Source organism: Nerophis lumbriciformis, linkage group LG12 (genome assembly GCF_033978685.3).
Source record: "Nerophis lumbriciformis linkage group LG12, RoL_Nlum_v2.1, whole genome shotgun sequence".
In the NCBI taxonomy this organism is placed as follows: Eukaryota; Metazoa; Chordata; class Actinopteri; order Syngnathiformes; family Syngnathidae; genus Nerophis; species Nerophis lumbriciformis.
In genome coordinates, this window is record NC_084559.2 from 36,515,453 (window position 1) to 36,587,541 (window position 72,089).

The 72,089-nt window shown below is 40.7% G+C and overlaps 2 protein-coding genes across 6 annotated transcripts in view; both read right to left on the bottom strand.

Annotated features, from left to right (window-relative positions):
• Window positions 1–7,194: 7,194 nt before the first annotated feature.
• Window positions 7,195–11,752, bottom strand: LOC133623332 (uncharacterized). Its single transcript, XM_061986538.1, has 7 exons — window positions 11,721–11,752; window positions 11,329–11,497; window positions 7,882–8,024; window positions 7,755–7,807; window positions 7,541–7,678; window positions 7,339–7,437; window positions 7,195–7,267 (listed from the first exon to the last, which is right to left on the bottom strand). Exons 1-7 carry the CDS (start codon window positions 11,735–11,737, stop codon window positions 7,245–7,247), a joined length of 642 nt encoding a protein of 213 aa, XP_061842522.1. The 5' UTR covers window positions 11,738–11,752; the 3' UTR covers window positions 7,195–7,244.
• Window positions 11,753–33,008: 21,256 nt separating this feature from the next.
• The window catches only part of ssbp2b (single stranded DNA binding protein 2b), a 316,774-nt gene continuing 277,693 nt past the window's right edge, over window positions 33,009–72,089 (bottom strand). For 3 of the 5 annotated variants that reach the window (XM_061986545.1, XM_061986546.1, XM_061986549.1), the window contains 13 exons: window positions 55,441–55,530; window positions 49,263–49,322; window positions 49,117–49,183; window positions 48,985–49,055; window positions 48,834–48,901; window positions 46,889–46,937; window positions 46,761–46,808; window positions 40,026–40,080; window positions 38,434–38,504; window positions 38,259–38,337; window positions 38,133–38,161; window positions 37,959–38,057; window positions 33,009–34,241 (listed from right to left, as the gene is read on the bottom strand). In XM_061986545.1, coding sequence (XP_061842529.1) covers window positions 34,212–34,241; window positions 37,959–38,057; window positions 38,133–38,161; window positions 38,259–38,337; window positions 38,434–38,504; window positions 40,026–40,080; window positions 46,761–46,808; window positions 46,889–46,937; window positions 48,834–48,901; window positions 48,985–49,055; window positions 49,117–49,183; window positions 49,263–49,322; window positions 55,441–55,530 — 816 coding nt within the window. In that variant the 3' untranslated portion in view covers window positions 33,009–34,211. The remainder of the gene's footprint in view (window positions 34,242–37,958; window positions 38,058–38,132; window positions 38,162–38,258; window positions 38,338–38,433; window positions 38,505–40,025; window positions 40,081–46,760; window positions 46,809–46,888; window positions 46,938–48,833; window positions 48,902–48,984; window positions 49,056–49,116; window positions 49,184–49,262; window positions 49,323–55,440; window positions 55,531–72,089) is intronic. The other 2 variants (XM_061986544.1, XM_061986547.1) reach the window with 1 other exon arrangement.

Here is a 72,089-nt window from a genome sequence, read left to right on the forward strand (position 1 = left end):
AATATATTGGTGTGGAGGGGGGCGTGGCCTGCGGGTCTGCCGCGGAACGGGACGTGTCAGGACCGGCCTCGAAGGCAGCGACAGGTGCGTAGATGGCCCAGGTGGGCCTTGTTATCTAATCACCTGTAGCCTTTATTAGCAGCAGCCGTGATGAGACGAGTAGTTGGAGTTGGAGGTGCTGCTGAGAGACACAGACGTAGAAAAGACACTTTGCTGAAAAGCAAAAGACTTTGCACGATTGGAGGAAAAATAAAACAGTGTTATACCCAGAATTCCGGGCTCTCCTGGCAGTGTGTGGTGGTCTGAAGAACCCACTGGAGGGCAACCTCTACAATTGGATACACTTACAAACAAAGCTTCTTCAAGGCTCTACAACGATGATGCAAAGCTTCAGAGGGAAATGTTTGTAGCACATTAGCTGTGTCCCAATTCAGGGTCTGCATCCTTCGAAGGGCGAATTTAAAGGGCCGCTTATGTCACAACGCTGCGGGAAGGCTGTCCCAATTCGTTAAAATTCGAAGGATCCTCCTTTTCCCTGTATTCGGAGGATGCACCGCGACTATCCTTCGTGGTCTCCCATATCCCAAGATGCTTTGCGCGCCTTTGTTAAACCCGGATCTTTTTGACGATGGCGGCAAATACAAGCAGCGGCACCGGCAGCGGCAGCGAATACACTTTCAAATGTAAGTATCCTCCGCAGGCTAGACTGTCCCATTTAACAACGGGTGACGCATCCTTCGGAGGTGCCTGCGAAGGTCCAGCCTTCTGAGGCTGCGTAGGATGCAGACCCTGAATTGGGACACAACCATTGTCTCACACAAAAATGGGAAAAACATGATGGCTGCTCTGACCTTCGACCTTTATCAGGTGACATTAACATTGAAAATGGGGACGTTTCTAACTTAAATGATTTCCTTAAACCACCACCGAGAGGCACTGTGTAACATTACAATTCAATAAGTACATTTTACACTAAACCTTATTGTGTGTTATTGTTTTAGCTGAAATTTAGCATTTTTTCTCAAATGTTGAATAATACATGACTAAAATGGTCACATGAAGAAACAAACTACTTTACCATCGACGTCCCATTGGAGTTGTGAGTTTTTCCTTGCCATTATGTGGGCTTTTCGGATGTCGTTGTGGCTTGTGCAGCCCTTTGAGACACTTGTGATTTAGGGCTATATAAATAAACATTGATTGATTGATTGATTGATTTTGTTCTAGATTGGCGGGCAAGCTCACGTATGCGTACAATAAAGGTAGAGTAAGCAGTCTTGCTCCTTCTCTACCGTCCTAAATAGTAAGAGTAATTCAGTACAGTATGAGTCATTTTGAAATATTAGTCAAGGCCAGAGGTGGGTAGAGTAGCCAGAAATAGTACTCAAGTAAGAGTACTGTTACTTTAGAGATTTATTACTCAAGTAAAAGTAAGGAGTAGTCACCCAAATATTTACTTGAGTAAAAGTAAAAAGTATGTTGTAAAAAAACTACTCAAGTACTGAGTAACTGATGAGTAACATACACACACATATCATATATACATATATATATATATATATATATATATATATATATGTATACATACATTGATATATACAGTATATAATTTATATTTATTTTTTTTGCCGTTTTTGTTTACATGTTAATAGTGTTTTAATGAATATACATGCATGTTTAACACATATAGATTCCTTTCTTTCATGAAGACAAGAATATAAGTTGGTGTATTACCTGATTCTGATGACTTGCATTGATTGGAATCAGACAGTAGTGATGACAAACGTCCACGTTTTCAAATGGAGGAGAAAAAAAGTTCCTCCTTTCTGTCTAATACCACATGAAAGTGGTTGGTTTTTGGCTTCTTATATGTCCAGCTTCCATATTCGTTTTTATACACTTTACAAGAAATACATTGGCGGCAAACTCCGTAGCTTGCTAGCTTGTTTGCGCAGGCTTTCGGAGACTCTTATTTTGAAAGCGCAGGCGCGAATCGCGCGATGGAGCGGCACTTTTATTGTGAAGACAGGAACTGTGCAGTCAGTCTTTAGGCTTTTGACGGGGTGTACGGTTGAAATAAAAAATTGTCTTTTTTCCTTCACACTTTTGATTGATTGATTGGAACTTGTATTAGTAGATTGCACAGTACAGTACATATTCCGTACAATTGACCACTAAATGGTAACACCCCAATAAGTTTTTCAACTTGTTTAAGTCAGGTCATGTGACCCCTGGCTCTGTTTGATTGGTCTAACGTCACCAGTGACTGCATCTGATTGGTGGAACGGAGTGAACGTCACCAGTGACTGTATTTGTTGAAACGCAGGCACTATGAAGGTCTGTCTGACAGACCAAAACAAACAAAGCGTGCATTAACAGATCGATAAAAATTATTAGCGAGTAGCGAGCTGAATGTAGATAAAAGTAGCGGAGTAAAAGTAGCGTTTCTTCTCTATAAATATACTTAAGTAAAAGTAAAAGTATGTTGCATTAAAACTACTCTTAGAAGTACAATTTATCCCAAAAGTTACTCAAGTAGATGTAACGGAGTAAATGTAGCGCGTTACTACCCACCTCTGGTCAAGGCCTACGTACTGTTGCATAGATGTCCTGATGACTAGCCTGCAGAAGACACTTCAAGTCATTTTACCAGAGAAAATGAAGCCACAGGGTGTACAACGGGTCTTGTTGTCTACCTTGCAAAGATAAAATGTGTCCATATGTCTTTCCTATCTTCCATGGGTAGAAGATAATTGAAATGATATGTCTCACAAAGCAGAATAGGGATATAGTAACGGTAGGATAACTTGATACCACAGTTATTGTGACCAAAATGATCACGGTTATCATTAATTTTGTGGAATGTACTCAAAAATCTTTTGAAACATAACTACAATAAATACTGTTATAAAAAACACTATTTTGCATTTCTTGTGTTTGTTATGTTTCTCGAAGTGTTTAGTCTTAGTGTTTTAAAAGCTAATCTTTCATTGTTTTACTGATAATATTTGTTGTACAGTAGCACTAAGATTTATTCAAATAAAAAGTGCGTAACAAATAAAATATATTCTAATTATGTATCACTACTGGCGGGCGTTGTGACTGTCCTACTCTGTTGTGAGGTTCATGGCTGGTGACTTGAGGCACTGACTTCATCACAGTCAGATTTACAAACATATGAACCCTAAAGAGTATCTTATTCACCATTTGATTGGCAGCAGTTAATGGGTTATGTTTAAAAGCTCATACCAGCATTCTTCCCTGCTTGGCACTCAGCATCAAGGGTTGGAATTGGGGGTTAAATCACCAAAAATGATTCCCGGGTGCGGCGCCGCTGCTGCCCACTGCTCACCTCACCTCCCAGGGGGTGAGCAAGGGGATGGGTCAAATGCAGAGGACAAATTTCACCACACCTAGTGTGTGTGTGACAATCATTGGTACTTTAACTTAACTTTAGCTTTACACATACAAACTGTAGCACACAAAAAAGCACATTTAATAAAAAAAAACGTTATTATGGTCTTACCTTTACTTGTAAATGAAGTCCATGCGCAGCTCCTTTTGAACAAAAGCATCGATATCTTGTTTATAGAAGTCTTCCTTATCTTTCTTCAGTTTTAAAAGTCTCTCTGTCTCGATGGAGATCTTCCTTTAAGTATTACCTTCTGCTTCGATTGAATGTCCAGTTTAGAAAACTGTTTTATTTTAGATATGTAATGCTCCATGTTAAAAGTCAAGGCGAGAGGAAAAAATAAACGGCTAACTGTTGCTGCTTGTTGTCACTTATTCTGCAGCCGAGTAGTCGCAAAAATGATCGCTGGGATCACTAGCGCCCTCTACCACCATGAGGCGGGATTACTGCGAGCCTCAGCCAGTGCGTCTTCGCAGCCGTTTTATGATTGCTCAGCACAAGAAATACGTTACACACATACAGTTGTTGACAAAATACACTGTACATTATATACCTCAGCTAACTAAACTATGGAAATGTATAATATAATTCATATAGCAATACAGTCTCACTGCACAGCAGGCCAGCAGTTAGCCGAGTCATTGCGCAATCCATGGTGAGGCTCAACTCAGTGACGTGCCTCAACTGGCTGCTGACTCACCGCAAGTCTCTTCTCAGTATTTGAACGGCAAATGTGAAAACTCAGCGATTTTGAATAAAAAATAATCTAAAACTGGTGAAGTTAAATGGAAAATAACTTTATACTGTAATCACTGGATACATATAACAATTTCATTATTTTTTTTTCTTTTTAAATTTTTTTTCTTTCCATGATGGCATGTGAGGCCCCGCCTCACCTGCCTCCCCTGACTGCACGTCACTAGTTCAGCGGTACTTGAATGCACCATAAAACACCTCGTCTCTTTCGATCATCATACTTCCGTGCTAATCGAGCACAGCTTGTAGGTTCAATGTGCACAACTGAATAGCTTAGTTGTTCAGACAGTAATGTGTTTATAGAAGTTTAGATTGGGGTATGTTGTTTTTATTTGTTTATATTTAAGCTAGCGAGCTGGCACCAGTAAGTTTATAAAAGTGCAGTTATTGGTTTTTAGAATATTTTAAAAGGATAATACTAAAAATTTAAAACAATGTAAAAGGGTGATACTAACAGGAGTGTTGTTGGTGTTTATCGTTAGACTATGTTGTCCCTACAACTTAGTCTTCGTAGTTGTAGTTCTGATTGGGTCCCCGCCAAGATTTACCCCGCCCCTCTCCTGCAAGCTACTGTGATTGGATAGATTCCTAATTTGTCCCACCCACCTGAAGACAAAATTAAATATTTGGATTTGGTCTCTGTCAATTATTTTCAGCTTGCTTTTATTCGTCGACTAAATAGTCAGTCAACGTGCATTTGTTTTGACTCGTTATCGTCCTATTTTAGTCTGGGCAAAATTGGTTGTTGCCGATAATTAAAACGGAAATCTTTTTAGTCAACAAAATTAACACTGGCCAGCACTAAACAATTATTTTGATATGAACTACACATTGCATACTGTAGGTAATACATAAACAATATGTTGTATTTTTCTAACTGTACTTTATAATATGAACTTGCTGGACTTGCTGAAGGCTACATCTCATTTATCCCTGTATAATGTTAATATTCTGTAGTGGTTTTGTCATTATTGCACTGTAGCTTAAGCACGATATAAATGCATTCAATGCAGCATATGCATTTTATAAATGTACACTTTTACATAGGCACCTTTTAAACAATAACTGGCTGTGAGACAACTTTTGTAAGCATGTTAGTTTATACATACAGTACAGGCCAAAAGTTTGGACACACCTTCTCATTCAATGCGTTTTCTTTATTTTCATGACTATTTACATTGTAGATTGTCACTGAAGGCATCAAAACTATGAATGAACACATGTGGAGTTATGTACTTAACAAAAAAAAGGTGAAAACATGTTTTATTTTCTAGTTTCTTCAAAATAGCCACCCTTTGCTCTGATTACGGCTTTGCACACTCTTGGCATTCTCTCAATGAGCTTCAAGAGGTAGTCACCTGAAATGGTTTTCACTTCACAGGTGGGCTTGAAGCACATCGAGAGAATGCCAAGAGTGTGCAAAGCAATAATCAGAATAAAGGGTGGTTATTTTAAAGATACTAGAATATAAAACATGTTTTCAGTTATTTCACCTTTTCTTGTTACGTACATAACTCCACATGTGTTCATTCATAGTTTTGATGCCTTCAGTGACAATTTACAATGTAAATACCGTATTTTTGGAGTATAAGCCGCACCTGCCGAAAATGCATAATTAAAAAAAGGAAGAAAACATATATAAGTCGCACTGGAGCCCGGCCAAACTATGAAAAAAACTGCGACTTGTAGTCCGAAAAATACGGTAGTCATGAAAATAAAGAAAATGCATTGAAGGAGAAGGTGTGTCCAAACTTTTGGCCTAACGTAACAGGGTCAATTATGTCTTGTAAATAATGTATTTTATAATGCTTTATTATTGTTATAATTACACAAAATGTGTAAGTTACATGTAAATACCTGAATATTGTTCGATATTTTGTCAATGTGGAACCATTGTCTCGTTGTCCCTCCTACTGCAATGATTGCTGTGACACCTGTCTTTATATATGCGTTGGACACGCCTTCCAACTTCCCTTTTGTCCACCATAACGGGAGAGGTAGGCGTCCATGCGACGACAGAAAATGTCATGTTAAGAACTTCAGTTCACTTTCTTGTTCTGTATTGTATTTTGTGTAGGGACTCGACGACGTCAAAAACTTATTGACAACAATTGTGTTCTGTTTTATCAGGTATGTTTATTTCACTGTTGTACTGCCCTTTTGTCCACCATAACAGGAGAGGGACTCGACGACGTCAAAAACTTATTGACAACAATTGTGTTCTGTTTTATCAGTAAAGTGCAGCTGAGCAATCCATGGTGTCGGTCGTTTTTCATAAAAGCCACACAACGCAGAGAGGAAAAGACCACCGGTTACATATATATATATAAATATATATATATATATATATATAAATATATATATATATATATATATATATATATATATATATATATATATATATATATATATATATATATATATATATATATATATATATATATATAAAAATATATATATATATATATATATATATATATATATATATATATATATATATATATATATATATATATATATATATATATATATATATATATATATATATATATATAATGTAATGTATAGTGCATATTGTCCATTGAGCAATTTAGAAAGATATTGTTATTGTTGGGACGGCGTGGCGCAGTGGAAGAGTGGCCGTGCGCGACCCAAGGGTCCCTGGTTCAATCCCCACCAGGTACCAACCTCATCATGTCCGTTGTGTCCTGAGCAAGACACTTCACCCTTACTCCTGATGGGTGCTGGTTAGCGCCTTGCATGGCAGCTCCCTCCATCAGTGTGTGAATGTGTGTGTGAATGGGTAAATGTGGAAGTAGTGTCAAAGCGCTTTGAGTACCTTGAAGGTAGAAAAGCGCTATACAAGTACAACCCATTTATCATTTATTTATTTAGTGTTTGTTTTTGCACTGTATTAAAGTCTTTGTTGGTGCATCTTTTGGGGTCTCAGCCCTCACTGTCTTTAAAACTTAGTGACGCCACTTGTTTGCAGTATCTTGTGACTTGCATATATGACAGACTCAGTCTTTGTCTCTTGTATGTTTTTATTTTCGCATTATTTTGAAGTCTGTTGAGGCTAAGCTTCTTCTGCACATGGTTCTGGAAGAAAATGGGGAATTACAGGTCACAGGTGATTGTGTCAAAATGAGACAGATTAGGAAGCATCTTACCTGTCAGGTCTCCAAAATGCAAATCTCGACTCAGGTTGAGGCATGTGGCCTTCTTCTTGAAAACCTCCAGGTGAGCGTGATCAAGTCTTCCGGACTTTGCTGTTGCACACAGAGACAAGCATGTGAGGTCTTAGTGAACTCATCAAAATCTTTATCTAACACAGAATGTTGTGGAAGATTCGCTTTTGACGTGTAGACGCACTTAACAAGAAGATGTTTGTCTTTTTTACGAGTTCACCGCCATTCATCCGCGCCATATTGGTGTCGAACCAGAAGAGACAGTCAGGACACATCTTCAGAAACCTCCCTTTATGTTCTTGGCCATAGAAGTTAAGGGTAACTATTAGAAATATGGAAGAAGAAGAAAAACTTACCGTAGTGTGATTCAGTTCTGTTATTAAGTCAAACGTACTTACATTCTTCCTCTGAAGAGGAACTTGTAGTACTTTGAATGTAGCAGGTACCATTACTTGATAGGAGACAATAAAAACATGATTAAAAAGGTTCAATAATAGAAAAAAACTTATTAATATGAAATTATACATTCTGTTTGCCCATCTCATTGTGAACGTATCACTATTGGGCAGAGGTGAAAGGTCAATCCAGGAGCTGGTGACTGCTTTAAGGACGTCCATGTAAGCTTGATTGTCTGATGTTATTACATGAAGAGTCCATTTTCCAGACACCTGTGGAAACATACACATTGTGTACGTTTGTTTCCCACGTTATTCTCTTTATATGTAATCTATTAACGTATCGTCACCTCACATACACAAAGCTGGAGTTTTTTCATTTTTCATGCAGTGCTTCTCTAGACATTCTATTTCGTCAATATTTTTCACTCCCTCCAAGGGGGGGCTTTGACAGTAGGATTGTTTATTTGCATCAAAACAGTTGATTTTCTCACTTTGATAGGGCATTACCATCCTTGCCCTAGACCAGGAGTGTCAAACTTGTTTTCATGGAGGGCCACATCGCAGTCATGGCTGCCCTCAGAGGGCCGCTTGTAACAGTGAATGTAAGAATAGAAAAGTATAATCGCCTCATCATATTATTGGACAATTGCCTAAGCATTTGGTTATTTGATTTTTGTACGTACAAATTGATGGATAACTTGCTTTGAAATCGTAAGTCAAGGTGACAAGTAGATATTTAAGTATTTATTGTTATTTTTACAAACTATAATACGGTATATAATAATTAGGGGTGTATACTAATTAAGGGTGCAAATTTTTTTTTTTTATCACATCTGAATCGCGATTCTTATTCATCTCAATTGTAATTTGAAAAAATAAAATTTTTATTAATTCATTTGCAAATTTTTATTTTTATTTTTTAGACCATCTCTATGCTTACTTGGTGCGCGTATGTGTCATACGTCAGCAACTAAAAAGAGGTTTTGTAACCTGTAACCTGTAAGCTGTTTTGTTAAAGGGGAACATTACCACAATTTCAGAATTGTTAAAACCATTAAAAATCAGTTCCCAGTGGCTTATTATATTTTTCTAAGTTTTTTTCAAAATTTTACCCATCAAGCAATATCCCTAAAAAAAGCTTCAAAGTGCCTGATTTTAACCACCCTTCCATTTTCCTGTGACGTCACATAGTGAAGCCAACACAAACAAACATGGCGGAAAGAACAGCAAGCTATAGCGACATTAGCTCGGATTCAGACTCGGATTTCAGCGGCTTAAGCGATTCAACAGATTACAAATGTATTGAAACGGATGGTTGTAGTGTGGAGGCAGGTAGCGAAAACGAAATTGAAGAAGAAACTGAAGCTATTGAGCCATATCGGTTTGAACCGTATGCAAACGAAACCGACGGAAACGACACGACAGCCAGCGACACGGGAGAAAGCGAGGACGAATTCGGCGATCGCCTTCTAACCAACGATTGGTATGTGTTTGTTTGGCATTAAAGGAAACTAACAACTATGAACTAGGTTTACAGCATATGAAATACATTTGGCAACAACATGCACTTTGAGAGTGCAGACAGCCCAATTTTCATCAATTAATATATTCTGGAGACATACCCTCATGTCAGCAGGCCAGGGAAGCTAGGGTCGATATTCTTCTCTTGATCATCTTCGGGACGGTGTGAGCCAAGACATCCAGGGGGGTTTAGCTCGCTCGTCTGCGGGAACAAACTGCCGCCATTGCTTGCCGTGCTACCGAGGTCCTTTGTCCCTGAATTGCTCACATACTAGATTTCTTTGACTTTATCGTTGGAAATGCATCTGCTTTGAGTGTCGCAGGATATCCACACATTCTTGCCATCTCTTTCGTAGCATAGCTTTCGTCGGTAAAGTGTGCGGAACAAAGATCCAATTTCTTGCCACTTTCGCATCTTTGGGCCACTGGTGCAACTTGAATCCGTCCCTGTTTGTGTTGTTACACCCTCCGACAACACACCGACGAGGCATGATGTCTCCAAGTTACAGAAAACATTCGAAAAAACGGAAAATAACAGAGCTGATTTGACTCGGTGTTTGAGAAAATGGCGGATTGCTTCCCGATGCGACGTCACATTGTGACGTCATCGCTCCGAGAGCGAATATTAGAAAGGCGTTTAATTCGCCAAAATTCATCCATTTAGAGTTCGGAAATCGGTTAAAAAAATATATGGTCTTTTTTCTGCAACATCAAGGTATATATTGACGCTTACATAGGTCTGGTGATAATGTTCCCCTTTAAGGTGTTATTATACCAAATAATACATTGCAAAAATCAGCTTGAATCGAGAATCGATTATGAATCCAATCCTCACCCCAAGAATCGGAATTGAATGGCGAGGTGCCCAAAGATTTACACCAATAACAATTGAATATTTGTTGCATGAGCAGATAGTATCGAAGTTTAAAACATACACAATTTCCTAAATTACATGCATGTTTTTCTGTCAAAATGGAAACAATGAAAACATTTAGTAAGAAAGATGAAGTATGCACAATATTTCCAGGCTTTCGCGGGCCACATTAAATGACGTGTCAGTCCGGATCTGGCCCCCGGGCCTTGAGTTTGACAAATTTGCCCTTGACACACCTTCCTGATTTTGGAGTACAAATATTTGGGGTTTTGGCACCAGCCGCTAGACTGGCTGACCAATCTAAGTCTATGAGCACAAACTGATGAAGCCTACTCGGATGAGAGGGGAAACGTCTTGTAAGACAAACCAAACAGTCCAGTTGCGATCGATTGAAACTGCAATAACTGTAATGTTCATTATCATTAACTTGCAGGATGGTTGAAATAAAAAAATCTGCTAAAACATGCATCTTTAAAAGAGGATATGCACTTTTTTTCTTTGCCCATCATTAATCCATATGTGAGAAAACTCATGTATTTCTCTTTTCTATGCGTTTTAAATAGTAAAACAAAAAACTGCTAGCAAAAGGTGGCTAACAATGCAGGTAATGAGACATCTATTCCACCTATAAAGTTCCCTAAAACACATCCAAAAACTGCCAACAATACTCCATTTACATGCCGTGACCTGCCTATTAACCAAACTATTGTGACATTGTTATAGTAAGACAGGGGTGCCCACACTTTTTCTGCAGGTGAGCCACTTTTCAGTTGACCAAGTGGAGGGGATCTACCTCATTCATATATATCATTTATATTTATTTATTTATGAAAGACGTGACGTAACAAACGCGTGAATAATGATCTAGAAGAAGCTCTAGCAATGCTTAAAATTACCAAAATATTTTAAATATTACATGTTATTTTACATACAGCATGTAGACTAAGACATTTTTTAGGCAAAATAAGTCAATCCCCATTGTCTACATTGTTAGCTGCCTCTTGCTAGCAGTAATTCCTATTCCCTTATCAGACACGTGTGGTCTAGTCTCCAATACGGATTGTGAACGATAGACAACATTTTTAAAACAAGTGTTGTTCGCCTTTGAAGACATCACAAAGCAGGTAATGGTTGCATGATTTATATTATAACATCCAACAGATGTGAGGGATGACATACCAGGTTGATGTCCTCCACAGGTTCTAGAAGATCTAGGCAGGCGGGATCAGACGCAGCAGTCAGACGGCAGAGAGCCAGCAGACCGAAACCCAAGTGAAGGAACATGATGACAAGTGCCCATGACCACACTGAGAGCAGGGAAACTGTCCTTGGAGTTGAGAAAGACGACCTGTTGTACAGCGTGAGAGAGAAACAGACGGTATTATTTATGCAAGTAAGGAATTTGGACCTGGTTTTGATAAGTAATGTTGAACTAAGATAAGCAACTTTGACCCGAGAGGGAGATGCGGTAGAGCATGGATGGATTCAAAATAAGAATTAAGGACATAGCTATTTTGTTTTAATACCTGTGTGTTCAACAGTGTCCTGTCGTTAGTACACCTGTGTCTTACCTTGATCCCTGTCTCATCCGATCAGTGTCCTGTCCAGGTGTACCGAGTTGGGTAGTCTTTTAGTTCCCAGTTTCCTGTTGTCGTCGTCTCGTTAGGTGGTTCTCAAACTTTTTTCACCAAGTGCCACCTCAGAAAAAAACTTGCCTCTCCCTCTCCAAGTACCACCATAATGGCAGTAAAATACAGTAGTGCAGCAGGCCTAAGTATTCATTAAAAACAAGGTGGAGGTGTTATTTAACAAGTATATTTAATATATGTGTCCACTGTAACATGACACGTGGTTTTGAATATAGGAAAATAAAACACTGTACTTTAATTAAGGGATTATTTGGCGTACCACTAGATGGAGCCCACCGCAGAAAAACTGCTCTAGTTGTTTCGGTAACACTTCAGTATGGGGAACATATTATAAGTAACAAAGACTTAATTTAGAGTTATTTGGTTAGGGTTGGGGTTAGGGTTAAGGTTAGAGCAGTGGTTCTTAACCTTATTGGAGGTACCGAACCCCACCAATTTCATTAGCGCATTCACCGAACCCTTTAGTGAAAAAATTAAAAAATTAAAAATTCTAATTCAAGACAAAGTTATATGTTTTTTTTACTGGTGCACAAAATTAACCGTGCATGAACATCACCTTGTTCAAAGAACAAAACCAACACATGAACTCACAACAAATTACACAAATCAGATGGAAAATTAGAGGTAACATTGCTTGGGGGTATCCATAATACGCCGATAGGGAGAAGTTTTTATTTACACGATGAGTTGGGTGTGTCTTGACCTCCGAACCCCTGAGGTCGGCTCACCGAACCCCTAGGGTTCGATCGAACCCAGGTTAAAAACCACTGGGTTAGAGGGTTAGGGTTAGTAATGTTAGTTGTATAATAAGGCCATGCAGAATAAGGCATTAATAAGTACTTAATAATGACTAATTAAAAACCAATATGTTACTAATTTGCAGAGGTGGGTAGTAACGCGCTACATTTACTCCGTTACATCTACTTGAGTAACTTTTGGGATAAATTGTACTTCTAAGAGTAGTTTTAATGAAACATACTTTTACTTTTATTTAAGTATATTTATAGAGAAGGAACGCTACTTTTACTCCGCTACTTTTATCTACATTCAGCTCGCTACTCGCTACTAATTTTTATCGATCTGTTAATGCACGCTTTGTTTGTTTTGGTCTGTCAGACAGACCTTCAAAGTGCCTGCCTTACTGGTGACGTTTCACTTCGTTCCACCAATCAGATGCAGTCACTGGTGACGTTGGACCAATCAAACAGAGCCAGGTGGTCACATGACCTGACTTAAACAAGTGGAAAAACTTATTGGGGTGTTACCATTTAGTGGTCAATTGTACGGAATATGTACTGTACTGTGCAATCTACTAATAAAAGTTCCAATCAATCAATCAAAAGTGTGAAGGAAAAATTATACTTTTTTTTATTTCAACCGTACATCCCGTCAAAAGCCTCAAGACTGACCGCACATGAGGACGTTCAATACAAGTGCCGCTCCATCGCGCCTGCGCTTTCAAAACAAGAGTCTCCGAAAGCCAGCGCAAACAAGCTAGCAAGCTAAGGAGTTTGACGCCAATATATTTCTTGTAAAGTGTATAAAAACGAATATGGAAGCTGTACAAATAAGATGCCAAAAACCCACCACTTTCATGTGGTATTAGACAGAAAGGAGGAACTTTTCTTCTCCTCCATTTGAAAATGTGGACGTTATCATCATGACTGTCTGATTACAATCAACGCAAGTCATCACAATCAGGTAATACACCAACTTATATTCTAGTCTTCATTAAAGAAAGGAATCTATATGTTAAACATGCATGTATATTCATTAAAACACCTTTAACATGTAAACAAAAACAGCAAAATAAATACATATAAATTATATACTGTATATATCAATGTATATGTATGTATATATATATATATATATATATATATATATATATATATCTATATCTATATATATATATATATATATATATATATATGATATGAGTGTGTATGTTACTCATCAGTTACTCAGTACTTGAGTAGTTTTTTCACAACATACTTTTTACTTTTACTCAAGTAAATATTTGGGTGACTACTCCTTACTTTTACTTGAGTAATAAATCTCTAAAGTAACAGTACTCTTACTTGAGTACAATTTCTGGCTACTCTACCCACCTCTGCTAATTTGCATGTTATTAAGCAACTAATTAATGGTGAATATGTTCCCCATACTGAAGTGTTACTGTTGTTTCATGTAGTGAGACTTAACCCTCTATCTACATTTCAGTTGATAAGCTATTCACTTTTTCCAATACTACTGTATTACTGTTAGAATTATGGATCCAAAACATTGCCTGTAAGATTTGGTATCGGTAAAAAAAAAAAATGACATTGTAGAACAAGTTGTATTGGCACCAAAATGGAAGTGGAATCATGTAAATATTAAAAATAATAGGACCTAAAATTGATCCTTGAGGCACACCACATTTGATTTCATGGGTCTTTGAGGAGCATGTATCCATACTTACCAATATTTTTCTGTCTGAGAGATAAGAAGCGAACCATTTGTGAACAGTACCAAAGAGCCCCACCAGGTGTTTCAGTCTATTTAAAAGAATAAGGTGATCGCACTCAACCTCAGATCGTTCACGATCTTTAGAAGGGATCTCTGTACCGTGGTGCACCCTTAAACCAGACTGAAACTTCTCTAAAATATTGCATTCATTTTGAAAAATCAAAAAGTTATTTAAAAATAAGTTTTTCTAAAACGTTACTTAAAAATGGTAAGTTAAATATTAAAATTGTCACACACCTCAGCGCAGTGTTGTCAACTTGGCGACTTTGTCGCTAAATCTTGTATTTTTCCCAACTCCTCTTGGTGACTTTATTTCTTAAAAGTGACTAGCGAAAAATCTAGCAACTTTTTGGGATGTTTGGAGACATGAAAGCGCGTATCACTCTAATGTCCTCAACGAACAAGCGGTGCTGCTGTGAGCCTCCCCTTTAACTTGAGTTAATGTCTGCTCTTAGACCGCTTGTACTGAAAACACATTTCGTTGTACTTTTAAGTGCAATCACAATGAAGTCCATTCCATTCTCGTCAGAGCAGAGAGGAGACGCACATCCAGTCTGTGCAAAGCTGACGCTGTGTCTGCCTTGGTTGAGATGTAAATGTTTCATCACTACGCTTAAAAAAAAAACACAAACCTGTCGTTCATGTCAATGAGCCAGTCAGTAGATGTGGTTCGTTTGTGAATTTCACAACCCTTTAGTCTTCACTCTAACATTTAATGATGAAGACGGGACGGTGTGGCTCGGTGGTAGATGGGCCGTAACAGCAACTTGAGGGTTCCAGGTTCGATCCCAGCTTCCCCCATCCTAGTCACGTTCGTTGTGTCCTTGAGCAAGACATTTCACCCTTGCTCCTGATGGGTCGTGGTTAGGGCCTTGCATGGCAGCTCAGTGTATGAGTGTGTGTGTGAATGGGTGAATGTGGAAATGGTGTCAAAGTTCTTTGGGTGCCTTGAAGGAAGAAAAGTGCTATACCATAACCCATTTACCATTTAGAACAAAAAAAAATATAACGAAACTAAGAATCAACAGAAACATTTTTTATTTGCAGTTCTAATCATAATTTGCATTTTTTCAATCAATCAATCAATCAATCAATCAATGTTTATTTATATAGCCCTAAATCACAAGTGTCTCAAAGGGCTGCACAAGCCACAACGACATCCTCGGTACAGAGCCCACATAAGGGCAAGGAAAAACTCACCCCTGTGGAACGTCGATGTGAATGACTATAAGAAACCTTGGAGAGGACCGCATATGTGGGTCTGACATAATATTGTGAGAGTCCAGTCCATAGTGGATCTAACATAACAGTAAGAGTCCAGTCCATAGTGGGGCCAGCAGGAAACCATCCCGAGCGGAGACGGGTCAGCAGCGCAGAGATGTTCCCAACTGATACACAGGCGAGCGGTCCACCCCGGGTCCCGACTCTGGACAGCCAGCACTTCATCCATGGCCACCGGACCTGTGTGTCTCCCCCTCCACAATGGATAGGGGGGAGCAGAGGAGAAAGGAAAAGAAACGGCAGATCAACTGGTCGAAAAAGGGGGTCTATTCAAAGGCTAGAGTATACAAATGAGTTTTAAGATGGGACTTAAATGCTTCTACTGAGGTAGCATCTCTAACTGTTACCGGGAGGGCATTCCATAGTAGTGGAGCCCGAATAGAAAACGCTCTATAGCCCGCAGACTTTTTTTGGGCTCTGGGAATCACTAATAAGCCAGAGTTCTTTGAACGCAGATTTCTTGCCGGGACATATGGCACAATATAATCAGCAAGATAGGATGGAGCTAGACCGTGTAGTATTTTATACGTAAGTAGTAAAACCTTAAAGTCACATCTTAAGTGCACAGGAAGCCAGTGCAGGTGAGCCAGTATAGGCGTAATATGATCAAACTTTTTTAACACACACATTTTCTTTTCTTTAAGTTTATGGAGTGCAATGCTTTGAAGTTGATAGTTCTACTATTTGCTAATAATACAGGAACCACCTGTTTTGTATGTGTCTATTCAAAAAATAAACACATGACATTGTTCTGACATGATACATTTATTGTTCTTTTCATCATGCAAAGCTTCTATCTGCATGGAATTGCATGGAATCGTAATGTTTTAAAAAAGTATTGTTCGTGAATCGTATCGTAACCCACGTATCAAGATTCATATCGGATCACTATTTAAGGTAGAGATGCACACCCCTAATATTTACATTATTAAAAGTTGAATTGTTTGTTAACTTTATTGAGAAACAGCAGTTTCCAAACTGATATAAACATGTCCACTGTGGAGGACACTGGTTATCAGAAAGTAAACGTTGAAAGACACTAAAGTGAATATTATTATTTGGATGTTTACATTGTTGTCACTTTAAAGACTATTTTTTTTCCCACAGAACCACACAGCCAGCGTACAACGCACAGGCCCGCAAGCCCACAACCCAACGCAGTTGGTTGCCCCCACAGATCCACAACCCACGTCACTTACTTCGGAGGCAGTTTCCTCTGCTCCTGCGTGTTGTGGGCTTCTTGGGGTTCGCTCCGGTAGCCTGCGGGGTCTGTGTAGTCCGGGGGTTCCTTCCCAGCCTGCGTGCTACCACCCGGTCGCTCTTGGCAAAGCCTGTCGATTCTTCCCCGGTCGCTCTGCTGTCGCTTCCCTCCTCGTCGATCCTGCCTGTTCTCTTTTAAATGGGTGCAGTCCTAATGCTCCACAGGTGCCTCTAACTTCAGGTGTGGTTTGATTGGGCACTTCGGTTGTTAGGGGCAACAAGCTAAAAAGGAGCAACGTCTTAAAATACCAGCAAAGTCCACAAGGAGTAAAAACACGCAATTAAAAAGACAATCAAATTCTAAAATGTAAAAACACGCAATTAAAAATACAATCAAATTCTAAAATGTAAAAACATGCAATTAAAATCCACAGCAATAAAACACTATAAGACATGCATGGCAATGAAACAAAAAAAATAAAATCCCCTACTTGTGTCCCATCACATCATGGTAGTTTTTGGTACCGCTTTCCATTGATGGGCAGTAACAAGCTACATGTAGCTAAGCTCTGTAGCTTAACTACATTTTCCAGTAGTTTGGCGGTAGCTCAGCTACCTTTTTAACGAGTAGCTTTTTCTGTAGCTTAGCTACTTTTAGACCCATGTAGCTAGGTAGCTTACAAGCTACTTTTAGAGAAAATGGACTGCGAATCCATCCATCCATCCATCCATCTTCTTCCGCTTATCCGAGGTCGGGTCGCGGGGGCAGCAGCCTAAGCAGGGAAGCCCAGACTTCCCTCTCCCCAGCCACTTCGTCCAGCTCCTCCCGGGGGATCCCGAGGCGTTCCCAGGCCAGCCGGGAGACATAGTCTTCCCAACGTGTCCTGGGTCTTCCTCGTGGCCTCCTACCGGTCGGACATGCCCTAAACACCTCCTTAGGGAGGCGCTCGGGTGGCATCCTGACCAGATGCCCGAACCACCTCATCTGGCTCCTCTCGATGCGGAGGAGCAGCGGCTTTACTTTGAGCTCCCCCCGGATGACAGAGCTTCTCACCCTATCTCTAAGGGAGAGCCCCGCCACCCGGCGGAGGAAACTCATTTCGGCCGCTTGTACCCGTGATCTTGTCCTTTCGGTCATAACCCAAAGCTCATGACCATAGGTGAGGATGGGAACGTAGATCGACCGGTAAATTGAGAGCTTTGCCTTCCGGCTCAGCTCCTTCTTCACCACAACGGATCGATACAGCGTCCGCATTACTGAAGACGCCGCACCGATCCGCCTGTCGATCTCACGATCCACTCTTCCCTCACTCGTGAACAAGACTCCGAGGTACTTGAACTCCTCCACTTGGGGCAAGATCTCCTCCCCAACCCGGAGATGGCACTCCACCCTTTTCCGGGCGAGAACCATGGACTCGGACTTGGAGGTGCTGATTCTCATCCCAGTCGCTTCACACTCAGCTGCGAACCGATCCAGTGAGAGCTGAAGATCCTGGCCAGATGAAGCCATCAGGACCAAATCATCTGCAAAAAGCAGAGACCTAATCCTGCAGCCACCAAACCGGATCCCCTCAACGCCTTGACTGCGCCTAGAAATTCTGTCCATAAAAGTTATGAACAGAATCGGTGACAAAGGGCAGCCTTGGCGGAGTCCAACCCTCACCGGAAACGTGTCCGACTTACTGCCGGCAATGCGAACCAAGCTCTAACACTGATCATACAGGGAGCGGACCGCCACAATCAGACAGTCCGAAACCCCATACTCTCTGAGCACTCCCCACAGGACTTCCCGAGGGACACGGTCGAATGCCTTCTCCAAGTCCACAAAGCACATGTAGACTGGTTGGGCAAACTCCCATGCACCCTCAAGGACCCTGCCGAGAGTATAGAGCTGGTCCACAGTTCCACGACCAGGACGAAAACCACACTGTTCCTCCTGAATCCGAGGTTCGACTATCCGGCGTAGCCTCCTCTCCAGTACACCTGAATAGACCTTACCGGGAAGGCTGAGGAGTGTGATCCCACGATAGTTAGAACACACCCTCCGGTTCCCCTTTTTAAAGAGAGGAACCACCACCCCGGTCTGCCAATCCAGAGGTACTGCCCCCGATGTCCACGCGATGCTGCAGAGTCTTGTCAACCAAGACAGCCCTACAGCATCCAGAGCCTTAAGGAACTCCGGGCGGATCTCATCCACCCCCGGGGCCTTGCCACCGAGGAGCTTTTTAACTACCTCAGCAACCTCAGCCCCAGAAATAGGAGAGCCCACCACAGATTCCTCAGGCACTGCTTCCTCATAGGAAGACGTGTTGGTGGGATTGAGGAGGTCTTCGAAGTATTCCCTCCACCGATCCACAACTTCCGCAGTCGAGGTCAGCAGAACACCATCCGCACCATACACGGTGTTGGTAGTGCACTGCTTCCCCTTCCTGAGGCGGTGGATGGTGGTCCAGAATTGCTTCGAAGCCGTCCGGAAGTCCTTTTCCATGGCTTCCCCGAACTCCTCCCATGTCCGAGTTTTTGCCTCCGCGACCGCTGAAGCCGCACACCGCTTGGCCTGTCGGTACCTGTCCGCTGCCTCAGGAGTCCCATGAGCCAAAAGAACCCGATAGGACTCCTTCTTCAGCTTGACGGCATCCCTCACCGCCGGTGTCCACCAACGGGTTCTAGGATTACCGCCACGACAGGCACCAACTACCTTGCGGCCACAGCTCCAATCAGCCGCCTCGACAATAGAGGTGCGGAACATGGTCCACTCGGACTCAATGTCCAGCACCTCCCTCGTGACATGTTCAAAGTTCTTCCGGAGGTGGGAATTGAAACTCTCTCTGACAGGAGACTCTGCCAGACGTTCCCAGCAAACCCTCACAATGCGTTTGGGCCTGCCAGGTCTGTCCGGCATCCTCCCCCACCATCGCAGCCAACTCACCACCAGGTGGTGATCGGTAGAAAGCTCCGCCCCTCTCTTCACCCGAGTGTCCAAAACATGAGGACGCAAATCCGATGACACAACTACAAAGTCGATCATAGAACTGCGGCCTAGGGTGTCCTGGTGCCAAGTGCACATATGGACACCCTTATGCTTGAACATGGTGTTCGTTATGGACAATCCGTGACGGGCACAAAAGTCCAATAACAAAACACCACTTGGGTTCAGATCCGGGCGGCCATTCTTCCCAATCACGCCTCTCCAGGTTTCACTGTCGTTGCCAATATGAGCGTTGAAGTCCCCCAGTAGAACGAGGGAATCACCCGGGGGAGCACTCTCAAGTACTCCCTCGAGTGAATCCAAAAAGGGTGGGTACTCTGAGCTGCTGTTTGGCGCGTAAGCGCAAACAACAGTCAGGACCCGTCCCCCCACCCGAAGGCGGAGGGAAGCTACCCTCTCGTCCACCGGGTTGAACTCCAACATGCAGGCTCTGAGCCGGGGGGCAACAAGAATTGCCACCCCAGCCCGTCGCCTCTCACTGCTGGCAACGCCAGAGTGGAAGAGAGTCCAGCCCCTCTCGAGAGAACTGGTTCCAGAGCCCTTGCTGTGCGTCGAGGTGAGTCCGACTATATCCAACCGGAACTTCTCTACCTCGCGCACTAGCTCAGGCTCCTTCCCCCCCAGCGAGGTGACGTTCCACGTCCCAAGAGCTAGCTTCTGTAGCCGAGGATCGGACCGCCAAGTGCCCTGCCTTCGGCTACCGCCCAGCTCACATTGCACCCGACCTCTATGGCCCCTGCTATGGGTGGTGAGCCCATTGGAGGGGGGACCCACGTTGCCTCTTCGGGCTGTGCCCGGCCGGGCCCCATGGGGACAGGCCCGGCCACCAGGCGCTCGCCATCGTGCCCCAACTCCGGGCCTGGCTCCGGAGGGGGGCCCCGGTGACCCGCGTCCGGGCGAGGGAAATCTGAGTCTCGGTTCTTGCATTTCCATAGAAGTCTTCGAGCTGCTCTTTGTCTGATCCCTCACCTAGGACCTGCGAATCCAGGCCCAAAAATATATGGAGAAAATCAAATGACATGGATGAATGAGAACATCCATACATATGGAGAAAATCCATGATGATTGGTTGGTGTCAACATTGGCCAAGGTGAGGGCAAAACATTACAGACTGGCCAATCAGAGGGTCATCAAAACTATTAAAGCAAAATCATAACAGTCGTGCACTCATGTCACATGACAACGAGGGACGGCGTGGCGAAGTTGTTAGAGTGGCCGTACCAGCAATCGGAGGGTTGCTGGTTACTGGGGTTCAATCCCCACCTTCTACCACCCTAGTCATGTCCGTTGTGTCCTTAGGCAAGACACTTCACCCCTTGCTCCTGATGGCTGCTGGTTAGCGCCTTGCATGGCAGCTCCTGTGTGTGTGAATGTGTGTGTGAATGGGTAAATGTGGAAATACTGTCAAAAGCGCTTTGAGTACCTTGAAGGTAGAAAAGCGCTATACAAGTATAACCCATTTATCATTTATTTATAACGAGGCAGTCAGAGACAGAAGGACGCTTAAAGCTGATGACTCAAAAAAAGAAACATACTTGAAAATGGCAGAGAGATTCTCTCCCGTAGGTTAGATTTGAGATATTTAGACAAATGTATGCGTTTAGAGAAAACAATGCCCAAAACCTTAGTTATTAGTTGTTTACTCTGTGAACCAAAATCACTAAGGAGAATCAAACTAAAGGCAAACTATATAAATACATACAGTGGGGTAAGGGGACCCCCAGAGGTAGATAGTTGGTAGGAATGGACCCTTACTGGGTTCATTTGTACTTGTCAGTTACATTAACATTGACTCACGGCCACCTCAAACTACCAGACTAACTCCAAAATACGGAGCCGAACACTTCCCAAAAGACTTTCACATGTCAGGTGATGTTTCTTTTGCAAATTTGGTGACTACTTGTTGTACAAAAGCTGTGTGCAACACACCACGCTACTACTGCCAATGCGAGGAAATTGTGGACGCGACCAGCAATCTTCATTGGTAAGTTGATGATAACTTGACAGCTTCTAATACTATATTTGGACCTCCAGTGTTGAAACAATAGCTGATGCATCTTTCTTTTACTTGAAGACATGTCAACTCAAATCTCAGGGCATGCAATTGATCGCAACTGAACTTCGACCAGAATGTTTCTAACTCCTGTTATTTGTTCGGAGGCTAAATTGCAGAGTCTTTTAGGAAAGGTTGAAAGGACAGTGTTGTATGTGGGAGACAAGTGGTGTCGCAGACCACCTCCTCTGTTCAGAGATGGTTTTTCAACCTTGACATAGATGGCTTCCCTCACTCCTCTTTCGTACCATCCGTCCTCCCTGTCCAGAATCTGTACATTTTTGTTCTCTTCGGACTGCTGTTTCTTCCTGAGGTGCAGGTAGACAGCTGAGTCTTGGCCTCAAGAGTTTGCCCGTCTATGCTGTGCCATGCGTCGGCTTAGTGGTTGTTTTGTTTTCCCAATATATGAATCAGTGAATATCATATGCCAAATTCAAACCAGGCAACACCCTAAGACAGAGACTATAGTGCATCCTAATGACCAGACACCCCACACCCAGAAAAACAATCTGGTGTATGCTATTCAGTGTAATGATGAATGCACTGAGTTCCCCTTGTGACGTCATTTGACCCCGAATCTATGGAAATATTCAAAATGGCCGTCTGAAATTGTGCCATTTTGTGGATGTTTAGATGGCATTTCCACATAATTTGTAGTTTGGAAAAACAATTGCATATGGGATTAAAACCCCACTTGAGAACTTTCAGTTTTAGTTGATTTTGGTGGTGCCAGTTTGACCAAAGGTGTAGTGTTTTACCAAATTTCAGTGTGACTGAAATTTCCACAGTCGTAATCTACATATTTTACTCAAACTGCAGTCATCGCATTGTGGTTTTTTTTACAGAACTTTTGAGTTGGTTGGGTGGTCATGTCAGTGTTGAACTGCGAACTAACAAGCTGGTGGCAATTTGTTGCTACCGCGCACATTTCCGATTAGCATTGTCATTTTGATTGGTTCGAAAATCACTCACGAGTTTATCAATAACAGAGACAAGGCAGCATCGGGTCGAAATTCCTTCTTCATTTTTGAGCTCACGCCAGTGAGTGAAAGCCGGGGAAATGTTGGTTCTTGACTGTCCTTTTATCCGGGTAGCCCCCCTTTTTCTTTTCTTGGGTTCCTCAGACAAAACATTTTGTTTCTTTGGTTGTTTTGCAGCTTCTGCCATGATGGCAGTAATTGCACGTTAGTGTTCTTCTTCTTCTTTTAATTTTCTGGCGGCACACAGGTGTTCGCATGGACTTCTGTCTTTTTAACGAATGGAAAAGGAGGAGTGACGTATGCCATAAAGCAAGTGAGCACATTTGTAGTTTTTTGCATGACAGGGTTCCTGCCACCCTCCTCAACATTGCTAAATGCCACCGATACAGACCCCTCAGGCCATGATAGAGATGTCATTCAACCAGTTGTAAGTTGATGTCAAATCAGGTCATGTCTTTGTTTGAGTTTGTTGACGTTTTCCATGTTTAGTGTTTAGTTCCTGTCTAGTTCCTGTTTTATTTTGCCTATCGTTGACAATCATGAAAGACATGACGACAGATGGATTTTTTTTTAATGCATCCTAAATATTAAACACATTCCATCAAAACTCCACTTACAAAGGAGCCTATAAAGCCCTTAAAACAACATCCAAACACCTCCTTTAAGGTTTTATTAACATTCTGTAAGTATATATGTAATGTAGTAATGGCACATTTATAATACCATTTAATATTTTGATAATTTTAAGCATACACAGCACAATAATTTAAAAAACTTATCACGATGTTCGCCTTTTCTTCAACAATATCACTGATTACTACTCACTGCAGACTTTATGAGAGCCAACAAACATAAAAAAACATCACTTACTGTACAATGTATGCTGTCATTAGGATGCCGACTGCTGGGATGTTCATTAATTCCTATTTAGATGATGAATGACTCATAATCCTCGCGAGGAAAAGGGGGGTGGAACCAAGCGTCTAATTTGGCTGTCAAAGTGTACCAACTTGTCGAGATACGTCCTCATCCTTCTACTGTCCAGGTGAAATGCATGATTTATGATCTACAATAAACTTCCTGGGAGCAGGGAAGCGAGGAAACACTCGAACACTCGATGTAAACACTACACACAAGCTCGTGGTCATGGCGCCGTTATAAATAGTGTGTCTATGTTAGCGTTTATAATAACAATATCACTAATACTTGGTTATTATTTAAGTCACAAAATGTAAATGGAGTATTGTTGGCGCTTTTTGGATGTTTTTTTATTGGCTTTTACGAGCGGAATAGAGGACCTCCCATCGACTCCGCTGTAAACGGATTTTATTTACAAGTTAGAATGCATTAAAAAATATCCATCCGTCGTCATTTATTTCATAATCACTGTGAACGACAGGCAAAATTCCAAATAAAAAATGCAGTTTCCCTTTAAGTTGAGCTCTGGCTGCTAGTTTTTTGTTGGGACATTGCATACCCTGTGGACACTTTTCGTGCAATACGTCTTTGCTGTTCTCCAGCATTTCCGTTTTGTTATTGTAGCCTGTTTAGTTTTTGTCATTGCATAGCTTCCCCTGTGCTTCTGGTGCACTTCCTAGCTGCTCTTGTCTTTTGTTTGTCGTCAATTAAATACTATCTTCTGCATATTAGGATCACGCTAATTATTGCCATCATGCAACCAGAGCGTCACACATGTGTTGAATCATATTGTAATTGTGTGCATGTTCGGAAAAACACCGTAACCACAATACGTAAATATTGGACAACATTTTTGGTACCAAACAACACAAGAAAAAGATCCGATTGATGATTTGGTTAAATTTATTTTATTGTGTAAAGAGATTCTGCATATTATTTTACAGTGGACCTGGAAAGTATTCACAGCTCTTCAGTTTTCTTACATTTTAGATTACAGCCTCCTTCCAAAAAATACACATTTTAGGGTTTACACTAAGAGTTTGCAGTATATCCTGCTATAGTCACTGTCTAGGTCAGGGGTGTCCAAACTTTTTGACTTGGGGGCTGCATTGGGCTAAAAAAATGTGGCCGGAGACTGAAAGCTGACTGCATATAAAGTAGTACCTATATATATATATATAGTTTTATATATATATATATATATATATATATACAGTATATATATATATATATATATATATATATATATATATATATATATATATATATATATATATATATATATATATACAGTATATATATATATATATATATATATATATATATATATATATATATATATATATATATATATATATATATATATATATTTATGTATGTGTGTGTGTGCGTGTGTGTGTGTGTGCGTGTGTGTGTGTGTACACTAAATATATTACTATGATGGATATTAAATTAATATAATGGATATGTAAATAAAATAAATGGATATTAAGTGTATGTGAAAGTTTGACTCCTACTTGTTTACTTCTGTGACAACCTTATTAAAGTTTTGTAATCAATCAGAAATATTAAGCAGCTAAAATGCGCCAGACATGGATAAGTGTGGAGAGAGTGTTTAAAATGTTTTCCCATCATGCACTGATTTAAATGGGTGTAACTTTCAATTTAGATTTATTTTTTTATTCTGTTACGATGTTTTTATTTTATTTTATCCAAAATGTTCAGTGAGAAGGTTGTGTTATGTGTGACCATGTGTGTTGACCTTTATGTTATTTTTTGCACCATGACTAGGGAAGGTTGTTTGGATCATGTCATATAAGTAAATGCTGTGCTACTTTTTCAAAGTACTTTCAAGGGTCATTCATCAGATTTACTCACATTGTCATCAAGCTGGCAGAAAATATATAGTTCAGACCCAGCCTGGTATTTACTCATTATTTGAAAGCACTCCTCACTGCTTTGTTTAAGTTAAAGTTAAAGTACCAATGATTGTCACACACACACTGGGTGTGGCGAAATTTGTCCTCTGACCCATCCCCTTGCTCACCGCCTGGGAGGTGAGGGGAGCAGTGAGCAGCAGTGGTGGCCGCGCCCGGGAATCATTTTGGTGATTTAACCCCCAATTCCAACCCTTGATGCTGATTGCCAAGCAGGGAGGTAATGGGTCACATCTTTATAGTCTTTGGTATGACTCGGCTGGGCTTTGAACTCACAAACTACCAATCTCAGGGCGGACACTCTAACCACTAGGCCACTGAGTAGTTTAACTCATGATATCTTGCGGGCCAAATTGATGAGGCTTGTGGTCTGTAGTTTGGACACCCCTTGTCCAGGTTTTATTTATTTTTTAAATTATTTATTAATGTATTTATTTATCTATATAGGTCTACTGCGTGTTCTCTTGTTAGATGCTCTATTGTGGGCACATATCTGGAAGAGAGGGGAGTTTTACAGGTCACATGGGATTGTGTCAAAGTGAGACGGAACAGGAAGCGTCTTACCTGTGATGTTTGCAAAGTGCAACTCTTTAGTTAAGTTGTGACATGCTGCTTGTTTCTTGATAGCCTTCAGTTGAACATCATCTAGTGTTCCATTCCTTGCTGTTGCACACAGAGACAAGTTTATCATGTCGCAATAAACCCAACGGAAATCAGAGACAAACACAGATTGTTGTGTGTTATGGAAGATTTGATGTGGACTCACTAAAAAAGTAGAGGTGTCTCCCACTCTGGGGTCCCCCATTAGTTGCGTTCACCGGACTTTCGTGGAGCCAGAAAAGACAGTCCTGACACGTCTTTCGAAATGTCACGTTGTGCGTTTCCCCGGCCAGAGTAAGGGAAACTATTCGACATGAATTTGAAAAATAAACTTGCAAAGTAGTGTGATTCAGTAACAGTACGGCATATCAAATCTATCAGAATGTACTCACATTCCACATTTGTAGCGCTACCTGAAGTGGAATTAACCGTCTCATGATGGCATTTTCCACCTCTTGTAAGGAAAAAAAGTAAAAAGCAGAACTATCACAACATCTGTTTTATCTAAACTGGCATAAATAATGACAAAAAATAAGTTACATTTTGTCGCCCCAGCGTGCTGTAAAGTCATTACTGTTGGGGATCGGTGTGAATTCAACCCAAGAGCTGCTGACTGTTTTAAGATCTGTCATGAAATCGTCATGGTCTGTTGTTCCAGCGTGAAAGATCCATTTTCCAGTGACCTATGAAGAAATATGACCAAGACTTTTGTTATTTAAATGTCGGTATCTTCACAGATTTTAGGGACTATGCACCAGGTTCCGGTCAGCCAGAGGCACGGCAAGCTCTTCACAGGTAGGATCAGACGCAGAGGTCAGAGAAAAGAGAACCAGCAGACCTAAACAATTGTAAACAAACATGACGACAACTGGACACCACGCTGAGGGCAGGAAAAGTGTCCATAGATGTGAGGAGGAGGAGCTGTTATATAGTACGAGACATTGTTATGTAACCAAGGACTTGGGACCTGACAATGAACTTGGGTAATCATTCATTAGTGTCAAGGTATTGAGTTTTTTTAATTCCACCTGATTCATCATGGCAGGACACAGGCCCTATCTGCTACTAATAAAGAATCCTTGGAAAAAATGTGTTTTGATTGATTGATTGAAACTTTTGTTAGTAGATTGCACAGTGAAGTACATATTCCGTACAATTGATCACTAAATGGTAACACCCAAATAAGTTTTCCAACTTGTTTAAGTCGGGGTCCACTTAAATTGATTCATGATACAGATATATACTATTTTCATAATACAGTCATCACACAAGATAATCATCACAGTATATAAATTGAATAATTTACATTATTTACAATCCGGGGTGTGGGATATAGAGGGGGGTTAAGTTTGGTTGGAATCAACACTTCAGTCATCAACAATTGCATCATCAGAGAAATTGACATTGGAACAGTGTAGGTCTGACTTGGTACATATGTACAGCAAGTATTGGACATGGAGAGAGAGATCAGAAATTATAAGAAAAAGTGACTACATTTGATTGTTTACATTTGATTATTTACAATCCGAGGAGGTATGATGAGGAAGGGAGAGTGTTAGTTTAGGGTTGACGTTGCCTGGAGATGTTCTTTTAGTGCGGTTTTGAAGGAGGATGGAGATGCCCTTTCTTTTACACCTGTTGGGAATGCATTCCACATTGTTAAGACCTTTGTTAGATCGGAATCTGGGTTTAACGTGGTTAGTGGAGCTCCCCCTGGTGTTGTGGTTACGGCGGTCATTTAAGGAAGTAGTTTGACATGTACTTCGGTATCAGGGAGGTGTAGCGGATTTTATAGACAAGGCTCAGTGCAAGTTGTTTTACTCTGTGTGTAATCCAAACGTGTGACCTGTAAAGGAGTGTCGAATGTAACTGATTAAACTACTCCCCAGGTTCTACGTGCAGAACAGTGATGGCACACATAGTCATTAGTACTACTACAAAACAGAAATAAAATACACTTAATAATTAAAAAGCTTGGATGGTTTGTGTCAGGCTCAATTACTACTTGATCGACAGCAAAATGAGCGAATCAGTGATTTAAAAAAATATGAATTACTAACTTTTTTAAAGTCTTATTCTGTTGATATGGAGTTGATATGGAGGATTTTACAATCCTCTGAAGTGACGTTTTCTTTGTCAAATTATGCATCTTCAAATCTTCGACCTGTGTTTGGAGAGTAGCCAAAAACGAGCTTGTCCTGTTTGAAAGACCAGCAGCCGTAAAGTGAATGCAGTGTATGTGCAATAAATGCATGATAAAACTTAAAATATTGCGCGAGAAGAGAAATATTGTCATTTGGGACACTTCTCACCAAAACCTAAAAATTCCTATGTACTTTAAACGTACCTTCGACTGGGGAGGAGGGATTTGTATCCATTGCTTCCCAAGTAATTGTATTCTCAGGGTATTCATTTGATCGCAACTGGACTAAATGTGACCAATCTAAATCAAAGACTAGACTGACCAACCAATCTGAATCAAAGACTAGATCTGACCAATCTAAATCAAAGACTAGACTGACCAACCAATCTAAATCAAAGACTAGATCTGACCAACCAATCTAAATCAAAGACTAGATCTTACCAATCCAAATCAAAGACTAGATCTGACCAATTCAAATCAAAGACTAGATCTGACCAATCCAAATCAAAGACTAGATCTGACCAATCTGAATCAAAGACTAGATCTGACCAATCCAAATCAAAGACTAGATCTGACCAATCTAAATCAAAGACTAGATCTGACCAATCCAAATCTATGAACAGGAACTGATGAAGCCTACTTGGATGAAACATCTAAGACAAACTGAACATTCCAGTTGCGATCGATTGCCCTGAGAGTTGCTACAGAGCACCATCGAATTTTAGCAGTCTTAACGGCTTTCAGAAAGAAGCTGTTCTTCAATCCTGGTGATCCTACTACGGATGCGCCGCAGCCTCCTGGCTGAGTGGAGGGGATCTCAGAGAGGGTGTCTAGGGTGGGTGGGGTCATTGGTGATGCAGAGAGCCTTCCTGCTGCATCTGCTGATGAAGATGTCAGTGGTGGTGGGAAGAGGGACTCCCCATGACTTTCTGAACAGCTTTCACCAACCTCTGCGGTGCCTTCCTCTCAGCTGCTGTGCCACATGGTGGTGAGAGTGATCTCCACCATACATCTTCTAAGAATGGAGCGCCCTAGTCCAGCATGACGCAGCTTCCTGAGGAAGTGTAGACACTGGTGTTCCTTCTTCAGCAACCATGTTCCGGAATGTACCGAGAAGAGAAGGCCAGTGTTGTGGGTTCTGAGACTTTTGGGCTGGAAGTCCAGGACACGGATTAATGCATAATTTGTGGACCCCTCAGACATTATGTACCTCCAATCTTTTCTTCTCTAAATAAATAAATATTTGCCTCTAAATCTTTAAAAATAGCCAAAATCTGCACTGATGCAGGTAAATAGTCAGTATTGCAAAGAAAAGGAGGCTTTGCACACTTTCCTGGTGAGAGCCTGTACCGAGAAAAGGAGACAGTGTTGTGGGAGTCTTTTGGGTCCAGGACACAGTTGCCAAGTCTTGGACTTGCTACAGTATAAACTGAAACTGAAAAATTCCCAAGAAAATGTTGATGGGCCTGCTATCTTAATTGTTGAACACCAAAGTTCATTTAAAAACTAAGTGAAAATTATCTATAAAGTGTTTTTGTGTATTTCTGCATAATTGCTAACATTAGCATGATAACTAGGGAACACACATAGAGAGGCACCAGATGAGGTGGTTTGGGCATATGGTCAGAATGCCCCACCAGACGTCTCCCTGGGGAGGTGTTTAGGGAACGTCTGACCGATAGGAGGCCACGGGGAAGGCCCAGGACAGGTTGGAGAGACTATGGCGTGGAAACGCCTCAAGATCCCCCGGGGAGATCTGGACTAAGTAGCTGGGGAGATGGAAGTTTGAGCTTCTCTGCTTAGGCTGCTTCCCCCATGACACGACCCCGGATAAGCGAAAGATGGATGGATCGATGGACTAGGGCAGTGTTTTTCAACCTTTTTTCAGCCAAGGCACTTTTTTTGCGTTGAAAAAATCCGGAGGCACACCACCGGCAGAAATCATTAGAAAACAAAACTCAGTTGACAGTAAGAAGTCGTTGTCGCAATTGTTGGATATGACTTCAAACCATAACCAACCATGCATCACTATAGCTCTTGTCTCAAAGTAGGTGTACTGTCATGACCTGTCACATCACGCCGTGACTCTTTTTGAGTTGTTTGCTGTTTTCCTGTGTGTAGTGTTTTAATTCTTGTTTTGCGCTCCTATTTTGGTGACTTTTTCTGTTTTTTTTGGTATTTTCCTGTAGCAGTTTCTTGTCTTCCCTTGAACGATATTTCCCGCATCTACTTTGTTTTAGCAATCAAGAATAATTTCAGTTGTTTTTTATCCTTCTTTGTGTGGACATTGTTGATTGTCAGGTCATGTTCGGATGTACTTTGTGGACGCCGTCTTTGCTCCACAGTAAGTCTTTGCTATCGTCCAGCATTCTGTTTTTGTTTACTTTGTAGCCAGTTCAGTTTTAGTTTCGTTCTGCATAGCCTTCCTTAAGCTTCAATACCTTTTCTTAGGGGCGCACACCTTTTGTTTATTTTTGGTTTAAGCATTAGACACGTTCTTACCTTCACACTTCCTCCCGCTGTTTCCGACATCTACAAAACATATAGCTACAGGCTGCCACCTATTGATATGGAAAAGTACTACACGGTTACTCTACCGAGCTCTAGACAGCACCGACACTCCACAACAACACATCATTTGCAGACTATAATTACTGGTTTGCAAAAATTATTTTTGACCCAAATAGGTGAAATTAGATAATCACCCCCGGCACACCAGACTGTATCCCGCGGCACACTAGTGACTAGACTAGGGAACAGTTAGCTTGCTTACAAGATGGCAGCAGGTATCGAAATCCATGATTATTAAGTTTAAACATATGAAATTAGCTAAAGATGTAATCATAGGACGTTACTATGCAACTAGCATACTTGCAAGATGACACAAATGGTCAAAATCCACAATTTTTAGGTTTAAATGTACAAACTCCGTTTCCATATGAGTTGGGAAATTGTGTTGGATGTAAATATAATTAACTTAGAATTTCATGGCTACAACACGTGCCAAAGTAGTTGGGAAAGGGCATGTTCACCACTGTGTTACATGGCCTTTCCTTTTAACAACACTCAGTAAACGTTTGGGAACTGAGGAGACACATTTTTTAAGCTTCTCAGGTGGAATTATTTCCCATTCTTGCTTGATGTATAGCTTAAGTTGTTCAACAGTCCGGGGGTCTCCGTTGTGGTATTTTAGGCTTCATAATGCACCACACATTTTCAATGGAAGACAGGTCTGGACTACAAGCAGGCCAGTCTAGTACCCGCAGTCTTTTACTATGAAGCCACGTTGATGTAACACGTGGCTTGGCATTGTCTTGCTAAAATAAGCAGGGGCGTCCATGGTAACGTTGCTTGGATGGCAACATATGTTGCTCCAAAACCTGTATGTACCTTTCAGCATTAATGGCACCTTCACAGATGTGTAAGTTACCCATGTCTTGGGCACTAATACACCCCCATACCATCAACTTTGCGCCTATAACAATCCGGATGGTTCTTTTCCTCTTTGGTCCAGAGAACACGACGTCCAGTTTCCAAAAACAATTTGAAATGTGGACTCGTCAGACCACAGAACACTTTTCCACTTTGTATCAGTCCATCTTAGATGAGCTCAGGCCCAGCGAAGCAGACGGCGTTTCTGGGTGTTGTTGATAAACGGTTTTCGCCTTGCATAGGAGAGTTTTAACTTGCACTTACAGATGTAGCGGCAAACTGTAGTTACTGACAGTGGGTTTCTGAAGTGTTCCTGAGCCCATGTGGTGATATCCTTTACACACTGATGTCGCTTGTTGATGCAGTACAGCCTGAGGGATCGAAGGTCACGGGCTTAGCTGCTTACGTGCTTGATTTCTCCAGATTCTCTGAACCCTTTGATGATATTACGGACCGTAGATGGTGAAATCCCTAAATTCCTTGCAATAGCTGGTTGAGAAAGGTTTTTCTTAAACTCTTCAACAATTTGCTCACGCATTTGTTGACAAAGTGGTGACCCTCGCCCCATCCTTGTTTGTGAATGACTGAGCATTTCATGGAATCTACTTTTATACCCAATCATGGCACCCACCTGTTCCCAATTAGCCTGTTCACCTGTAGGATGTTCCAAATAAGTAGCACAGTGAGCATTCCTCAACTTTATCAGTATTTATTGCCACCTTTCCCAACTTCTTTGTCACGTGTTGCTGGCATCAAATTCTAAAGTTAATGATTATTTGCAAAAAAAAAAGTTTTATCAGTTTGAACATCAAATATGTTGTCTTTGTAGCATATTCAACTGAATATGGGTTGAAAAGGATTTGCAAATCATTGTATTCCGTTTATATTTACATCTAACACTATTTCCCAACTCATGTGGAAACGGGGTTTGTACAAAGTTACCTTAAATACTTGTATAAAACATGCTAACATGAAAAAATATGCACACTCATCAGTGTGTATTCTGGCAAATATAAACCTGGTCTGTGTTTTTTGAGACAAACGTCTTCATGTGAACATTGTTAAATAAATTATGTTAACCATCCCAAGCGGCCCGATGCTTGGAGCTGCTCAACAACTATCCACTTAATCGAGGAAGAAAAGACGCACAAAGGACAAAAGAAGACTTTGGATGAGGGAAGAGAAGCTTTATACCGGCATATTCAAAAACATTGAAATACTTCTCCGTATATTTACAAAAACTGAATATAAAAAAAGAGAAAATGAACACATCACAAATGGGAGTTGGACAAACTGCCACCAAACACGGTCCGATTTACAACCGCGTCCTCCTGTCGTCCCACTTATGGCTTCAACCTTACAAAAAGAACCACAAACAAAAGCTACTGTGTCTGTGTTGAGTCAACGTCATCAGTCCATGCCTCCCTCCCGTTCACAATAGCAACTGTCCTTAAATAATATGAATTGTAATATCAAATACACGTACAAGACAGGGAGCTACATTTGGGGGCTGTACACTTTGCAGTTATGAAGGCGGAGAGAAAATAACCACAGGCACCTGGACCTTTTTTTACACCATAAATAAAACATCGCCTTTTTGTACCAACACTCCTTTATTTCACACCGATGTCACAATTCGATCGGATGGTTAATTGACACTACTTTTTACCTGGGATTTTCTAACTAAAAAGTGCGACGTGTAGTGTGCACTGAATATTTGGTCTCAAAGTTTAGACTGGCGATAAGGGCCTCCTCAAACAGAATTCACCCAAATCAAATTACCTAGGGTCAGTTCCATCTTTGCAAATATATTTGAAGCTTTGTTACACCGCCGTGTCAACATTGGCCTCGACTTTAGCCTCGGTTTTTGCGAAAATGCAGAATCAGATATGAAAGACAGGATGTTTGCGGAGAGCACAGATGTAGACAAGTCCTCAATGATACCTGAAGGACATTACATAACATGTTATTGTAAGGTCTCCGTCGTTCTCCTATGGGAAATATTTGACAGAAGAAGTTATAAAAACAAGGCCATGTTGACAACAAGTTACAGTAAAGTGAAGATAACCATCCTGCCCAACCAGAGAGTCTTTAAACTTTATAATAAATAGAATTCTGGCCGTCTGTGTGTTAACTGGGGCATGGAAGGTCAGTTTTTCCTCCACGTGTTCGATGGGTTCCTTTTGTACAGTCGCATAGAAAGAGAACTGCCGACGATGGCCAAGAATTTAGTAGAGACACAAAGAACAGGGGCGACGTGGGGTGATGTTGGGCCGAAGGCTTGGGTCGCAGTCCGGACTGGGGTGGTTGAGGGCGAGGATGATGAGGAAGTCACATGTTCCTTAGCGCCAGCAGATGAACACGGTGCTTCACACGCTCATGGTCATGTTTGGAGAATACTGGAAAGGAAAGAGATTCACAGTGTCGGAGGGTTGCATATGACATCACGTCATCAATCAATCAATCAAAGTTGATTTATATAATCCTTAATCACAAGTGTCTCAAAGGCATACTTGCCAACCTTGAGACCTCCAAATTCGGGAGATTTTTTTTTGGGGGGGGGGTTTGGGTTAAGGGGGGAGGAGTATATTTATAGCTAGAATTCACTGAAATTCAAGTATTTCTTATATATATATATATATATATATATATATATATATATAAATAAAATAAATACTTGACTTTCAGTGAATTCTAGCTATATATATATATATTTTACTATATATATATATATACATATAAATAAAATAAATACTTGAATTTCAGTGTTCATTTATTTACACATATACACACACATAACACTCCTCTCTACTCATTGTTGCATTTGAAAGTGCAATGCTTTGCAGCCAGTAGCACAGCCTTTGAAGGAGCGTAGGTATGGGCAGTGTAATATTCTGGGTTGGAGTCAATAACCAGGCGAGGTGACGAAGTTACATCTCTTTACTTCATACTTCAGAACCGACTCCCACACTTGCCGTCAATACAACGTAAACCGTTGGCCAACCAAAAAGTAACCACAGAACACTATACGGTATAGTGTTCTGTGGTTACTTTTTGGTTGGCCAAGCGGATGTGACGACAGGCTGTCCTCACTCAGGTCCGCACGGACCTGGAGGGGGCGTGCCTTAAGTCCGGCTGGAAATCGGGAGAAATTCGGGAGAATGGTTGTCCTGGGAGATTGTCGGGAGAGGCACTGAAATTCAGGAGTCTCCCGGAAAATTCGGGAGGGTTGGCAAGTATGCTCAAAGGGCTGCACAAGCCACAATGACATTCTCGGCGCAGATCCTATATCAGGGCAAGAAAAAAACCAAACCCAATGGGATACAATGAGAAACCACGTCTGCTTTTCTTTTCCGCGGCTTAATTGACACGACGGTCAAGCAGCTTGAGCGAAGCATTAAACAAATGAGAGTGAGTGTCGAGTTTGATCAGAAAATTTTGTATTGCTGTTCTGTTGTTGGGCGTTCCAGTCGATCAAATAGGAAATACAAAAGAACTTTCAGAGAGTCCTGAAAGAAGTGGTTCATAAAGGTAATAAAGTCAGGGAAAAAACAAAAGTGCGTCAAAGGAAATGGCTCTTAAATATATTACTTTTATCAACTTGTGGAATAGAATCGGACCATAATCGTGCCTGCAGAGATCACTTTGTAAAATGTTTGTTTGAACATTTCAATCAATCAATCAATCAATGTTTATTTATATAGCCCTAAATCCCAAGTGTCTCAAAGGGCTGCACAAGCCACAACGACATCCTCGGTTCAGCGCCCACATAAGGGCAAGGAAAAACTCACAACCCAGTGGGACGTCGATGAGAATGACTATGAGAAACCTTGGAGAGGACCGCAAATGTGGGTAACCCCCCCCCCCCCCCCACCCCCCACCCCCTTCTCTAGGGGAGACCGGATGCAATGGACGTCGAGTGGGTCTAACATAATATTGTGAAAGTCCAGTCTATAGTGGATCTAACATTTAAAACTTTCTGTGATGCAATCGAGTTTATTCTCTACTATATTACTAGTGTTTGAGAGCAGAACTAAACGTGAAGAAAGGACTAAAGATCGCAGTAGTTTTTTGTTCTAAATACTTACCTAAATATCTTTTTTTTTTAACCTAAATATAATGACAAAGACCTGGTTGTGCAAATAAACTAATGTCATGTTAAGTCCTAGTAATAACTATTATGATTGTTGGTCCAATACATCGTATTTTCTGTCTCGATTTGTATAACAGAAACTAAAAGCTTAGTTGTTGTTGCGCAGGAAAGCCAAGTGCTTTATTTTGACACAGATTACAACACTATAGTGTCTTTGGTGATATTTGTTAGCCACAAGAAATAATATTAATACATTAGTTGAATAGCAACAGCACATACTGAATATTGATATCACCAGCAAAGATTCAAACACACTTATCATTTTTCTCATTACCGTCACGTTACTTACTGATAAGTCCAACTTTGTCTTTCACGGATTAATGCTTAATTTGTGGACCCCTCAGAACATGATGTGCCTCCCATCTTTTCTTCTCTAAATACCGTAAGTGTCAAAGGAAGTGAGGTAGCAGTAACCTCTTGGTGATGATAAATAGTTTAAATCTTTTTACAATTATTTTATAAGAGTGTAAAAATCCACTAAATTTTTTAAATATTTTTTTCGTTATCGCTTTTATATCTGCCTTTAAACCTTTCAAAATAGCCAAAATCTGCACATCGAGCCTGCTCAGTGGTCTTGTGGTTAGAGTGTCCGCCTTGAGATCGGTAGGTCGTGAGTTCAAACCGAGTCATACCAAAGACTATAAAAATGGGACCCATTACCTTCCTGCTTGTAGAATAGAATCGGAACCATGCTCGTGTCTGCAGAGATCACTTTGTAAAATGTTTGTTTGAACATTTAAAACTTTCTGTGATGCAATCGACTTTCTTCTCTACTATATTACTAGTGTTTAAGAGCAGAACTAAACGTGAAGAAAGGACTAAAGATCGCATTAGTTTTTTGTTCTTTTGTGGGTTTTTTTTAATCTAAATATAATCACGAAGACCTGGTTGTGCAAATAAACTAACGTCATGTTAAATCCTAGTAATAGCTATTGTAATTGTTGGTCCAATCCATCGTATTTTCTTTCTCGATTTTCATAACAGAAACTAAAAGAAACTATGTCAATCAAATACGTTACTTGGTGATAAGTCCAACTTTGTTTTTCACGGTTTAATGCTTAATTTGTGGACCCCTCAGATGTGCAGACATGATGTGCCTCCAATCTTTTCTTCTCTAAATACTGTAAGTGTCAAACGAAGTGAGGTAGCAGTAACCTCTTGGTGATAATAAATCTCTTTACAAAATATATATATATAAGAGTGTAAAAATTCACTCCATTTAGAAAAAAATGTTTCATGATCGCTTTTATATTTGCCTCTAAACCTTTCAAAATAGCCAAAATCTGCACCTTTCTAACCAATCTTGTGGTTAGAGTGTCCGTGTTGAGATCTCCCTACTTGGCACTCAGCATCAAGGGTTGGAATTGGGGGTTAAATCACCAAAATTATTCCCGAGCGCGGCCACTGCTGCTGCTCACTGCTCCCCTCACCTCCCAGGGGGTGGATCAAGGGGATGGGTCAAATGCAGAGGGTAATTTCACCACACCTAGTGTGTGTGTGACTATCAGTGGTACTTTAACTTACCTTTAACTTTAACTGATGCAGGTAAATAAACAGCCTTAAATAAAGTGCCTTTGGGTCATGTGATTGCAACACAACTCTTGTCTGATGCTATAAACGCTTCAATATTTAGCATCCTCCATACGTCTTATCTATCGGGTTAAAGTTTGAAAGCAATCGGAAGAAATATCTATGAGAAACTGTTCAAAAAAAAACAAATTTTTGAATGTTTTGAGGTTAAAAATGTACATAAAACATGCAGAGTTGGAATTAGGCACACGACTATGACAATCACAAATACCTTACAATTAACTATTGCCGGTATGAGGCTAAATAACTTCCTGCCTGCACGTCGCTTGCCTTCTCTGCATGCTGGGATCACGCCAACAGCCGCTATGCACCATCGTCACATACTAAAAGCCCAAAAATTAGGCCACAGGCAAAATCCTCTGACAACACTCACACTATCACTCTGGAAAGGGTTGAGGAAGTTCCCACCCATCTCTCCGTCCTCTCTGGGGGTTCCGGGCTGGTTACTCATACTCAGATTGCCTGGGGAGTTCTGCATCGACACAACAAGACGTCTCATAAGAAGCACTTGTCGGGTTATATGACCCCGGGGATATATTCATCGTACCTTTGGGAGACTGTCCATATCACCAGACCCTGAAAGAAAGCACACGCATAAAACTCATTAACATCGCTTTAATGATCTGACAAAGGACGTCAAAGAAAAAGACACAAAGGCAGTTTATTATTGTACCTAATGATCCATTCATATGATGGGGCTCCATTCCAGCCATTCCCCCTAATGGGCCGTCACCTCCTGCACCCATTGGGAACTGAGGACACACAAACAGCATCTGATTATAGTGTTATAAACCTGATAAATACATATATATTAAAGTATACACTGACAACACTAGCACAAGTCATACATTGGGTCGACTGCCACCTGGAGGGACTGTGTTGATCATGGTGTACATGTTGTCACCAGAGTTGGTGGAATCTGGTGGGAAAATTGTGCACAGTTGATAGAAGCATGGAATACTGTAGGTACCAGGGTTGTCTCGATATCAATGTTTTGGTACCAATTTCTAAATAAAGGGCACCTCAAAAAAATTGCATTATTGGCTTTATTCTAACAAAACATCTTAGGGTACATTAAACATATATTTATTATAGCAATTTTGTCTTTAAATAAGTGAAGTAAATTATATGTATATAGCGCTTTTACATAGTGAAACCCAATATCTAAGTTACATTTAAACCAGTGTGGGTGGCACTGGGAGCAGGTGGGTAAAGTGTCTTGCCCAAGGACACAACGGTAGTGACTAGGATGGCGGAAGTGGGGATAGAACCTGGAACCCTCAAGTTGCTGGCACGCTCACTCTTCTAACCGAGCTATACCGCCAGTTTAGTGTCTAGTATGTTCACTATAAAATAGTGAACATAATAGACAACTTGCCTTTTAGTAGTAAGTAAACAAACAAAGACTCCTAATTTGTCTGCTGATGTATGCAGTAACATATTGTGTCATTTATTATTCTATTTTGTCAAAATTATAAAGGACAAGCTGTAAAAATGGATTATGAATCCACTTGTTCATTTACTGTTAATATCTGCCTACTTTCTCTTTTAACATTTTCTGTTTCAACATGTTCTATCTACACTTCTGTTGAAATGTAATAATCACTTATTCTTCTGTTGTTTGGATACTTTACATTAGTTTTGGAAGATACCACAAATTTGAGTATTGATCCGATACCAAGTAGTTACAAGGTCATACATTGACTATACATTATCATGTGTCCAGAGACGTAGTTCCTGAGTTTATGAATAAATTATGATTTTTTTTTTTAAAGGAAAAAAGATTTTGTGACGATAAAAAATATCGATGTAATTATAGTTGTATCGACTAGATACACTCTTGTACTTGATATCATTACAGTGGATGTCAGGTGTAGATCCACCCATGGCTTTTGTTTACATTGTGACGGCGGTGAGCTATTGTATCCTCCTATGATGTATAGTGAAGCATGTTTAGCTATTCCTCGTCCTGCAGGGATGACACTTGTAAGAAACATACTTTATTTGTCGCCATGGAGGCGAGGATTAGTGATTTAGAAGTAGCTAAATTACTGCCGATTGCGGATGGACGTTAGCCGCTAGCTAGCTAGCCATGTCAAAAAGCACCTCTTCCTGAGGGCGTTTCAGTGTTATAACTTCACCTTTATCATTAGTTTTTAGGCCAAAATGCGTCTGTTCTCCCTTTTCTGTCTACACACTGTGTCTGCTTGTAAGTACTCTGTGATTGTGCGCTGCCGAACATGCTCCTCTGCTCGTAAAACCAGCAATGTCACGATGTGACGACGACACGCCGTCATGCCCGTTAAAAAAAGGGGGAACGGGTACTTTTCAAACAAAGTATAGTACCGTTTTTGATTAATTAGTACCACGATACTATACTAGTACCGGTATACCGTACAACCCTAGTATATACACGTTTCCATACGCTTGCATATCTTACCTGCTGGACTTGGCATTATCGGGGTCCCAGGCGGCCCTCCTCCTCCTGGAGGTCCCTGAAAATTCAAGTTCCATCAGAGCCACCTCTTCATAGTTTGCACAAGAGATGACTAAACTCTCTTAATCTACTATATCTATTTATCCATTACTATTGTAACATGTCTCTGGAGACTGTTTATGAGTAGCAAATGTGGAAAAAAATCCATCAGCTCCCTCCATTATTTGCTCCTCTTGTGATAGAAAAAGCACTCAAACGTTGGCTTTTAAAAGTCTGCCGTCACGACAGAAACATGTCCTTGTTCATAGACTCGAGACTGTGACCCACTCTTAGCTAGATGAGGACAGAAGGCTTTGCCACTAGGAATGGGTGTCGTTTAATCCAGCCCCCGAGAGAGCGGCGCTCGGTTGTCATACACTTTTCCACCACTTGTGGCAGTATTGACAATATCAAACCAGAGCCAACAAACTTAAGAAGCGTGGAGCTAAAGTCAGAGAGAAGTTTCTTAAGTGCAAAAATTATGACTAAAGTGGTAAAGCTGTATTTTTTATTTGCATTTAAATTTTATTGACAGTTTATCTCAGAAACGTATATAGTATCATTATTTAAAGGTGCCATATGTAGACATTTCATGTCAAGTCATCATTAAACGACCGTGATATGCGAAAAGGCATTAATAAATCATGTTATTTTCCAATACCTCTATAACTGATAACAGTAGTTCAGCTGGAATATGCTCATTTCAAAATTCGATTTACAGCCCCGAAATATTGTTTTGGTTTTCATTTCGATGCCCCGCCCTCTACCTTTTGACCAATTAGAAAGTCTGTGAATGTGTCTCATCCAGGTTGCCAGTTACACACCGCCCCTTTCGTCTAGCTACTGCCACTGGTAAAGTTACTAAACATGTCAGACCTTAGTAAATCTAAAAGGCCTTGTTACTATTCTCAACTTATTCATGACAAGGCCAGGAACAAAACGAGGATTTGTATTGGGGATGCCTTTGAAAGATGAAGACAATTGAAGGCGGAGATGAGTTTTTCATCTGACGCCAAACTTGCTAATTTCCTCCTTGATAGGCAAGTCAGGCATTTATGTTTTCTTATTATTTGTAATAAATGGAAATTGACATTTGGTATGTAAACTATATTGTCCAATACAGTCTATGATCTTGTTAAACAAAGCTAGTATGTTCCTGCAACGAATGCTTAGTGTGATGGTGCTTCGCTCCTAGTGTAATGATTAGCATGATAGCCCGGTCAATGACACATCGACATACAGGCTAACGGGGGAAATATATGCCCGTTAGCCTGCATGTGGACATGTCATCCAACTGATAGGGCAAAATACACTACATTGCCAAAAGTATTTGGCCACCTACCTTGACTCACATATGAACTTGAAGTGTCATCCCATTCCTAACCCATAGGGTTCAATATGATGTTGGTCCGCTTTTTGCAGCTATTACAGCTTTAACTCTTCTGGGAAGGCTGTCCACCAGGATGTGGAGTGTGTTTATAGGAATTTCTGACCATTATTCCAAAAGCGCATTGATGAGGTCACACACTGATGTTCAGGTCAGGACTCTGTGCAGGTCAGTCAAGTTCATCCACACCAGACTCTGTCATCCATGTCTTTATGGATCTGGTTTTGTGCACTGGTGCACAGTCATGTTGAAGGAAGAAGGGGCCCGCTCCAAACTGTTCCCACAAGGTTGGGAGCATGGAATTGTCCAAAATGTTTTGGTATCCTGGAGTATTCAAAGTTCCTTTCACTGGAACTAAGGGGCCAAACCCAATTCCTGAAAAAACAACCCCACACCATAATTCCTCCTCTACCAAATTTCACACTCGGCACAATGCAGTCCGAAATGTACCATTCTCCTGGCAACCTCCAAACCCAGACTCGTCCATCAGATTGCCAGATGGAAAAGCGTGATTCATCATTCTAGAGAACGTGTCTCCACTGCTCTAGAGTCCAGTGGCGACGTGCTTTACACCACTGCATCCAACGCTTTGCGTTGGACTTGGTGATGTACGGCTTAGATGCAGCTGCTCGGCCATGGAAACCCATTCCATGAAGCTCTCTGCGTACTGTACGTGGGCTAATTGGAATGTCACATGAAGTTTGGAGCTCTGTAGCAACTGACTGTGCAGAAGTCGGCGACCTCTTTGCACTATGCGCTTCAGCATCCGCTGACCACTCTCTGTCAGTTTACGTGGCCTACCACTTTGTGGCTGAGTTGCTGTTGTTCCCAAACTCTTCCATTTTCTTATAACAAAGCCGACAGTTGACTTTGGAATATTTAGGAGCGAGGACATTTCAAGACTGGATTTGTTGCACAGGTGGCATCCTATGACAGTTCCACGCTGGAAATCACAGAGCTCCTGAGAGCGGCCCATTCTTTCACAAATGTTTGTAGAAACAGTTTCCATGCCTAAGTGCTTGATTTTATACACCTGTGGCCCGGCCATTGATTAGGACACCTGATTCTGATCATTTGGATGGGTGGCCAAATACTTTTGGCAATATAGTGTATATTGTGGATATGGGTAGTGTCAGTGCTATTTCCTTCTCAATATGCTGATATGCTGAGGAAATGGGTTCCAACATTAGTACGGTTGTTAATGGCAATGTGAAACGTATGGAGACAGCCACATCACATGATAAAATAATTCCTCATTCGTGTTTGCATATTGTGGACTACATGTACCAAGTTATATGGCAATCTGAAACCTTTTAAACAGTAGCCTATAGGCATACCAAGGTCAAATGTCTCCTCTTTAGTTTTGGGCGTACATTAGGCTGCTAAGCATGCTCTACTTATTTCCACCAGAGTAACCATTGCTAGCATAGGTTGTAGTTTGTTTTAGTCTTTGTTTTCTGATAGTACTGACAATAACCATATGATTGCCATTTGTTGTGATATTGTACGCAGGCATGGCGTTGTTCTTCCTGAAAATAGCCTAGTTTCTGTGTAAAATGGAGTAGCCCAGTCGATCGAGCTGGATTCAGCTGCGTATCTGGCAACCTCAGTCAGAGAGAGGGGGAGGGGACTACAGACTTTTGACCCTGATTGCAGTACCATTTCTGGCCACATTATTACATATGGCTCCTTTAATATTAATTTAGTTAGAATTTATTTCAGCCTGACCTCAGCCAGCCTTGATTTTTGTGATTAACACATTGTTTCATATCTTTTAACAAAGGTTTATCCTGTTTAACTGTGAGTAGGTTAAATATAATTATTCAATATGAATACATTTAAGAGCAAGATTACTAATTCAGTGGTTTTTTTGACAAGATGACGTCATGTACGGAAGCTGCAGGGAGTGGCTCTCTGTATTGGTGCAGTTTAGTCTGTCTTGTATGTGTTGCTGAATGAATGTGATTGTGTGAATGGTCTCAGTACTTCATACTCCCTAAGTGAATTGTGGTCAGATTTATTTGTTGGATGGTGAGTTTTTGTTTTTTTCTGTAATTTTGTCATGCTCTCATGTTTGATGACAATCAAGCGTTCCATTCAAACAGGTTAAGAACCCCTGTTTATCCAATACTAATACCAATTTGGTACTTTAGTTGAGAATTTTGCCCATCATTCTCAATCCATATGAATACCTGTCAACATTTGCGTTTCAAAATATGGGAAATTCCCTGGAAGTTTCATTTTCATCACAAATCGACAATAAAATAGAATAATAACAATTCAAGGACCAGACATGACTCTAAGCCGTGTCCTTATAATCATGTGTGGAGGGGGACGTGGCCTGCGGGCCTGCCGCGGAACTGGGCGTGCAAGGACCGGCCTCGAAAACAGCGACAGGTGAGTAGATGGCCCAGGTGGACCTTGCTATCTAATCACCTGTCGCCTTTATTAGCAGCAGCCGGAACGAGACACGGCAGTTGGAGTGGGATCCAGAGAGAGAAAGACAGACTCAGAAAAAAGACAATTTGCTGGAAAGCAAAAGCCTAGCACGACTTATGAAAATAAAACAGTGTTGTACCCTGAAATCCGGGCTCTCGTGGCAGTGTGTGGTGGTCCGCAGAACCCACAAGAGGGCAACCTCTACATCATGGTTCTCAACATTTTTTTTAACCAAGTACCACCTCAGAAAACACTTGGCTCTTCAAGTACCACCATAATGATCAACATTAAAACACAGTAGCGTAGTCGACCTAATGCACAAACATCATCAACAAGATACATATTTACAGACTTCTTTGGCAAACCACTAGATGAAGCCAGTGTACCACAAGTGGTAACACTGCACTACACTCTCAAATTCCATTAATAAAAAGATACCACATCGTCTCCTATTTTTTAAGATAATCACATAAATGTTGGAATTTTGCCAGAGATGATTTTCCCATCCTCTTCATGTCCTTGCATCTCCCTTGCGTTGTTTTTTGATTGACTCACATAACATCCGTCCTTTTACGAGCCCACTCCTGAGTGTCGCCCCGACTTGAGTAAAGAAGACACGATTGCAGCAACACTGGCAGTACTGGAGGAAAAAAACAGTGCCGGGAAGATGCCAGGAAAGAAGGACCAAAAATTGATTCCCTAGCAAAGATGGGACGGTTGACAGGTCTATGTTTATGTGAGTCAAGAACACATTAGTGTTTCCCATTTATGTGCATTCTAGATAGTAAAAAAACTGCTAGCAAGAGGCAGCTAATAATGCGGCCAATAGGGATTCACCTACTTTGCCTATAAAGCCCCCTAAAAAAACATCCAAAAACCGCCAACAACACCCCAAACTGTTTTTTATTTCTTTTTTTGGGGGGGGATATGGGTGGGATATAAACAAAACTATTTTGACATTTAGGGCAGACAATAGATATATGATTTATGTGAATATGATGTAATGGATAGGAATGTCTGATGCTGGATGTCAATAAAGAAAAAACGAGAAAAACAAAACAAAAAAAACCCCGCCAACAACACCCCATTTACATACTAGATGCCGACGTAAACACACACACAAAAAATGTCTGATACTAGGAACAAATCAGTACTTAAAAACAGTGCTGATGCTTAAACATTGCCTGAACAGGTATCTACATTTTTTAAAATATATTTCCATTCTCTAATTTTGTGACATTAAATTTAAAAAAATAACTGAAATGCTTAGTTTATATACATAAAAGATAACAAAGTAATATAGTAATAATAATACAAAATAAATGATTAATGCAGGCGTACAGAACATAGAGAATGTGCAAAAAGCAACTTTTTGCAATATTGATGCTCATAATTTCAGGGTTTTGTGAATGCAACCATTTTTGGTGCAAAATGTGCGGTGTTGTTGTTGTTGTTGTCGGCAATAAAGTTGTTGCAGGTGGCTGAGTTTGCATTCATTTAGCACCGAAATGAAACACAAATAGCTTTTTTCGGTGCGGTTACAGTTATCGTAAAAATGTTTCATTGTGAAAGAAAGTTACGACCCCCCCCTTTTCGCTACACATCTTAAAATAAAGCCGAGAGCTCCGCCATTAGCATTAAAGCTAGACACACACACACACAACTGCATGTTGCCAGTAAGACTTACTAAAATCACTTTTAAACTGTCTACATTGCAGGATCAGGGCAACATTTTTGGGAGATTAATGTAATGGGATGGGAGACTGTTGTTTCTGAATGTTCTGAACTCCTGTTTCCACGCCTGTGTTGTATCAACCAGAATATTGTGGCCTGCTGGCCATGGTGGTAACAATCAATTGGTCAATCATTATGCTATACTCTGTCTGGGTAAGAAGCAAATTGTTAATATTAGTAGTATAATTTTTGTTTTCATGTATTTAAATATGTAGTTACAGTATATAAGTTTTTATATTGTGCTACTATTGTTATTTATGTGTATTTTTGTTGTAACTAGATAGTACTGTCTTTATGACACAGTGTTACTGAGGGAGAAACATACAAAAGAGCATTTTTTTTGTATTTTAGTAATGAACAGTGTTCAGCAAATTACTTTTAAAAAGTAAGTATAAATACTTGTTACTTTTCCACTAAAGTATTTGAACTACTCACAGAATTACTCAGTAATAAATGTAATAATATGACTAGGAAAAGTAATAAATGCGTTACTTAAAAATAAAAAAGGAATTAAAATATCTGGCGTATGCAGTTGAGAGACGTTTTCATGAGAGCAGAGTGTGCGTGTGTGTGCCTTTAAGACGCGGTGCTTGTTGCCAAGTAATGTGGGACATCAGCGGGAGCGCGCTCCGACAGATCAGCATTTTAGCTCAGCTTTGTTGTGTTAGCTTAGCACTGACGTCAGCTCTGTTGAATCTATTAATTAGAGCTAGCACAATCAGGTGAAAACCTGATTGTGCTAGCTCTAATTAATTGCGATTGAATGTGCTTTGATGGCTGTAGTCTCCTTGTCCACAAACAGAGTATTGGAGTGTGGCATTCTTGTCACTTTGTTGCTCATTATTCCTGTAATTTCTGTGAGTATTTACATGTGTGTCGTTTGCTGTGTGATGTTGCCTCTTCCAATTTGATTTCAGGTTTATTCTAGTGCGGTGATGGTCGTTGTTTTCATTAGTAAAACATTACCGTGCTTCTGACACTGTTTTGTTGACGTACAACCACATCAAAAGTAGCGTGCCACGTTACATCAAACGCATCGGTAACGGCGTTGTAACGCTCATAAAAGAAATTAATTTGATTACTTGTTACTAGTAAAAGCAACGCCAGTTTTCCTAACAAGTGCAGTAGAGTATACACACCACATAACTGCCTGGGGATGCAGACGAATATGGAGTCTGCAAAATACACAACAAATGAGTAAAAGCAATGTTAAAATGCGGCAAAATTTATAAAAAAAAGGGTTGAGTGTCATTAGTATGATACTTACTGAGTTTGAATTTGGCGGATTTGGCCAGGGTCTTCCACCTCCTGGCCCCCTGGAACAAACACACTTTAGTTTTAGCCATTGTTTTGGATTAATTGGGCTGAGTTGGCATAAACACGCCTATTAATAGTCAGGGAGATGTTCCAGCAGTGGTGTGTTGTCAGGGCCAGCAAGGCCTTCTCTGCTGGCCTAACATAACCAGACATCATTATCATAATTAAAGAAAAAAGTATTTTTTTATTTACTTTCCCTAAATATCTAAAATTATTCATATTCTCTTCATGTCATATTATGCTCCTTCCAGCGCTGTTATATAGTTTTTATCCAATCAGAATTCAGCGAGCTTATGTTGCCATGCTCTACGAAATCTGCCTGAGGCCTTCAGAATCAACAATTCGGGCGTCCGTGCACTGTAAGTGAACGGGGGACATACATTTGACAGACAGTTGCGATAGCCAATCAGATCATGAGTTGTTGTCAGTAAGGCCTTCTAGCTGGACTAAGGCAGATATATTGTGATGTTATGAGCTAGGTAACATAAGAACTCCATTACCCAGCATGCCACAGTAGTGAGGAGCATGCGCAGTAGCCCCGTTTAGGTAGTTAAATGTAGACATGCCGTCAGCTGGATGTTTTTGATGAGCACGCTGTGGAGTAAATTTTAAGAACTCAGCCAACATGCCTCGTCTGCATCTTTTATGATTAGACAAAACAACATATATTTGCAAGGCCATTTTCAAGAAGGATATTTCAAGAGAAATTACATCTTGTGGGACGATGTCGGCCAACAAGCTAACTCAGCTGTCTTGGCGATGATATGGGGAAATGCCCGCCACACAACAAGCGACACCACTGGCTCATACGGCGTCGAATGGGTCCTACAAATTGTGAGTTCAAATATATATATATTTTTTTTCACGTTTAATATGTTTTTTGCAATTTTAATTTTGACAGTACCACATACAGTAACGCTTTAATTGCTGATGTGGGTTTATTGATTTTTAAATGCGCCAGATAAGAACCCGTTTTGTACACTGTTGAGGTGGTTCAATACTGGGTAAATGTGTTTCTGTATAGTATTTCTCCAGCAATGGTCATGTGGTGACATCAATGATGGTATTTTGAGAGGTACACTGCAAAAACTGAAATCTAAGTAAATTGAAATATCTCAAATAAGGGTGATATTTGCTTATTTTCTGTCTGATAAGATAATTCTTCTCACTAAGCAGATTTTATGTTAGAGTGTTTTACTTGTTTTAAGGGTTTGGGTCCTAAATTATCGCAGTAAGATATTACAGCTTGTTGCTGAGATTTTATGACCTATATTGAGTAAAACATGCTTGAAACTAGAATATCAACTGATGCAAAGCTGTGTCATTAACACTCACAAGTATAAAACTACTTTTTTAAAGTAATAATTTCTTACTTCAAGCATGAAAGAAAAAATCATGATGCCGAGTGCATATCATTATGTCAAGATAATGGCACTAGCATTTACTTAATTTAAGAATATTTTTCAACATATTGAGCAAAAAGGTCTCTTTTTTCTACCAAGAAAAGTGCACTTGTTATTAGTGAGAATATACTTATTTTAAGGTATTTTTGGGTTAATTGAGGTTATCTAATTTTCTTTGTTTTGGAAAGTCTTGACAAGTCGAATGTTCTTGTTCTATTGGCAGATAATGTTGCTTAGTTCAAATAAAATACCCTTAATTTTTGTATTTTTTTTTTCTTGTTTTTGAACACTGACTTTTTGCAGTGTAATCGTTGAAGTCTGACATCACTGAAGGCATGGCATGGCCCGCCACTGTGTGACAGGGGCCCTACGTAAGACCCGTACACGAGCACACACACTCTTGGGATAACTGAAGGCCTTAATGTTCAATATCACATTGTTAGTGGACGTTATCGTGCGTCCTATTCCGAGTGTTCGCAATGCAAAACTTACATGTTCATACCGGGCATCCCAGGCCCGACGAGTGCGTTCAGTGGTGGCCTCATCCCTCCTCCATAGCCCTACAAAGACGAAACGCCACAAAACGTCACAAAAAAAACACTAATGATATAGTAGTTAGTGTAAGAAATAAACACCTACACACCTGGGGCCCGAGTGGCACCATGCCTCTTGGCGGCGTCATCCGCTGCATTGGTCCACCCATATTTGGATGTCCTGCATCACAGTACCAGTCATACCTGCAATCCATCCATCCATTCACCCATGCCCACAGTACCTTGCTGCCTTGTGGGGTCCATGCCACTGGGCAACATGGCTTGACTTCCTGGCACACCACCAAGCCCCTGGAGTCATAAGAGATTCTGTCACTAGAATTACCTCAAATGGAAAATACCTTTTTTTTGCCACTGTGTCTCCTCGTACCTGGTTGGGTAATCTGAGGGGCGGTCTGGGTCCTCCAGGGTATCGAGGAGACATAAAAGGCTGCAACAAGCATTTGATTAATAGAGCTGTTTTTGTCATTCATACAACTGAGCATTTCAAAGTACCCCAGAGTGGGAAAAACAATTTACCTCTGTATTGAAGCTATTATCATACACGTTTGTACATGTATATATATGTATGCATATATATATATATATATATATATATATATATATATATATATATATATATATATATAGATATATCAAACATAGAACACTGGGGTCCAAACTTGTGATGTACATAACTGAGGAGTTCCACAAGTTCTCTCATTTTCCCTCCGTAATGTGATTTATGTAATTAAGGTGTTGCCGTAGCGTTTTTACTTCAACGTCTTTAGTTACACTAGTGGTGTTTCTTCAGGTTCCTTCCATTATAGGTCCTCTCTTTTTACACCATCCTGACTATTTATACGGTGGCCTGTAAGTTCAGTTAAAAAAAACTTGCGCAAGACTTAGATTTTTGCAGCAGATTCTGAAAAACACTAGAGAGTGCTGTCATAGAGGTGATCATTGACTAGCTTTTTTGCGGAAAGTCCTTAAAAACAGCAGAGCGCTCCTGTAACTGACAACACACCTGTAAGTTAATCACACCTAGCACTACACTGTTTCGGCTGTTTTGTTGTATATATATACTCGTATATACTGGTTTATTACTATTGTTTTGTTTTTCATTGTAATTATCTTATATGAAACGGTAATACTAACTATTTGGAGTTTTATCACAGTTTATCATTAATAATTAATACGGTATGTATTAACTTATTCAGCAGTAGTGCGTGAATTCTCTGGCTTGTGTGATAAACATTGAGAAGTTCACATTTACTTGTCAGTAAATCCAGTCAGTAAACAAACTACAGGCTCTGACACCGTTAACCACGCTATGCTGTTGGATAAGCTCAGAGCAATCGGATTTGACAAAACCTCATCGAGCTGGATGCAATCTTACTTAGAGGGGTGGGAGCAGGTGTCCCCCAAGGCAGTGTATTGGGGCCTTTACTGTTCCTAATATACATAAACGACATGTCATCAGCACGCGACTGTGAATTGTTCTTGTTTGCGGACGACTCGGCCTTGCTGGTATCAGACAAGGACAAGTCACAGGTGGAGAAAATCCTCAGTGCTGAACTCTGTAGAACATGCACCTGGCTCGCTGACAACAAGCTATCCATACACTTGGGTAAAACGGAATCCATCCTATTTGGGTCCCACATCAACCTTAAGAAAGTCAATGACTTCACTATAAAAGTGGGTGACATTGTTATCACCAGGAAAGATGAGGTCACCTACCTAGGTTCCATTCTAGAGGCTAATCTAACATGGCAACCAAGGTAATCAAAAAGGTCAACCAACGTACGAGATTTCTCTATAGAATCTCCTCTCTGGTCAACAAAAGCACCATGAGGATTCTGGCGGGAACTCTCGTTCAACCCTTTTTCGATTACGCATGCACCTCCTGGTACCCTAGCACCTCCAAAACTCTCAAATCTAAACTCCAAACATCCCAGAACAAGCCAGTCAGATTACTTCTAGATCTCCACCCCAGATCCCACCTCACTCCTACCCACTTCTCCAAAGTGGGCTGGCTCAGGGTGGAGGACAGAGTAAAACAACTTGCACTGAGCCTAGTCTATAAAATCCGCTACACCTCCCTGATACCGAAGTACATGTCAAACTACTTCCTTAACGTAAATGACCGCCATAACCACAACACCAGGGGAAGCTCCACTAACCACGTTAAACCCAGATTCCGAACTAACAAAGGTCTTAACTCATTCTCTTTCTATGCCACATCAATGTGGAATGCGCTCCCAACAGGTATACAAGAAAGTGCATCTCTATCCTCCTTCACAACCGCAATAAAAGTTCACCTCCAGGCAACTTCAACCCTAAACTCACACCCTCCCCGGATTGTTAATAATCAAATGTAAACAATCAAATGCAGATACTTTTTCTTATGCCTTCTGATATTTCTCGCTCCCTCTTTCTCTCTCTCTCTCTCTCTCTGCCCACTACTTGCTGTCCATATCCTACCAAGTCAGACCTACACTGTTCCAATATCCGTTTCTCTGTTCTCAATTGTTGATGACTGATGATAACAACCAAACCTAACCCCCCCCCCCCCCCCCCCCCCCCCTCCACACCCCGGATTGTAAATAATTCAATGTGATTATCTTGTGTGATGACTGTATTATGATGATAGTATATATCTGATAGTATATATCTGTATCATGAATCAATTTAAGTGGACCCCGACTTAAACAAGTTGAAAAACTTATTCGGGTGTTACCATTTAGTGGTCAATTGTACAGAATATGTACTTCACTGTGCAACCTACTAATAAAAGTCTCAATCAATCAATCAATCAATCAATTTCACAGCCCAGAAAATGCACCAATTATTAGTCAGAGCACCTTGTAAGACCACCGGCTGATTTCACTCGCTATATAAATGAAATCTTTAAGATTAAACACTCCTTATGAACAACATAATCATGCAAACACACAGACCAATTTGGAGCACCTTTGTCTGTGCAAGAACAATAAGATCTGTGTTTACATGGCACATTGGAGCGCTTTAACAGTGAACGTTCAGACAGCGATGTCATTACACTGTTTTTTTTTTTATTAATTGTATTCACATAACCCCTTTGATAATTGGCACACCCCACTTTGGAACCTATGTCAAGTGTAAAAACAGCACTGCAAAATAGTTTTGAGACGTAGCTAACAATGCAACCACTAGAGGGCAACCAAGTTCTATGAAGAATGATGTGAGAAAAAGTACTTATATTTAGTAATGAATGACTAATACAACATGTTTAGGAAGTACAAGTGCAGGTATTAGTTTGATTTAAAAAACATGTATGATGACTTGACCATTACCTATAAAAAAGGAAGACAAGATGGAAATCAGCCTTTTTTTTTGCAGCATTAACAGCTTCTGAGAAGATAAGTGTGTTTGCAGGATTTTTTTGTCCTTTCTTTCAGAAGAGCATCTGTAAGGTCACCGATGTTGGACCTGAGAGAGGTGCTGTTTCTCTGTCATCCCTTAGGTGGTCAGGCTCTGCCACTGCAGACTCCATGATGAAATGAAGAATTAAGAATCGGGGCGAACTAACAAGTCTACTAATCCAGTGTTTCTTAAAGGGGAACATTATCACCAGACCTATGTAAGCGTCAATATATACCTTGATGTTGCAGAAAAAAGACCATATTTTTTTTTAACCGATTTCCGAACTCTAAATGGGTGAATTTTGGCGAATTAAACGCCTTTCTATTATTCGCTCTCGGAGCGATGACGTCACAACGTGACGTCACATCAGGAAGCAATCCGCCATTTTCTCAAACACATTACAAACACCGAGTCAAATCAGCTCTGTTATTTTCCGTTTTTTCGACTGTTTTCCGTACCTTGGAGACATCATGCCTCGTCGGTGTGTTGTCGGAGGGTGTAACAACACGAACAGGGACGGATTCAAGTTGCACCAGTGGCCCAAAGATGCGAAAGTGGCAAGAAATTGGACGTTTGTTCCGCACACTTTACCGACAAAAGCTATGCTACGACAGAGATGGCAAGAATGTGTGGATATCCTGCGACACTCAAAGCAGATGCATTTCCAACTGGACTGGACAGATCAGCTTTCAGGAAAAGAGCGCGGATGAGGGTATGTCTACAGAATATATTAATTGATGAAAACTGGGCTGTCTGCACTCTCAAAGTGCATGTTGTTGCCAAATGTATTTCATATGCTGTAAACCTAGTTCATAGTCGTTAGTTTCCTTTAATGCCAAACAAACACATACCAATCGTTGGTTAGAAGGCGATCGCCGAATTCGTCCTCGCTTTCTCCCGTGTCGCTGGCTGTCGTGTCGTTTTCGTCAGTTTCGCTTGCATACGGTTCAAACTGATATGGCTCAATAGCTTCAGTTTCTTCTTCAATTTCGTTTTCGCTACCTGCCTCCACACTACAACCATCCGTTTCAATACATGTGTAATCTGTTGAATCGCTTAAGCCGCTGAAATCCGAGTCTGAATCCGAGCTAATGTCGCTATACCTTGCTGTTCTATGCGCCATGTTTGTTTGTATTGGCATCACTGTGTGACGTCAAATGGACGGGTGTTTATAACGATGGTTAAAATCAGGCACTTTGAAGCTTTTTTTTAGGGAAATTGCGTGATGGGTAAAATTTTGAAAAAAACTTCAAAAAATAAAATAAGCCACTGGGAACTGATTTTTAATGGTTTTAACCCTTCTGAAATTGTGATAATGTTCCCCTTTAACCATGATTGGGCCCCGAGCGTGCCCTAGAGGGCCGCCAAAAAATACCTGTTTCTCAGCTGTGGTCCGTATGGGCTGCATCGGTACTCAGTTGTAATACACTTTTCCACCACTTGTGGCATTAATGACAGTATCAAACCAGAGATAGTATGGCCAACCCGATTTCAAAGTCGGTAGCAAACATGGCGCACATAGTCACGTGAAGGGCTTTTGACCAATTATTTAGAAGATCCTCTGGCCATACTCTCATTACGTCGATCGCAAGCTACCGGTCGACGTGTGTCAGTCCATCGCTAGCCAGGCATTAAAAAAATAGACCTAAAATTAGCGATCATCAATCTTCCCCAAGACGTCACTTTCGTCACTTGATTGACATTCACGGCACTCGAGGGTCTTGTGAGATGACGCTGGGTGCTGTGAGATCATTATTAAGAAAAAATGACCGACAGGAAGGCGAGAAACACTTTTTATTTCAACAGACTCTCGCGCCGTACCTGCCGTCAAAACTCTAAAGACTGACTGCACAGTTCCTGTCTTCATAATAAAAGCACTGCTTCGTCCTGCCTATGCTACCAAAATAAGAGACTCAGAAAGCTGGCGTGCACAAGCTAGCAAGCTACGGAGTTTGCCGCCAATGTATTTCTTGTAAAGTGTATACAAACGAGTATGGAAGCTGGACAAATAAGATGCCAAATACCAACCAGTTTCATGTGGTATTGGACATAAAGGAGGACTTTTTTCTCCTCCATTTGAAAATGTGGACGTTATCATCACTACTGTCTGATTCCAATCAATGCAAGTCATCAGAATCAGGTAATACACCAACTTATATTCTTGTCTTTATGAAAGAAAGAAATCTATATGTGTTGAACATGCTTGTATTATCATTAAACACCTTTAGCTTGTTAACAAATACGTCTCTTTCATAAATAAATAGATATAATTCATATATATGAATGAGGTAGATCCCCTCGACTTGGTCAATTGAAAAGTAGCTCACCTGCAGAAAAAGTGTGGGCACCCCTGCTCTAAACGATCAAATGCACCTCCCTCACGCGACGACGGTGCCACATGTTTGCTACAAACTTTAAAACCGAGTTGGCCTTATTCTCTCTATAGACGGCTCTGTATCAAACAAACAAAAAAAGTCTGGCGCTATAGTCAGAGTAGTTTCTAAAGCGCAAAAATGAAAACTAAAGTAGTGAAACTGTATTTTCTTTAGTACTAAAATGTTCTGGACAGTTTATTTAAAGAACATATATATTATTATTTATTATTAACTTAGTTAGAACTCATTCATATCATTTGACAAGGTTTATCCTGTTAAACTGTAAGTAGGTTAGAAATGATTATTGAATGTGTGTAAAATCAAGAGTAAGATGACTAATTCAGTGTTAATATTTGAGTGGGTCCCGCCCCCTCTGTAGTGGAAAAGTTGGACCCCCAGGTCAAAAAGGTTAAGAACCCCTGAACAAATCAGGTGAGTTTATATGTGCAAACTCAAATTTACGTCTATTTGGATTACAATTAAGCCTTTAATTGTCATTGTGTGCAGTAACACAGATTTAACCAACACACACAAAAATGCAAATACATCTAAATCTGTGTGACAATGTGTACTTGCCGGTTATTGACAGAAAGCTTTTCATCAGCTTTTCTAAAGGAGATGGAAAACTCGACAGTGACTTTCTGAAAGCTTGGACTGGAGAAAGGCCAATGAAGGATATCGATCTGCCCGTCGGATGCCAGCATCCAGGTTGGACTGATCCAGACAGCAAATCAATGCACAACTGGCGCCCTCACGTGGCTCTGCTAAATGTTTACACTGTACACTCACCTGGAAAAATCCTGGAGGGACCGGACCCACTGGCATGCCCTCTCCTGGGGGGAGGCTCCCAAGCACGGGGCTGGGGGCTGCCGCTGCACTCTAAAGGAAGAGAGTAACACATATCACCTATGAAGCATCAGACAGGAAAAGAAACAATCTCCTGGTCTCTGTCCCAGTGAGTTCGGTTTTCTTTTTTCCTATGTTGGACACATTTATTTGGTTATTTGTTGATGTTTTGCAGGAGTTTGCCACATTATTGTACTACTACTGATCAATCCTAGTCAGCTATCACCTTTATATAAAACCTAAACATGTACCGTAAATTCCGAACTATAAGCCGCTAATTTTTCCCCACGCTTTGACGCCCTGGGTTCACGAGATTCACAAGGCACCAATAAATTTAGCCTTGTCACATCAGATCAATAAAATTGCCGCACAGGTCACAGTGGACCCATTAAATTGTTGTTGTTGTTAAATAGTAGTATTTGGCATGGCGCCAAGTTTTATTTTAGTTTTATTTTGTATATTCCAGAGAAACAGCGTCCTCTACAGCAGCTGTTTGATTTTGGTCTAACCTTTTTGTCATAATCACAGGAGCACTCTGCAAAAAAGCTAGTCAAAGATCATCTCTATGACAGCACTCCCTTTTTTAAAGAATCTGCTGCAAAAATAAGACTCTCTCACAAGTTTTTTTTAACTGAATTTGCAGGCCACCAGTCCAATAGTCGAAATGATGAGGACCTATAATGGTACCTTGAGGAACACCACTAGTATAACTAAAGAAGTTGAACAAATGACTGCTGACTGCTAAAGTAAACACACTACAGCAACACCTTGGTTACTAAAATCAAATAACAAAAAAATGTGTAACCACCAAAAAAGAAAGGACTTATAGTGGTGCCTTGAGGAACGCCTCAGTTAGGTAAATCACAAGTTTAGACCTCAGTATTGCTAGAAAGGTTAAAATGTCAATGCAGGGATCTGCCAGTGTGTTTACAGTGGTCCAAGTTCCTCTATACAACAGGAGCACTCCTGTGTTTTTAGGAATTTGCTGCTAAAATATTTGTACCCCAAATTTTAAACTGAACTCGGGGGCCAGAATGATGTCATTCCCGTGCCAGTATTTTTCCCACCTGTTGAATGGCACTGCATTAAATCAAACGCGCTGACACAATCATTCACTCATCCATTTAGCACGTTTTGGACTCACCCCCGTCATGAAGAAAACGTAGCAAAATGCTGACGGCGCAGCGCCAAAGTCAAAGACTATAGACCCGCTACAGGAATCCACCGCCTGTCCCGGGCCCCGAAATGCGCAGATATAAGAGAAGGACAAAGAGGGCGCTCAATGACTTTTACAGTAGGCTACTGTATGCCATGTTCCAGGCACAATCTTTTGTTAAATTTGCGCCTGTTTAAATATTTAATGTTTCAGTATGTACACTTACGACGTATGGACTTGTGTGGCCAATAATGTACAAAATAAATCCCCAAAATAGATGGGTGCAGCTAGTGTTGTACGGTATACCGGTACTAGTACAGTACCGCGATACTAATGAATCAAATGCCGGCCCTTTTTTTTAACGAGCATGATGGCGCGTTGTCGTCACGTTGTGACATTGCTGGTTTTACGAGCAGAGGAGCATGTTCGACAGCGCACAATCACGGAGTATTTACAAACCCCATTTCCATATGAGTTGGGAAATTGTCCTAGAAGTAAACATAAACGGAATACAATGAATTGCAAATCCTTTTCAACCCATATTCAATTGAATGCACTACAAAGACAAGATATTTGATGTTCAAACACATAAACTTTATTTTTTTTTTTGCAAATAATAATTAACTTAGAATTTCATGGCTGCAACACGTGCCAAAGTAGTTGGGAAAGGGCATGTTCACCACTCTGTTACATCACCTTTTCTTTTAACAACACTCAATAAACGATTGGGAACTGAGGAAACTAATTGTTGAAGCTTTGAAAGTGGAATTCTTTCCCATTCTTGTGTTATGTAGAGCTTCAGTTGTTCAACAGTCCGGTGTCTCCGCTGTCGTATCCTTTCTTGTGAAAGACTGAGCATTTTTTGGGAAGCTGTTTTATACCCAATCATGGCACCCACCTGTTCCCAATTAGCCTGCACACCTGTGGGATGTTCCAAATAAGTGTTTGATGAGCATTCCTCAACTTTATCAGTATTTATTGCCACCTTTCCCAACTTCTTTGTCACGTGTTGCTGGCTTCAAATTCTAAAATTAATGATTATTTGCAAAAAAAAAAAGTTTATCAGTTTGAACATTAAATATGTTGTCTTTGTAGCATATTCAACTGAATATGGGTTGAAAATGATTTGCAAATCATTGTATTCTGTTTATTTTTACATCTAACACAACTTCCCAACTCATATGGAAACGGGGTTTGTACAAGCAGACACAGTTTGTCGACAGAAAAGGGAGAATGGATGCATTTTGGCTTAAAAACTAAAGATAAAGGTGAAGTTATAACAGTGAAACGCCCTCAGGAAGAGGTGCTTTAAGTCATGGCTAGCTAGCTAGCGGCTAACGTTCATTCGCAGTCGGCAGTGTTTTAGCTTCTTCTAAATCACTAATCCTCAACTCCATTGTGACTAATAAAGTAAGTTTCTTACAAGTATCATCCCTGCAGGACGAGGAATAGCTAAACATGCTAAACATATACACACATAAACACAAACACACTTACACAATAGCTAAACCGGCGTTACAATGTAAACAAACGCCATGGGTGGATCTACACTGTAATGATACCAAATACAGGAGCGTATCCAGTCAATACTACTATGATTACATCGATATTTTTTAGTGTCACACACTCTTTTTTTGTTTATTTTAAATTTAAATAATCTTTTATTGCAATAAGAAACATATGTTTAATGTACTGTAAGATTTTTTGTTAAAATAAAGACAATAATGCCATTTTTTGTGGTCCCCTTTATTTAGAAAGGTATTGAATAGTACCGGTACCGATACCAATATATTGGTTTCGGGACAACCCTAGGCTTATATTTAGGTGCGCTCTATAGTCCGAAAACGACAATACTGATGAGTTGAGGAACATGCTTGGTGCCTTGTATCTGTTTTCAAGTATCCGCCCACACTATTTCTCTGATCCTTCACTCCCCCACTGAAGGCGATGTGCAACGGTGAAATTGGGCCCGATTCTCTGAAGTTTCCGCCGGCTGACTTTTTAGGTCACAGAGAAGCAAGGTTTAAAGAGCTGAGATAAAAGCAGGCTGATGACACTCGCCGCTCTTCCCTTTGTCTTCCATCTATGTCCACAGTGTCTATTTTGCTGATGCAAACGTATAGCTTTGGGACAACAGTAGACACAAAATTAGTCAACTTGTGTTGTGTAACAGATCAGCCTCAAGAGCGGAACTTTGGAAGCCTCCCCCCACTCGCCATTGCATGTTTCTTGCACCTTGGATTACCCAGAATGCATCTGCACTCCGGCAGCCTGGAGGTCTGCTGAGTTTGCCTTCATGCTCAGAGAGAGAGCAAAAGGGAGAGAGAGAGGAAAATGAGGACAAAGCAGAGATTATGTGCGAGTGTGTGGCGGTGTGCACTTTTTGTTTGTTTGTGTGTGTGTGTTGGGGGGATGCTAAAGGAGAAAAATATCTACCTGACCTGCTGACAAAGCAGCATTTCTCTTCAAATGAAGGAAGAAGAGAGAGAAACGAATAACAACAAAAACTAGCAAAAATGTCTGCCTGCCCCAGAGACCAGCACCGACATCTTTGAAGCAAAACCACCACGTTGTCCCATTTAGAAACGGGTCTAAACATAAACAAAGTAAAGTTAAAAGAAGAGCGTCAGAAGGAGAACACATATGAGAAGTAAGAATATTACGTTGGTGACGAGAGATTGGATTAATATTCAATGTGTTGAGAATTGCACGCAAGGTGATTGTTGCAGCAAATGACACAAAATGGATTGCACTGTTGACTCTCTAGTACGTTAGGGTATAAACAAGTGACATCAGCTACGGTACCAGCTTTCACAGATATATTTATAGGTATGTAGGTAGGTTTTTATTGTCATTGCACAAGTACAACGCAACTTTGTTTTCAGCACAAATCCGTTAAAGATTAGACCAACAAACAGTGTACAGGGTTACAGAATAGGAATGCCACAAGGCCCCCCATAAAAGATGGGAAAAAGGTAAATGCTGGGGGAGGAAGAGTAAAAAAATCTAGACTGGAATCCTAAGGGGGTCCAGTCTGGAGTGGGAAAAAAACCTCTATAGCAAAGCACATATACATATTACAACATACATTTCGAGACTTGCAACAGAAGGAAGGGATTGGGGGCTACGTTGACAGGCTGCAGCTCTTCAAGCGCTGCCCAGCTGTCCATCACACCTAGGGGATTCGCGTCAAAGGGCGTTGGATGAGGGGTGGGGTATGTGTGTATGGCGTATATTTTTTGTGGATGCATAAGTGTGTGTAAGCCCGTTGCGTGTCTCTGTTCCGCGGCCTTGGTGTTGTGCAGCCTCTAGTCAGTCTAAAGTCAACAACAACAGGTGTGTGTCCATGAGAAACAAGAAGGGAGTTTGTTGTGTCTTCGCCGCACTGTCCTTCGGGAGAGTCTCGAAGCCAGGGAAACAATCCAAGTTAGAATGTCTAGTATGCGAGTGAAAATATAATTTGCTTTTCACTCTAATTTGTCTATAACTGGTCCTCAAATTCATCCTGCGGGGCAGACATTCCGATGTTCTCCAAATCACAAGAGTGTCCACAGTTATTCCCGCATCCTCCAATCATTTGTGGCAGCTTTGGGGTACTTTGAAGACTTCCAATTTGCCGACAGTCCAGAGCAACGCTTACTCCAATCACCAGATGTCCTGTTGTCATAATTCCGAATAGGTGGATATCTTCACGTCCAGGGTCGCCAGGCACGTGGCACTCCTTCTCCCAAGAGTCCGTGGTGTGTCCAGCAACAACCGCTCCGTCACGACAAGCAGGTTCCCCCAAACCCAAGATCTTGTCAATTTCATTGAGGCCAGTTAATTAGTTCCAATGTTTAAATTTGGAGAGCAGTGCAAAAAGAGGCAACAAGAAAGTTAAGACAAGACAAGACAAAGAAGCAAGCAGGAGAGATAAGGGAGAGGAAAGGGGAGCGTCTGCCCTCGATGAGTGCCAGTGAGGTCAGAGGTCTGCAACCTGCGGCTCCCTTTTGGCTTGCCTTTGACACACAATTTCAATAAATAATGGCTATCCATCCATCCATCCATCCATCCATCTTCTTCCGCTTATCCGAGGTCGGGTCGCGGGGGCAGCAACCTAAGCAGGGAAGCCCAGACTTCCCTCTCCCCAGCCACTTCGTCCAGCTCTTCCCGGGGGATCCCGAGGCATTCCCAGGCCAGCCGGGAGACATAGTCTTCCCAACGTGTCCTGGGTCTTCCCCGTGGCCTCCTACCGGTCGGACGTGCCCTAAACACCTCCCTAGGGAGGCAATCGGGTGGCATCCTGACCAGATGCCCGAACCACCTCATCTGGCTCCTCTCGATGTGGAGGAGCAGCGGCTTTACTTTGAGTTCCCCCCGGATGACAGAGCTTCTCACCCTATCTCTAAGGGAGAGCCCTGCCACCCGGCGGAGGAAACTCATTTTGGCCGCTTGTACCTGTGATCTTGTACTTTCGGTCATAACCCAAAGCTCATGACCATAGGTGAGGATGGGAACGTAGATCGACCTGTAAATTGAGAGCTTTGCCTTCCGGCTCAGCTCCTTCTTCACCTCAACGGATCGATACAGCGTCCGCATTACTGAAGTACTCCGAGGTACTTGAACTCCTCCACTTGGGGCAGGGTCTCCTCCGCAACCCGGAGATGGCACTCCACCCTTTTCCGGGCGAGAACCATGGACTCGGACTTGGAGGTGCTGATTCTCATCCCAGTTGCTTCACACTCGGCTGCGAACCGATCCAGCGAGAGCTGAAGATTCTGGCCAGATGAAGCCATCAGGACCACATCATCTGCAAAAAGCAGAGTCCTAATCCTGCAGCCACCAAACCGGATCCCCTCAACGCCTTGACTGTGCCTAGAAATTCTGTCCATAAAAGTTATGAACAGAATCGGTGACAAAGGGCAGCCTTGGCTATTTAATTTTAATTCATACTATTTTGGGACGGCGTGGCGCAGTGGAAGAATGGCCGTGCGCGACCCGAGGGTCCCTGGTTCAATCCCCACCTAGTACCAACCTCGTCATGTCCGTTGTGTCCTGAGCAAGACACTTCACCCTTGCTCCTGATGGGTGCTGGTTAGCGCCTTGCATGGCAGCTCCCTCCATCAGTGTGTGAATGTGTGTGTGAATGGGTAAATGTGGAAGTAGTGTCAAAGCGCTTTGAGTACCTTGAAGGTAGAAAAGCGCTATACAAGTACAACCCATTTATTTTATTTAGTTGTTATTTAGGAGAGTTCTATGATTCTGTAATATAAAAATAAAACATATTTTGATATTTTGTCGATCAAAACGTATGTCACAAACGTATGTTGACGAAGTTGGTTCACGTGTGTGTTTAATATGTGGGGAGAAAATAGCAAACAACAACAAAAATCAAATGTTGAAGACATTTCCAGAACAAACACACAGCATTTGCGAAAATATACCCAGCTGGAGATGACCGAAAAAGAGCAGTTTCGGAACTGCTGCTGCGTTTCATTTCATAAATGCTATTTCATAAGTGTAGTGAAACTATAAGTGGTGTTATAGTCATTTTAGGGATCACACAGAGTTTGCGGCTCTCGGTGGGTTTATTTGGTGGGAAATGGGCTCAAATGGCTCTTTGTATGGTGAAAGTTGCCGACCCCTGCCCTAGAGCAGTGGTTCTCAAATGGGGGTACGCGTACCCCTGGGGGTACTTGAAGGTATGCCAAGGGGTACGTAAGAATTTAAAAAAATATTCTAAAAATAGCAACAATTCAAAAATCCCTTATAAATATATTTATTGAATAATACTTCAACAAAATATGAATGTAAGATCATAAACTGAACATTATTCAAGTAGGCTATTCCATTCATTACCATAAACCCAGAGTTTCCCCCATGCCATGATGGTTTGCCCTACCTGGCGGTGCCACACGGCACCAACTGTCAATCAACTATCGATGTAGAAAACAATGGAGGCTTGGTTAAAGCGTAGCAGTAATGCAGCTGAGACATGTGGACATGTTCCATAAATATTGATGTTAAAGATTTCTTTTTTGTGTGAAGAAATGTTTAGAATTAAGTTCATGAATGCAGATGGATCTCTATTACAATCCCCAAAGAGGGCACTTTAAGTTGATGATTACTTCTATGTGTAGAAATCTTTATTTATAATAATTTTTCAACAAGTTTTTAGTTATTTGTATATCTTTTTTTTTACTTCTTTATCTCTTTTTTTCAACCAAAAATGCCTTGCTCTGATTAGGGGGTACTTGAATTTAAAAAATTTTCACAGGGGGTACATCACTGAAAAAAGGTTGAGAACTACTGCCCTAGAGCATTTAAAAAATCCCATAAATGTACGATAATTTGACCCCGTCAATACATGGCTCTGAGTAAAAACACAATCAAACTAAGCCTGCTATCGTGCATTGAATCTTCGTTCAATGAATGTTCTGCAATTTGTCGTCCCCAAAGTAAGAACTGAACTGGGCAAGAAAGCATTTAGGTTTTCAGCACCGAAGGCTTGGAATAACCTACAATCGAACATTAAACTTCAAACCCTAGTTACGTTGAATGAGTTTAAATCTTCTGTGAAAGGATTCCAGTCTACCTTGTCTGTATGCACATGTGTCACGTGAGCAAGTTTTAATGTTGTAAATGTAATGTTTTATGTATTTGTTTACTGTTTTTAATGTAACCTTGCTGCTGCCCTCTTGGCCAGGTCTCCCTTGGAAAAGAGATCTTTGATCTCAATGGGATTTTACCTGGTTAAATAAAGGCTAATAATAATTGCCTACTGGCCAATAGGGGTCATTTTATGCACAACCAACGTTTCTTACCTGTTGGCACCTGTGTTTGTGTATTTGGGATCCCTATAACGCTTGAACATTTGAATCAAAACCATAGAGGCATGGTGGAGATATGAATAAAACACCGTTGCCTCTTTCCAAACGAGCTGTTGGGATTTCGAGACTTCAGCGACGTATTTTACCTTAGTTACGTCAGCAGATATCTCGCTTCCTGCTTCATCCAGTTGCAGTCTAAAGCTGTAGTCAGTAAGTTTCTCCGTTTTCTCTATCCTCTTGTTGTGGGACAGACTGGCTCGTACATGCACATGTGTGCTAACCTCCCCCGCTTTTGCCATTTCTAATAAGAAAGTAGCGTATAGTTCTAACCTATTTCCGTCAGTAGACTCCGTATGGCAGCTCTAAAAACGACAACATGGCTGGCGGGGTGGAGACGCAGTCAAAGTGGGCTCGGCCTGGAGGAGGGCTTCGTCAAGTAAATAAGAAACGGCACAGTCTGAAGAGACAGTCAGAAAGCGGCTTGAAAATGGTCTGTAAAAAAGACCATCTTGCAAATCAATGCAAAACTTGGGCCAAAGCACCACCATTACACATACTTGCCAACCCTCCCGAATTTTCCGGGAGACTACCGAATTTCAGTGCCACTCCCAAAAATCTCCCGGGACAACCATTCTCCCCAAAATCTCCCAATTTCCAGCCGGACAACTATATTGGGGGCGTGTGTTAAAGGTACTGCCTTTAGCGTTGTCTCTCACCTGAAAAAGAGACTATTATATATGTCTCCGTTATCCATAGGTTTATCTATAAGCCATAAAGTAAGCAGGCACGGAGTTATTTTTCGGCGTGTGTTTATTCCAGCCGGCATGTTAATACACTGACACACAACATCCGGATTCCCATCATGCATTGCTTCAAAACTACGGCAAGTTGTAATATCCAAAATTTCCAGCCGGACAAACAATATTGGGGGTGTGCCTTAAAGGCACTGCCTTTAGCGTCCTCTCACCTGAAAAGGAGACTATTATATATGTCTCCGTTATCCATAGGTTTATCTATAACCCATAACACGGTGGCCGAATGGATATAGTCAACTCATGAACGGTCAGAGAAGCACAAGGCGGCGGCAACGCAGTATTATGGGGCACCTTGCAAGCAACATTCCGTTCTCATTTGCGGATGTTTTCAACATATCCGTGAAGGATATGTTTCCCGGATTCAGAGATCGCTTGCCAGTACTCAAATTGCAGAACAAAGGCTACTCAAATAGTGAAAGGTAAGTGTTTTTTTTTTTTAAGTAAGCAGCAAGTACAGTACAGTTAGTAGAACAACTGTGTTTTCATTACTGTTTATTGTACCATATATATATATATATATATATATATATATAAATATAAGAAATACTTTAATTTGAGTGAATTCTAGCTATACATATACTCCTCCCCCTTAACCCCCAGCCCCCCCCCCCCCAGCCCCCCCACACCCCCGCCCACCCCCACACCCCAATCTCCAGAATTCGGAGGTCTCAAGGTTGGCAAGTATGCCATTACATGTTATGTGTGACCCCCTTAAAGGTAAAGTTGCATAACATGCCATATTGTATATAATATGTGGTAATATTTTACTGTAAGATGACTGTCTTGTAAATGGTCCTGAAAGAGAGAGACTGTCCTACATTCAGGTCAATACGAGTCTTTGATTTTCTCAATCAATACCAATAAAGAGATACAAAGATACAGTAGTGGAGGTGTGCATACGTGGGAGCTGTAGAGTGAAAAGGACGACTCTGGGTCAGTCTGCGTTCTCAGTGAAGGCCTCACATCTGTGGAACTCTTTGCCACTGGAGTTAAAGTCACAGTTGGACATTAAACTTTTCTCCACAAAACTGAAAAAGTGGCTTAAGGAAAATCAGAAGTGTGAGCACTAGAACTGGGTGTAGTAATGGACAAATGGGGCCATTTATTGTTAATGTATTTTTATTTTGTACTTATCTTAATCTTTTTGTATGTGTTTTTCATGGAGATGTCCGATAATGGCTTTTTTTGCCGATAACCGATATTCCGATATTGTCCAACTCTTAATTACCGATTCCGATATCAACCGATACCGATATATACAGTCGTGGAATTAACACATTATTATGCCTAATTTTGTTGTGATGCCCCACTGGATGCATTAAACAATGTAACTTTACCATGAATTGATTAAACAAGTTGAAAAACTTATTCGGGTGTTACCATTTAGTGGTCAATTGTACGGAATATGTACTGTACTGTGCAATCTACTAATACACGTTTCAATCAATCAATCAATCAATCAATCAATCAATCAATCAAAAACAAGGTTCTCTAAAATAAGAGAACAACTTCAACTCAAGTTATGGAAAAAAGTGCCAACATGGCACTGCCATATTTATTATTGAAGTCACAAAGTGCATTATTTTTTTTAACATGCCTCAAAACAGCAGCTTGGAATTTGGGACATGCTCTCCATGAGATAATCCTACTACCCACTACAACTATGGGAAACACTATACTTTGACTTTCACAAAGTGCATTATTTTGTATTTTTTTTATACATGCCTCAGAAACAACAGCTACAAAAACAATGAAGGCACACAGCTTCAGTCCAGAGTATAATAGAGCATACTTATTAGTGATTCCCAGAGCCCCCCCAACAACCCACATATGCGGTCCTCTCCAAGATTTCTCATAGTCATTCACATCGACGTCCCACTGGGGTGAGTTTTTCCTTGCCCTTATGTGGGCTCTGTACAGAGGATGCCGTTGTGGCTTGTGCAGCCCTTTGAGACACTTGTGATTTAGGGCTATATAAATAAACATTGATTGATTGATACTTGCCAACCTTAAGACCTCCGAATTTATCGGCCGATATTATCGGACATCTCTAGTTTTTCACTTTTCTCAACTTTTTTTTAAAAGCCTAACCAGAAACGAGGGTTGCAAATTAGCCTTTGGCTAGAAGTCTTATGTACTTTGACATATGTTACCTATGAGTAGCAATGTTTAATTGTACTGTCCCTGTCAAAAAAAATAAATAAAAAAATAATAATAATACAATTTTGGTAAATGTTCTTTGTGTAATTCTTGGGGCAAGAATGCAATATTTCAAGATGAGTCAAGAAAATACGACTGCTAAACCATCTCTAACCATTCGTCAAATCATTATAAAACACAAATACGGCGTGGCGCTATTGGGAGAGTGGCCATGACAGCAACCTGACGGTTCCTGGTTCGATCCCCAGGTTATTCTCTACACATTATGTATATATTCGTATATATATGATAGATTTTTTGTCGCTATCTTAGTCTATTTATACCTGCATTGTCCTTTCCATCCTTACACTTTCCATCATTGTAACTGAGCTACTGTGTTGAACAATTTCCCTTGTGGATCATTAAAGTTTGTCTAAGTCTAAGTCTAAGTCCAAGGTTCTACTAACCTAGTCACGTCCGTTGTGTCCTTGAGCAAGACACTTCACCCTTGCTCCTGATGGGTCGTGGTTAGGGCCTTGCATGGCAGCTCCGGCCATCAGTGTGTGAATGTGTGTGTGAATGGGTGAAAGTGAAAATAGTGTCAAAGCGCTTTGAGTACTTTAAAGGTAGAAAAGTGCTATACAAGTATAACCCGTTTACCATTTACCATTTACAGTATATCTTCATTACCTATGTCTCAACATGCCCTTATCCTATCCTATGTGGGCAAGAGGCGGGCTGCGCTCTGGACCAGTTGCCAGTCAATCACAGGAGATATATAAGTAGCACAAAAGCAGTAGTTTTAAGGCACCAACCCTGCGACGATACTTTGCTACCCTAAACGTGCTTCTATATTCTACTGATGGTCTTGTTAGTCCTGTCTCTATATTACTACTGCATTTGGTGGCAGAAACAGTCTTGTGCACATTTTGAAACAAACTTGGTGGGTTGATAGAAACCACTTGAGGTGAGGCTGATCCCTCTCTACATAGTGCTTCCCTGTAGAGAACACTAAACATTTGTTCGACATTTCAATGTAGTGCAATTACACAACAGCACACCACTGTAAAAACTAATCAGAAAGCACAGAACACACTACACACTCCACCAATCCCATCACTGTTATGTCCCAGCAATCACTGCAATACCTAATGAGATAACACACCATGGGCACAATCTACTAAAGGTTTGTGTAGCTGCCAACACAGACAGTTTAAGTAATTTCATATATATTATATATATATATATATATACACCTGTTGTGGTTATATACAGTGTATACATTATTCTATTCATTATATATTGTTTTTGTACAAAACCCAAAACCAGTGAAGTTGGCACGTTGTGTAAATTGTAAATAAAAACAGAATACAATGATTTGCAAATCCTTTTCATCCTTTATATTTAATTGAATAAACTGCAAAGACAAGATATTTAATGTTTTTTTTTTTTTTTGCAAATAATCATTAACTTAGAATGTAAATTCGAATGCAGCTTAACATTTGGTCTGCTACGTTCGACTGGAGGGAGCAACAGTTTACCGAATTAAAACACATGCAAACTTGGTAGGGCTGGCAAAGCTGATCTAATCAGCTCGTGCGCGGATAATTACGTCTCTTAAATGAGCAAAATAGAGCAATCCATTGAGTGTCTGCCTTCCTGTATAGTATATGCAGAATACAGTATATGCTTATAAAGTTAAAGTTAAAGTTAAAGCTCCAATGATTGTCACACACACACTAGGTGTGGCGAAATTATTCTCTGCATTTGACCCATCACCCTTGATCACCCCCTGGGAGGTGATGGGAGCAGTGAGCAGCAGCGGGGGCCGCGCCCGGGAATCATTTTTGGTGATTTATCCCCCAATTCCAACCCTTGATGCTGAGTGCCAAGCAGGGAGGTAATGGGTCCCATTTTTATAGTCTTTGGTATGACTCGGCCGGGGTTTGAACTCACGACCAACCCATCTCAGGGCGGACACTCTAACCACTAGGCCACTGAGTTAGTTATAATGAGAGCGCCCACAATATTAGGAGGAGGAGATGCAAATATAATCATTTAGCACTCACATTGTGATTCTTCAAGCCTGAAACTTTTCTGCGGCCGCTGTTTAGTATCTATATTTAGCACGTTTGAAAAGTGCGTGCAAACTGGCTTTGCCGCAGTCAGAAGGAGGCGATCACTGCAATACAGCAGAAGACGGAGGGATAGGATATTCCAAGCTTATACAGTATTTCTGTCAGTAAGAAATATAACCATCTTTGAGCTGACTAATGACTTAAGAACTGATTTAAAGACAGCACACAAACACCAAAACAATGGTGTCTGCTTTCGGGTTTTCTTTAATAGCATTCATTTTTCCAATCTTCAAGATGTATTATCATTACTCACTATTATTATCACAGTTTTTGCTCGTTGAAAATACTGATTGTACGCACCTTCAGCGCTCTGAAAATAGGTTATGTTGTCTAGATTGCAATTTTATATTACAGAAAAGATGGTACATATCAGTGTTTTACAACCTTTTTTGAGCCAAGGCACATTTATTCCACTCAAGTCACACCACTAACAGAAAATGTTAAAAATGAAACTCAGTAGCCTATATTGATATAATAAAGTAGGGTTGTCCCGATTCCAATATTTTGGTACCGGTACTAAATACTAAATATTTCGATACTTTTCGATACTTTTCTAAATAAAGGGGTACCACAAAAAATTGCATTATTGGCTTTATTTGAACAAAAAATCTTACGGTACATTAAACATATGTTTCTTATTGCAATTTTGTGAATTTAGTGAACATACTAGACAACCTTTTTTTTATTAGTAAGTAAGCAAACAAAGGCTCCTAATTTAGCTGCTGACGTATGCAGTAACATATTGTGTCATTTTTCATTCTATTATTTAGTCAAGATTATAAAGGACAAGCTGTAAAAATGAATTATTAATCTACTTGTTCATTTACTGTTAATATCTGGTTATTTTCTCTTTTAACATGTTCTATCTACACTTCTGTTAAAATGTAATAATCACTTATTCTTCTGTTGTTTGAATGCTTTACATTAGTTTTGGATGATACCACAAATTTAGGTATTGATCCAATACCAAGTAGTTACAGGATCATACATTGGTCATATTTATTTAAGTTCTCATGTGTCCAGGGACGTATTTCCTGAGTTTCTAAACATACATTTTTAAAAAAGAAAAAAAGATTTTGTGATGCTAAAAAATAGCGATGTAATCATAGTAGTATCTACTAGATACGCTCCTTGGTATCATTACAGTGGATGTCAGGTGACGCTGGTGAGCTATTGTATCCTCCTACGGTGTCTAGTGAAACATGTTTAGCTATTCCTCGTCCTGCAGGGATGATACTTGTAAGAAACTTACTTTATTTGTCGCCATGGAGGCAAGGATTAGTGATTTAGAAGTAGCTAAAACACTGCCGACTGTGGATGGATGTTAGCCGTGAGCTTGCGAGCCATATCTTAAAGTACCTCTTCCTGAGGTCGTTTCAGTGTAATAACTTCACCTTTATCGTCGGTTTTTAACCCAAAATGCGTTCGTTCTCCCTTTTCTGTCCACTCACCGTGTCTGCTTGTAAGTACTCCGTGATTGTGCGCTGCCGAACATGCTCGTCTGCTTGTAAACCCAGCAATGTCCCGACGTGACGGTGCGCCCGTTAAAAAGGGCGGGGGAGAGAACCAGTACTTTTTAGAGGTGGTATAGTACCGAGTATGATTCATTAGTATCGCGGTGCTATACTAGTGCTGGTATACCGTACAACCCCATAATAAAGTCGTTCTCATCAAATACATGATGCAATTGTTCGATATGAATTTAAACTATAAACATAACCATCCATGCATCACTAATTTCCTTGTCTCAAATTAGACATAGGAACCTGCTGCCACCTACTGATATTGAGAAGATTTACATGGTTACTCTGCCGATTTCTAGACAGCAACAACGACACATTATTTGCGGATTATAATTATTGGTTTGCAAAAAATATTGTTTAGACCAATTACCGTATTTTCCGGACCATTGGGCTCACCGGATTATAAAGCACACTGCCGATGAGAGGGTCTAGTCAGGTCTTTTTCCATACAAAAAGCGCACCAGATTATAAGGCGCATTAAAGGGGTCATATTATGATTTTTTTTCTAAATGTAAAACACTTCCTTGTGGTCTACATAACATGTAGTGGTGGTTCTTTGGTCAAAATGTTGCTTAGATTATGTTTTACAGATCATCTTCAAGTCGCTTTCTGACAGTTGCTTCAGGATGCGCCGTTTTGTGGGCGGTCTTATTTACGTGGCTCACCTTCGACAGCGTCTTCTCCCCGTCATCTTTGTTGTAGCGGTGTAGCGTGCAAGGACGGGTGTGGAAGAAGTGTCAAAAGATGGAGCTAACTGTTTTAATGACATTCAGACTTTACTTCAATCAACAACGGAGCAGCATCTCCTCATCCGTGGCTCACTAGTGCAACAACGCCGGAAATGTGTCCCGTGAAATAAACGTTCGACTGGAACTCTCTAATAACTAAAGTTCCGTGGGTGAAACATGTAAACCCACTACACTGGTAGTTTTTAGCGCTTCTATAGCGAGATATAAGTTAGAACTTTACGCTACTTTATATTAGAAATGGCAACAGCAGAGGATGAATGTCCCATAACAAGAAGATAGAGAAAAAGAAGAAGCTTATGACTACGGCATTGGCACAGACTACAGTGGCAGACGTGCGCAAATTTTCAGGACTTATGCAGATCCCAAATACACATCAACAGGCATAATATTGCGAAACAAAACAACAGATAATATGTCTGCTAATCGGTGCCATTTTGCGGTCCTTATACACACACCATAGTAATATTTGTATCTCTGACTACGGTAGCTGTAATGGGCCGACAATCCATCAAGCGGTGCGGCTTCAAAGTCATACTAAAACATTTTGACAGAATTTTGAGCGCCGTGTGTAATGTTCTTTATTCTCAATGGAACGTTTAAAGTTTTGGTGGCATTTACTGGCCTCATCTTGCAGTCTACACATATCTCTAATGTGTGACTACCATCTACTGGTCACACTCATCATTACACCATGTACCAAATAAAATTGCTTCGAGGTCGGTAAGCACAACCAGAATTATTCCGTACATTAGGTGCACCGGGTTATAAGGCGCACTGTCGATTTTTGAGAAAATGAAAGGATTTTAAGTAGAGATGTCCGATAATATCGGCAGGCCGATATCATCGGTCGATAAATGCGTTAAAATGTAATATCGGAAATTATCGGTATCGGTTTTTTTATTATCGGTATCGTTTTTTTGTTTTTTTTTATTAAATCAACATAAAAAACACAAGATACACTTACAATTAGTGCACCAACCCAAAAAAACCTCCCTCCCCCATTTACACTCATTCACACGCATTCACACAAAAGGGTTGTTTCTTTCTGTTATTAATATTCTGGTTCCTACATTATATATCAATATATATCAATACAGTCTGCAAGGGATACAGTCCGTAAGCACACATGATTGTGCGTGCTGCTGGTCCACTAATAGTACTAACCTTTAACAGTTAATTTTACTAATTTTCATTAATTACTACTTTCAATGTAACTGTTTTTATATTGTTTTCCTTTCTTTTGTATTCAAGAAAATTATTTTA

Coding starts and splice junctions, on each gene's coding strand:
- LOC133623332 (XM_061986538.1), bottom strand. Junction 8,025..11,328: donor CTGTGGAGGACATCAACCTG/GTATGTCATCCC, acceptor ATGTTTCCACAG/GTGTCTGGAAAATGGACTCT. Junction 7,808..7,881: donor ATGAGATGGGCAAACAGAAT/GTATAATTTCAT, acceptor TCTCCTATCAAG/TAATGGTACCTGCTACATTC.